The sequence below is a fragment of the Chenopodium album genome, chromosome 24 (assembly GCF_948465745.1).
Source record: "Chenopodium album chromosome 24, dcCheAlbu1.1, whole genome shotgun sequence".
NCBI lineage: Eukaryota > Viridiplantae > Streptophyta > Magnoliopsida > Caryophyllales > Amaranthaceae > Chenopodium > Chenopodium album.
Window position 1 is genome coordinate 22,858,571 of NC_137857.1, and position 72,089 is coordinate 22,930,659.

The 72,089-nt window shown below is 34.8% G+C and overlaps 3 protein-coding genes, 1 long non-coding RNA gene and 1 other non-coding gene across 6 annotated transcripts; all 5 read left to right on the top strand.

Moving 5' to 3' along the window:
• Window positions 1–6,394: 6,394 nt before the first annotated feature.
• LOC145610663 (uncharacterized) lies at window positions 6,395–6,937 on the top strand. Its single transcript, XM_081665965.1, has 2 exons — window positions 6,395–6,715; window positions 6,821–6,937. Exons 1-2 carry the CDS (start codon window positions 6,395–6,397, stop codon window positions 6,935–6,937), a joined length of 438 nt encoding a protein of 145 aa, XP_081522091.1.
• A 2,427-nt stretch (window positions 6,938–9,364) lies between these two features.
• On the top strand, window positions 9,365–26,302 carry LOC145612069 (uncharacterized). Of its 2 annotated transcripts, XR_014106523.1 has the most exons (5): window positions 9,365–9,703; window positions 24,443–24,495; window positions 24,957–25,046; window positions 25,448–25,910; window positions 26,107–26,302. It is a non-coding gene; the product is annotated as an uncharacterized LOC145612069 (long non-coding RNA). The 2 variants fall into 2 exon arrangements; XR_014106524.1 differs by lacking the exons at window positions 24,443–24,495; window positions 24,957–25,046.
• On the top strand, window positions 21,418–21,524 carry LOC145612791 (small nucleolar RNA R71). Its single transcript, XR_014106714.1, has one exon. It is a non-coding gene; the product is annotated as a small nucleolar RNA R71 (small nucleolar RNA).
• A 3,961-nt stretch (window positions 26,303–30,263) lies between the features above and the next one.
• LOC145610403 (mitochondrial import inner membrane translocase subunit TIM50-like) lies at window positions 30,264–46,528 on the top strand. Its single transcript, XM_081665748.1, has 10 exons — window positions 30,264–30,815; window positions 31,830–31,918; window positions 32,233–32,269; window positions 33,603–33,664; window positions 33,790–33,903; window positions 35,540–35,644; window positions 35,737–35,835; window positions 42,397–42,556; window positions 42,655–42,757; window positions 45,974–46,528. Exons 1-10 carry the CDS (start codon window positions 30,551–30,553, stop codon window positions 46,017–46,019), a joined length of 1,080 nt encoding a protein of 359 aa, XP_081521874.1. The 5' UTR covers window positions 30,264–30,550; the 3' UTR covers window positions 46,020–46,528.
• Window positions 46,529–55,615: 9,087 nt separating this feature from the next.
• Window positions 55,616–56,563, top strand: LOC145610664 (protein FAR-RED IMPAIRED RESPONSE 1-like). The gene has a single exon (XM_081665966.1). It carries the CDS (start codon window positions 55,616–55,618, stop codon window positions 56,561–56,563), a length of 948 nt encoding a protein of 315 aa, XP_081522092.1.
• The last annotated feature ends 15,526 nt before the right edge of the window (window positions 56,564–72,089 follow it).

Here is a 72,089-nt window from a genome sequence, read left to right on the forward strand (position 1 = left end):
AGGTTAAGAGTTTGGGGTGCCTTATGCACTCAAGGTGTTTATACACCGAGGTAGTAAATGAATAAATAATATATGTTGATTTGTCACTAATAAATCAAGAATTGAAATCGGAAACTTGCCTTGCTTGATTTAATTCTGTTTGGAATTTTTGTATTGGTATGCATATGAGTCATCACCAAGTTTAAACCTGTAAATCACGTAAAGTGCAAGATGGATGAGCAATAAAACTCTGAATTTGTGCACATCTGGAGTAATGACAATCAGGGGTTGGGGTACATGGGGTATTAGCCGTGTACTTTTCTCGAGGCCGTCTGATCTACGAGTCTCTTATATTAAATATTTTTCTTAAAACTAGGAGTTAGGTGAGATCTCATACTAACTACGGTCACGGAGTCGCGCCCGTGGTCGTTGGATGTTTATTGATGTTTCCGAAAGGAGGCATGGGGTTTTTCTTTATTAATGTTGCAAATGGGACATGGGTTGGACAACCTTGTCTATTGCTAAATCCAATGAATAAATTGAAATGAGTTAGCTACTATTAACTAGTGAAGTCTTAATAAATTGGATAGTTGAGTCATGTGTTGAGTTTGTTATTTAATGATGCATATGGTTGATTATTAGTAGCATGTTAGGTATTTTTTAATTTATTTCGCAGCTTGTATGTACTCAGCTTTGCTGATTACGTGCTTTTGTGTGTGTGTGCTTTGGTCATGGCCTTCGCCTTTCAATGACCCTGTGATGATCCAATTTTTACACTTGTAATATTAAAGAGCAGAATAACCGCAGGTTCTTACACATGCAGCATTCATCAGGGTTGTGGGATCTTGAGTAGAGAGTTGGTTGCTCGCATTTCATTTCCTTTGCAAGTTTGAATTTATTTTAATTCGATTTTATTTAACACTATTTCTTTTGGGTTTGAATTTATTTGAACACTGAATTTAATCACTTACTATTTCTATTGGGTTTTGAATTAGGGCCTTAATGGTTCCAACTTGTAATACTTATTTTGATTTAATTCCTTTGTTATGAGGTTTATTTATAACTGTTTTGGTTTTTCTGCTGCTATTTTCTGAGATAGCCTTAACGTTTGAACACGTGGCGGTAGCACACCAGTAATTCTCTTGAATTTGTTCAGGTTATATACAGGTTTCTCACAGGTTTTTAAGATAGAATTATTGGGGTGTTACAAAGTGGAATATGGGAGCTTAGGTTAGATTTAATTACCACTAAAGCCAATTAGCTTAGTATGTCTTAGGCGCCTAACTAACATTGAGGATTTAAGTTCAAAAGCTAAAGTGATTTTTCGAAACTTAGTATGTTTGAAACGTTTTATCTAAAATGATTTTGAAGTTTATTTTGTCTACTTAGTGAGCTTTGGGTAGACTTAAGAAGGGAATGCATGCATATTTCATACATATCTTTGCATTTAATTGTCACATGAAGTGTTAATTTTCTTATTTATTTAACATGTAGTAATTAATGTCTTAATTGATGTGTTTTATGATGTGCTTGTGTTATGCTTTTGTATGTTCGTTGTGTTGGGATGACGTAGAAAGGAGATGAGTGACTTAGTAAGCACGTCTGAAAGCACGAATAATGGTATTAGGAACAACCCCGTCGTTGTGTCTGAGGATGAGAATGATGCGCGAAGTGAAGATACCTTAGAGAGGTTTGAAAAGACTATGATGCCAGCTAATCCTGATGAGGAAGATTACCAGTATATACATGAGTTTAAGACTGCAAAGAACAAAAAGCATAAGATTAAAACCTACAAAAGAATGTTCCATGACTATACTCTTATTGAATTTCCAGATGAGAATAACCTTGAATGGCTACAACCACCACTGGAAGATCCAAATGCTGGAAAGAGAGCTACTAGGAATCCTAATCCGCTTTACAACTATATAACTATTGAAGACTCAGATGATGAGAAGGATCCCAATTTTGATGTTAATAGTTATGATGAGAAGAAAGATAAAAACAACAATGTGATACCTTGAGATTTATTTTTGTTAGGGTAGAGTTAGCATGAATAAGGCAATTTTCCATTGATAATGGTTATTAGAACTTCATTTAGTATGCTTTAGATGATTGATTTAAATAAGTAGCTAGAGCTATAGAGTTATTATTCTTTGGGATTCATACTTTCATTTAAGTTATAATAAAGTTATTATTTTATTTTAGAAGTTTCATTTTACTAATATTTGTGAGCCAAAGAAAGTTAAAGTTTGTGAAACACAAGATTTTAAGATATTTCCTTTGGTTATGATTAAGTTAGTAAGAGTGACGGGGGATGTGGATTATTTCTTAACTTTATTTTATTCTGCGTGTGAATTGTGTTTATATCTGTATGATTCTACTTGGAACAAAGGGGTGCAAAGCAAGGTGCCCTTTTGAACCAATATATGTGATATGTATTATGGTGATTCCGTGAATATATGCAAATGGTATTTGAACTATAGTATGATGTCCATATACTTTCAGGCGTAGAACTACCATGGCCAATAACGCCGCCCTTGCTGAGGCCATCCGAATGTTGGCCGAAAATCTGAACCAAAACCGAGGGGATCAGCTCGACCCCCAAGCAGAGATGTTCAAGAAGCTAGCACAAGTAAGGCCCCCAGTGTTCAAGGGAGGTGCTGACCCCACCTTCTTAGAGAACTAGATACGCGAGTTTGACAAATTGTTCGTGGCACTGAACTGCCCTGATAATCTGAAGGTGGATCAGGCAGCCATGTACCTTAAGGACGAAGCTGAAATATGGTGGAGAGATAACTCTGAGCTAATGAAAGCCAAGCCTAACTTTGGGTGGGAAGTGTTCAAAACCGCTTTAAGAGACAAATTCTACCCTCCTTTCCTAAAGAAACAAAAAGCTCAGCAGTTCATAAACCTGGAAATGGGGCAGATGACAATCTCTGAGTATTACAATAAGTTTATGGCCCTTGCTAGGTTTGCTCCTGAGGTAGTACCCACTGAAGAACTGAAGGCGGCTCAGAGATTTGAGTAGGGGTTAACTGACCAACTACAAAAAGACCTAGCGGGAAAGGTATTTAAAACTCTAGATAAGGTATATGAGAGAGCTGCCCACATGTACCACCTTAATTCTAAGAGTGTAGGAGAGACTTCCAAGGCCGGAGAAAAAAGGAAGGACTTTGGGAGACCCGAAGACCAAAGTAGCTTTAAGAGGCCTAGAAATGGGAACCCATTTGATAGAGGTAACCAAACTGTTAGCAACTCTTCTAATGCTAACAATGGAGAGAGAACCTACCATTGTAAGAGGTGTAGGAGAAACCACCCTGGGAGAGACTGTGATGGGAATTTGGTGACTTGCCGGTTCTGTAATAAGAAGAGGCACAGGGAATATGAGTGTTACACCAAACAGAAACAACAGGGAAATGGTGGGAATGGTGGGAACACCCAACAGAGGCCTAATAACTTCAACAACCAGGGGAACAGGGGAAAATGGTCAGAATGGGAATTTTGGAAATGGTAGAAACAGCATCAACAGATCTGGCAACGGCAGCAACAACTCAGGCAACAACAACAATGGTTACCAGGCAAGAAACAACACTCCCAGACGCTTGACTGTGATGAGCAAGGGAGAAGCTGAGAGGTCCTCAGATGTAGTTACTGGTACTTTTTCTATTCATTCTGTCTCTGTCAACACTTTGTTTGACTCTATCTGGAGCAGCTTACTCTTTCATTTCTACTTCTATTGTGCGCAAGTTAAACTTAACTGAATCGAGTCATGTTGATGTGTCGGTCAGTCTGCCTACGGGCAAACTTGTCCATTGTAATAGAATATTCAAAGGCTTGCCTTTGAAAATAGGAGAAGCTATCTTTCCTTCGAATCTTATTGAGTTTAATCTAGGGGATTTAGATGTAATTCTGGGGATGGATTGGCTGAGTTCATACAAGGCCGAGATAGACTGTGAGATGCAGAAGGTGCAATTGAGAGATCCTTTGGGTAAGACGGTGTCCTATAGACGTTTAGGGAAGCCTAAGGGTTTTGGGATTATTTCTGCTTTGAAGGTCAAGAAGCTAGTGAATAAGGGATGTCCATTGTACTTTTGCTATGTCCAAGATTTGAGTATGAGTGAGAGTAGGCGGATGGAGGATGTACCCATTGTGAATGAGTTTTTAGATGTCTTTCCAGAGGAGATTTCGAGAATGCCACCTAAGAGGGAAGTTGAGTTTACCATTGACTTAGTCCCAGGAGCTGCACCTATCTCAAAAGCACCTTATAGAATGGCACCAACTGAGATGAGTGAGCTAAAGGCTCAATTACAGGAGTTGTTAGACAAGGGGTTCATTAGGCCTAGTGCATCACCTTGGGGAGCACCTATGTTATTTGTGAAAAAGAAGGATGGAAGTTTGAGGCTATGTATTGATTATAGAGAGTTGAATAATGTGACTGTGAAGAATAAGTACCCTTTACCTAGGATAGATGACTTGTTTGACCAGCTAAAGGGAGCAAGTGTGTTTTCGAAGATTGATTTGAGGTCAGGGTACCATCAGTTGAAGGTTGCAGATAAAGACATTCCAAAAACAGCCTTTATAACTCGATATGGGCATTACGAGTTTACTGTCATGCCTTTTGGGTTAACCAATGCACCAACCATATTTATGGACTTGATGAACCAAGTGTTTCATGAGTATTTGGATAAGTTTGTAGTTGTGTTCATTGATGACATTATTTTAGTGTATTCGAAGAATGAGGAAGAGCATGCTGAGCACTTGAGAACGACCCTTGAAACTCTTAGAAAGAACAAGCTGTATGCTAAATTTTCTAAGTGTGATTTCTGGTTGGAGAAAGTTGCATTTTTGGGGCATTACATTTCGAAAGAGGGTGTATCTGTGGATCCTGCGAAGATCAAGGCAGTAAGTGAGTGGCCCACACCTAAGAATGTGACTGATGTTCGTAGTTTCTTGGGATTAGCTGGGTATTATAGAAGGTTTGTTAAGGATTTTTCGAAGATAGCTAGACCCATGACTACCCTTATGAAGAAGTAGAGTAAGTTTGAGTGGAATGAGAGTTGTGAGTCAGCTTTTCAAACCCTCAAAGAGCGATTGACCACTGCACCAGTGCTGGTATTACCTGATGGGAGAGAAGGATTCGAAGTGTATAGTGATACCTCGAAGCATGGTTTGGGATGTGTCCTACAGCATAATGGAAAGGTGATCGCATAGACAACTGAAGAAACATGAGGTCAATTACCCTACCCATGACTTGGAGCTTGCAGTTGTTGTGTTCGCTTTGAAGATTTGGAGGCCCTACCTTTACGGTGTTTCTTGTAAGATCTTCACAGACCATAAGAGTCTAAAGTACATCTTCACCCAAGACAACTTGAATATGCGGCAACGTAGATGGTTAGAGTACCTCACAGACTACCATGTCCACATTCAGTATCATGAGGGAAAGGCGAATGTAGTTGCTGATGCCCTTAGCAAGAAGTCGAGTCATAATGTCAATGCTTTAATTGTGGCCAATAAGTTGTGTGAAGATATGAGGAGATTGAACCTTGAGGTTATCAATCAAGGAGAGTTAGAGGGATTACTGAGTTTTTTAACCATCCAACCTTCAATATTTGAGGAGATTAGAGAAAGGCAACTAGAGGATGAGTCGTTTCAGAAGATTAGGGATCGTGTGACTAGTGGTGCGAAGACTGAATTCAAGATTCATGAGGATGGGAGCTTGAGATATAAGGAGAGATGGTGTATACCACAGAAGCGTGAGGATGCTAAAAGAAAAATCATGGAGGAGTGCCATAATACACCTTATTCAGTTCACCCTGGGGGAGATAAGTTGTATAAGGACTTGAAAGAGTTCTATTGGTGGCCGAATATGAAGAGAGAGGTAGCTGAGTTTGTATCCAAGTGTCTGACGTGCAAGAAGGTGAAGATAGATCACAAGAGACCCATGGGAAAAGTGCAACCCTTAGAAATACCAGAATGGAAGTGGGATTCTATATCCATGGACTTTGTGACGGGCCTACCAAAGACTCGTACTGGGAATGACACGATTTGGGTGATTGTGGACAGACTTACTAAGTCAGCGATGCTCATTCCTATCAAAGAGACCTGGAAAAAGAAGCAGCTAGCAATTGTCTATGTGAAGAATGTAGTTCGGTTGCATGGGGTTCCCAAGGACATAGTGTCAGATAGAGACTCGGGGTTTCTATCAAAGTTTTGGCAAAGAGTGCAAGAGAACCTTGGGACAACATTGAAGCTGAGTACTGCCTTTCACCCTGCAACAGATGGTTAGACTGAGAGAACAAACCAAACCATGGAGGATATGTTACGAGCTTGTGCTTTAGATTTCCAAGGAAATTGGGAGGAGTACCTACCTTTGATCGAATTCTCCTACAATAACAGTTACCATACAAGCATCAAGATGGAACTATTTGAAGCTTTATATGGAAGAAAGTGCAGAAGTCCAGTTTGCTGGAATGATTACAGTGAACGAGTTACTTTGGGTACAGAGTTCATAGAAGATATGGTGAGCAAAGTGAGACTGATTCAGTCCCACATAAAGGCAGCACAAGATAGACAGAAGAGTTATGCCGACTTGAAGAGAAGAGAAGATGAGTTTAGTGTTGGGGATAAGGTCTTTCTAAAGGTTTCTCCAACAAAAGGTGTGATGGGATTTGGCAAGAAAGGGAAACTTAGTGCTAAGTATGTGGGGCCATATGAAATCCTCCAACGTGTGGGAAAGGTGACTTACAAATTGGCTTTGCCAATGGAATTTGAGAAAATGCATGATGTGTTCCACATTTCCCAGTTAAAGAAGTATGTGCCTAGTGAAACCCATGTTTTGTAGCCGGAGACTATTCAACTAGATGAGTCTCTAACTTATGAAGAAAGACCAGTCAAGATACTAGATCACAAAGTGCGTAGTATTAGAAACAAGGATGTGAAGATAGTGAAGTTTCTTTAGTCTAATCAGGAATACGAAGAAGCTACTTGGTAGGCCAAGGAAGAGATGAGGAACAAGTATCCCGAGTTATTTGACGAGGTGAGTTACGAGGGCGTAACTCTTTTCTTTTAAGGGGGGTAGAATGTGATGTAGTTTTGCGCTTTTACCTCAACTATACCATTTATTGCTTGATTTTGCATGTTTATGATTATTATTATGCATTAGTATTGAGTTTACACACAATAAAACTATGTAAACTTTGCCCAAATATGAGTTTATTGAGTACAAAGTTCATATTGTTGAGTATACATGTTGAGGATCAAGCAATTTACAACAATACATGCAAAACACAAAAAGTTTGAATGATTTTGAAAAATTATGGTTTTTGGGTTAAGTTTTGAGGGCGAAACTTCTTTTAAGAGGGGTAGATTGTAATCCCCCATATTTTCAATTTAATAATAATGTATTTATTTAGTATTTATTTTACAAATATTTCTATATTTTTTTTATTTTATAAGTATGAATTTTATTTGAGGTAAAGTATTAAGATTTTAATTATTTTCAAACTAAAACTACTAAGTTGTGATTTAAATTCTAAGCCTTCTTAACTTACTAGCTCAAACACTTAGTTCCTCTTATTCAAGCCCAAATTGCAAGTTCCTACTCCTAATTCTACTTGGGTTAGGAATTTAGGCCCAATTTTTATAAAAAAAAAACCCACCTTATTCCCCTACTTCTCTTTCACGTGAGATCTTCACGTTTCTAGCAGAAGAAAAAAAAAATTCTGGTAGCTGCTGCCGCCAGCCTGACGCACGCCGCCCTACTGCCAGCCGCCGGCCACCACCCCATTTGCAGCCCCGTTCGCCTCCTTCTCCTTCCTCTTATTTCTCTTCCTTTATTTCTTGTTATTTTGATTTAAAGATTCAATTTTTATTTGATTTCAATTATAAAATTATTGTTATTAGGCTTTAATAGTATGTATGATTTACAAAAGATTATAAATTATGGGTTTTAACATGTTTAAATTATTATATTAATTTTCAGATTTGGGTATGTATGAATTTAGGGTTTAAAGTGTTGATTTTTCATGTTTTAAGGCTTAATAACGTACTAAACAAGTTACTTAATTATTCTATGTTCAAAGTATGTCAAAGTATGATTATTTTGGTTGTATATTAATTTTCAGATTTATTAAAGTTTCAATTTTTATGAACAGTAGTGTTAATTTCATGTTTTTATGCTTTTAAACCTATAAAATAATTATTGTGGGTATTTTGTGATTGAAAAAGCTTTGAACTTTATATTCTAACTTTAAAAATAATTTTCAAATTTCATACCTTTTATTTTGAAGCTTCTAATTGCATTGAATTGATATATTCTTGGTTTTTTAACACACTAACTTGCTATACAATGACTATTTCAAATAATTATGCTTATGGGGTTATTTTATATGCTTAAAACATTCTTCCAGATTTATTTAACCACTTTAAAGTTGCCGTAATTTGATATAAAACACTATATTTTCATAATTCTAATGCATAAACTTGTAGTTGGGATGTTGTACTACTAATTTTGACTAATGGGAGCAATTTAAAGGCTTTATTTTAATGGTTTGAGAGGTTTTAAAATGCTTTAGTATTGCTGTAATTTTAATTGCTTTGGTATTGATAGATTTCTAATTGTTTGGTTTAGGAGAGGACTTTGTAGAAAGCGACTTCTAGTTTCTAAAGTGGCCAATCGAATTGTTTACTCAAGGTACGTACAAGTTACAAAACCTTGTTTTTAGGTGCATGTTTAAGGACGGATCGAGAACTTAGTATCATGTCTAGAGATGACTGGGTTAAATTGTTTGGTTATACATTGTGAATTTCATTTGATGTGCACTATTACTTATTGTAATTATTGATTATGCTCTAATTATGCAAGGTGCGCTTAGAGGCAAAGGTATGTGATTGTGAAATGATTTATTTATTACTCATTCATGATTAATGAAATAGAATGAGTAAAGGAAATATTCAAGTCTTAAAAGACAAGGTTAAGAGTTTGGGGTGCCTTATGCACTCAAGGTGTTTATACACCGAGGTAGTAAATGAATAAATAATATATGTTGATTTGTCACTAATAAATCAAGAATTGAAATCGGAAACTTGCCTTGCTTGATTTAATTGTGTTTGGAATTTTTGAATTGTTATGCATATGAGTCATCACCAAGTGTAAACCGGTAAATCACGTAAAGTGCAAGATGGATGAGCAATAAAACTCTAAATTTGTGCAAATCTGGAGTAATGACAATCAAGGGTTGGCACTAGTGGAAAAAATCTTATTCGTGATAGGCTATTTGTAACGGGCAAAGCTTTGCCCGTTACAATTAAGATATTCGTAACGGGCAAACTAGTGTCCGTTACGAATACTATATTACACGTAGATGACCAAACATGGCCCAACTAATGAGAGGAGAGCCCAATACTCGGCTTTTTAGGTTTTCACTTAACAGCCGTCACACCTCTTTCTCTCTCATCAGTCCCTCACTCCCTCTCTCTCTCCTCTCCTCTCCTCCCCTCTCCGTCATTCACCTCTTCTCTTTCTTTTCAAACTCAGGCCCTCTCATTTCGAGGAGCAACGAGAAGACCTTGAGCAGCGATTGCGTTCATCTTGAGACCGGCGGCTTCATACATTAACTCCCAAGCGGCGTCGGTTTTGGGCGGAGGTGTAACCGGCGATGACGAACAACCAAGCCCGTAGGCTTCTTCCTCTTTAGATCTAAGTCGTTGAACGAACCGATGCTAGGTAAGATTATTCTCTTTGTAATCTTCGAATATTAAGTTAGTTGATTCAACTTTATTTTTTGAAATTTATGTTTTTTTAATTGATTTTAGTTTCTGGGTAATGGATTTTTAGTGATTTGGGATGAAATTCAATCAGATCTAATGGAGGAAAATAGATTTGATTAGAAAAATATAATAATTTTTAATATTTTTTAATAAAAATTGTTAACTGGGTTTTGTAGGTTTACCTTCTGTTTGCATCGGTTGGTGTAGTGACAGGCTTAAGTCGTATCACCTAATCAAAAGTATTACCTAAATCCTCTAACTAAAGTAGATAGGGAAGTAGGGTCGAATCCACAAGGAAACTGGTCTTTCTACTCCTAATTAATTAATATAATCTAAATTATTAAAGTAACCAATTTGTTGTTTATAATGTGAAATTATACTACAAAGATTAAGTTTAGGGATAAAGTCGATAATAAGAAGGCCTAGGGTCATAGGTTCACCAATAATTAATATTCCGGGATAAAACATAACAATCAACAATTAACATTGCACAAATATCATGATTAACAGGCTCTCGCAATTTATTAACCAACATAGATCTAACAGGCTCTCGCAATTTACTAGATCTAAGTTCCTATTGAAATTAGCCTTTAATATCAAATTGACATCTGCTCGATTCATCAATTCAATATTGCTAAACATTCACAATCAAATTACATCTGCTCGATTCATAACCCAATTGCAAAGAATTAAAACAATTCAATAAGAAATTATCATGAAATATTAATAATCAATAATAACAAATTATCCCTTCATATTAATTATGGATCCCCATAAACCCTAGAATTAAACTACTCAGACATAATTAAAACTAAACAAAACATAATAATTAAACAAGACATGAAGAAATTGAATGAATAAAATACTGAGATTAATTAAGAAAGAAATCGTACCAAGACGGCGGAATTACAATAGAGTTAAGGAACAAGAGAGAATAAGTCTAGAGAGAGAAAGTCTAAGTAGTGAGAGAAAGAATTAAAATCTAAGGTAAGAGAAGTGAAAAAGAAGTATCTATTCTTGCCTAATAATAACACATTAATACTAAGCAAGCTTATTCGCTAAACAAAAACTGATCGGAAATTAAACAAGTCCCTAAGCCTACTCGCGCCCGGTCGGGCAGTGGCTCGCCCGACCGGGCCCGCCTCTTTTCGCTCAGATGTCTTCTCGCGCCCGACCGGGCCCGCCTCTTTTCGCTCAGATGTCTTCTCACGCCCGGCCGGGCGCGTCTCCGGGTGCGGGCTTCCTCAAACACTGATCCGCCCTGCCCAGCCGGGCGCGCCTCCGGGCGAAGCCTTGTGGCTTGGGCAAGGCTTTTGGGCCTCCGAACTCCTACCTTTGGGCCTCCGAACTTGGCCCAAGTGCCATCAAACTGAGCCCTTAGTCACCGGTCGATACCTTTGATCGGTCTTGGGCTATCGAACGTGGTCGCGGTCTTCTAACACTTGTAGATGCTCCTCAAAAACCCGGGAAAATGCTCCAAGTACGCAAATTCCTACAAAACTCAAGCAAAACTACCAAAGCACTAGAAAACACAAATTAGTAATAAAAGTGGCTCATAGGAGCCAAAAACACTACTAATTACGACCAAGGGACGGGGACAAATATATATATATATATATATAATGAACACATCAAACTCCCCCAAGCCAAACCTTTGCTTGTCCCTAAGCAAAGAGCTCCTTAATGAACAATAAAACATGCCTCACCCCAATATAAAAATCAAGCACAAACGATTCAAGGCAAATCAAGTGAGCATGCTTCAAAATCAACCAATCCTATCCATCTAATCACCCTTCCTCCCCAACAATTGTCAAGTAGAGCAAACCACAAGAGCATATAGAATTCAAGACTAGTGCTCACACACTCAACTCTCATTTATGTGGCGAGTAAAAGATGTACTCGATCGCTCTCCATCCCAACCCCTTTAATGTGAACAATGCCCTCCCAAACTCACAACACTCGTGTGTTTAAAAAGACATACACTCAACCTAATAGTCGACTCGGAATATGTCAAGTCATAACTTGCATTGATAAATAACACTTTCACATTTACACAACTCTATGCACTAGGTCAAAAGGTCTTTAAAGCTTGTAATGTAAGGCTAGGGTGAAAGGGTAGGATAAATTTGGGAATATGTGAGAGAAAAGCCTTGCTAAAAGGGAGCTATTTCCTAATAAACCCATGACCAAATATAATGATCATACACATCTCCAACAAAACTAACTCCAACACAAATCCACCAAATATACTCCAATCATAAAAACCAACCCAATACTTACAAAATTTCACTCATAAAAATATGATAATGTAAAACTCGAGTGAAACACAAACTCTAAACTATCAAACATGAATTTTTCATTGAAACTCAATTTTTTCCTTTCTTTTCTTTTGATCAACCTTCGTTTAAAACATTTGAACATATGACAATTTTTTTTCTTTTTTTGCTCTTTTTTTCATTTTCTTTTCTCTTTTTTTTCTAGAAGTTCACTTTCTCTTTTTTTTTTCTCATTTTTTTTCTTGAACTTCTTTTTTTTTTCATCACACTTTTATTTTTCAAATATATACACAATAAAACTCATTAAAACAAAAATATGATCAAGAACAAATAACTTCTCAAACCCACCCAAATTGTGCAAATAATGTGCACACTACAAACTCCCTCACATCACTCACTAATAGCTCCCCCAAGCCAAGCTTGGGACTAGTAACCAATGGGGCAAACATGGCTTGTAATGTGGCTAAAAACAATAAAAAGTCAAGGCAACAACATGGGTAGCAAGAAGGGAACAAATGTATCTAAATAAATCTGAAGGCTACCTAAAAGAACAAATGCCTTCGTCCTCCACATGTGCATAATAGCGAGTTATGAAACACTACTCATCGTTGCAAACCAATACTCAAATTCATTGACATACCAGGAACTAATCACACATTCCTAACCAAATCAACTAGTCAAGCACTATATTCACAAGCAGTTGGGCAAAATTGACGCATGTTTAGGAATCCAAGTAATTAAACTTCAAATCATGATCAACAAATCCACAATGCTCAAAATCAAATACCAAGAATCAAAACAATTTTTTCTCAAGTATGGGGCACAGGGAAGCATGATTTACAGTTCATTGGTTCGTATTTTTTTTATTTTTAATTTTTTTGTATTTTCTCATATAGGAAAGCGATAAAACTATACTAGAAAGCAATAAAATCTATACTATGAAAGCAATAAAATCTAAACTAAGCACACTAAAGAAAAATAAAAAGAAAAGGGAAAGAAAGAGTACCTAAATATATAAGAAATCCCCCCAAGCTAAATCAGACAATGTCCTCATTGGCTTAAAGGGAAGCTTGTAATCCAAGTGACTACCCTTCATCATCAAACTTGTCTCCACCACCATCCCAAACATTGCAATGCATCACCTCGGTACTGTTTGGGGTATTATTACCCTTGACAAGTGGACCAATGAAGAGGTGCCACGTGTCAGAGGCTGGCAGATCATCCTTGGCCAATCACCAGCTGACACGTGGCCTCTCCAGATACTCTCTTAGAATTGCGGCCTTCAAGGGCCCAATTCCCCAAAAATCCGCTATTTGGCGGCGCAGCCCATCAGTCCTAGGTTAGAATGACCTAGGGAGGGGCACTTTTCCCAATGACCCTATAAATAGGGAGATATTCCCCCAAAATGGGGGACATTCAGAAATTTACTATCATTTATTACATCTTACTTTCTCTCTCATCAGAGAACACCTGAGCTTGGAATCCAAGCAGATCCCCACCTAAATTTCCGCACTTTTTATTCTCCTTCAAGTTACTAACTTGAGCGTCGGAGGCGGAGCACCACCCAACCGGTGTCTCCGTTGTTTTTGCAGGTACAGAGTCAGCAGGACCAGTCTTCGAGCTGTAACTCTCCCAAGGGACCAAAAACACCCAAAACAGGTACAATTTTGGACAAAATAGAAACAAAGTGTTAGTAAGAGAAAAGGCAAAAACGAGTCAGGTCCACTATTTTGCTCATAACTTTTTTATACAAATGATAATGACGTGATTCCGATTGCATTGGAAAGTAGACTTGAAGAGCTTTCCAATGATAGGTCACACGTAAAATTTCGTTAAGAAACGCAAAAGTTATAGTCGTTTGAAGTTGCCTAGTTTTGCTGCCGCGGTCTCGCGCCCGACCGGGCGAGCTTGGCCCGACCGGGCCCGCCTCTAGAGTCCAACTACGTTGTTTCATGGGACTTGCTGCTCGAAACACCTTTTTTTTTTTTGAAACCCAGCAAGGAAAATATATATTAATTGGCGGATAAAGAGTCCATCAAAACGTAGGGAGCAACATCTTGGGGACAATGATTTTCCCAAGTTTGTTCTTCTCCAAACGGAAAAATCCTAGCAAGAGCATGTGCTACAGCATTGCCATCTCTGTGAACATGTAACCAAGAAACAGTAGCAAAATTACAGCACAAAGAAAGGATATCATCTAAAACAATATCAATATCAGCAGAGTATGTAGCGCCTTTGGAAAGTCTGTCAATAACCACTTTGCAACCGGACTCGAGAATGATATCATGGAGCTGGAACTTCCTACCCAGACGAAGAGCAAACAAAATGGCTTTAGCCTCAGCCACTTCAGGTGTCCAGTAAGCACGGGTTCGTCTGGTAGCAGCAAATAAGAGTCTGCCATCATGGTCTCTGGCAGAGACACCAAGGCCAATCCAGCCTTCCTCCGAGATTGAAGCATCAATGTTCAGTTTAATTATTCCAAGGGGAGGCGCACTCCAATGCTTGGGGCTCCTTGCTGCACACGGGAAAGAAGATTTGTAAATCCGAGCCTCATATTTTCCTTGTTCCTCAACATAGTGAAAGACTCTATCCACAAGCACAGCATTGGGGGTGATCTTGTTATCAAAAACTTTCAAGTTACGTTCTCCCCAAATACACCAAGCCAAGAAGTAACCCCGTTGCTTCATTTTTTCATCAAGGTGTTTCCAGCTTACCACCAAATCACAAAAGGAGTCAGCCAAACTCCAATTCATCATTGGTTCACAATCACAATCAAGCCACAGTTCATTCACTCTCGGACATTCAATCAAAGCATGTGAGACGGTTTCGGTTTCAATTCCACACCATGGACATTTTGCATCATCAATCATGTGCCTATGAAGGAGAAGACTACGAGTAGGGAGAGTGTTTGTGCACATACACCAGAGAAAGTGCCTCACCTTGGGTGAGACCTTGGCTTTCCAGATTTCGACCCATGCATGATGAAAGCGGTCAAGATCACAACCTTTACCAAGCAAGTAAGCTGTTTTCACGGAATACTCACCATCTTTGGAGAATGCCCAGCATAGTTCATCATCACAGTCCACAGCTCTAAGGGGAAGGGAGAGGATGCAGCGAGCATCTCTCTCATTGAAATGTTCCTCAATAAATTCCACCCTCCACTCCTTGCTTTCTTCATCAATTAAATCACTGACCAAGCTCACGCCTTGAATCTCTGGACTCGTAATAAACCTTCCAGCTTCGTCAGCCAACCACGGATCGCTCCATACATTCACCTTACGCCCATTACCAACTTACCAAATTATGCCTTCTTTGACAAGAGATTTAGAGGACCATATGCTCCTCCATGAGTAAGACCCTCCCACCCCAAGAAAAGCATCCAAAAAGTCACTATTGGGATAGTATTTTGCTTTTATCACACGCCCAAGAAGTGACTCCGGAGCTTGGACCAAACGCCAAGCTTGTCTTCCAAGTAGAGCATCATTGAACACCGCCAAGTCTCTAAACCCCATGCCACCAAGGCACTTCAAAGTACACAAAGATTCCCAACTTTTCCAGTGAACTTTCCGTCTCCCATTACTAGAGCCCCACCAAAACCTTGCCATTGTCGAGTGAATGTTGTGGATAATAGAGCATGGTAGCTTATAAACACCCATTAAATAGGTAGGAATAACTTGAATCACCGATTTTAGGAGCACCTCCTTTCCGGCTCTCGAGAGGAGTTTTTCCTTCCATCCTTGTAATTTCTTCCATATCCTATCAAGAAGCGCCTCAAACACAACTCTCTTCGATCGACCCACAATAGTTGGGATCCCAAGTTATTTTTCGTGGCTATCAACCTGCTTCATACTCAAAATACTCATAATCTCATCCCTTTGCTCATTTCGAACCCCCTTGCTAAAAGAAACTTCCGACTTGTCATAATTAATTTTCTGTCCGGATGCTTGTTCATACTGGTTGAGAATATCAACTACAATTAAGCATTCCCGTCGGTTAGCTCTGGTGAAAAGGAGGCTATCATCTGCAAATAGAAGATGAGAAATCTCAGGCCCATTCCAGCTAGCCCTCGCGCCATGAAGACTCTTCTCTCGGACTTTCTGTTGTAGCATGCTAGAGAATACATCATCCACTAAGATGAAGATATAAGGGGATAGGGGATCCCCTTGGCGAATACCCCTAGTAGGAAGTACTTCACCACAGATACCTCCGTTAATGACGAAGGAATAAGAAACCGAAGACACACAATCCATTACCAAGTTAACCCATCTGCCATCAAACCCCATTGTCAGCAAAAGTTTCCGAAGAAAGCCCCACTCCACCCTGTCATAGGCTTTGCTCATGTCTAGTTTCAAAGCCATAGAGCCCTTCTTGCCCTTACTCCTGTGTTTCATGGTATGGAACAATTCTAGAGCAATCAAGGCATTATCGGTGATAAGCCTTCCTAGGACAAAGGCACTTTGGTTTTCTGAAACCACTCTAGGAAGGATATTTTTCAGTCACAGAACAATTGACTTTGACACTAGTTTATAAAGAACATTACACAAAGCAATAGGGCGATACTCCGCAGTAGTTTTAGGATCATTCACTTTCGGAATAAGGACAATATTAGTATTATTTACATGTTTCGGGGATGAAATACCATGTAAAATATTACTAACAAATAAAGTAACATCATCACCAATGATATGCCAAAATTTCTGATAAAAAATAGCATGCATACCATCCAGCCCGGGGGCTTTGCAGGGGTGCATCTGTTTAAGAGCCAGCAAAATCTCGTCTTTGGTGAAGGGTCTCGTGAGCTCAGCATTGTCTTCATCAGTGATAATCGGACCCATAGAACTAAGAACCTCATGAATAATATCATCAGAGGGGTTAGAGACTTAGAGGTGGTAAAAAGAGAATTAAAATGTTGAGTGACTATTTGCTCAATAACCCCCTCATCATCCTGCCAATTTCCTTCGCGGTCACGGATTCCATCAATGAAATTTTTCTTCTTCCTTTGGGAAGCCTTCTGATGAAAGTAACTCGTATTTCTATCCCCATCACGAACCTCTGAGACTCTACTCCGAATATACCAATAGGCTTCAAGTTTCTCGTTGAGCTCATCAAGTTGTTTTTCAAGCCTCAAGCACTCCTCAACACTTTATGCGGTAGTAGGTTGGTGTTGCGCAATCTGTAGAGCCTCTTCAGTTTGTGTTATCTGTTTCCCCATACCATGAAATTTCACACCACTCCATTTACTCAAACCACGAGCAACTGCAGCAATACGGCCTGGAGTGACTTCACCTTTCGAATCGTCCCAAGCTTCTCGGACTGCCTGTTCACACGACTCATCAAGTAGCCAGCTCGTTTCAAATCTAAAGTTGAATTTCTTCTTTTTCCTCGAGGTTTGAAGCTTTCTTTGACTGAGAAGGATAGCCTTATGATCAGATGTGTAACGAACAAGATGCTCCACTTTTGGGTGAGGGAACATATTATACCAGTTGTATGAGGCAAGAAAGCGGTCTAAGCGTTCCCTTATTCTGGTATTGATGCTTTGTCCTCGTTCCCATGTATACCATCCCCCAACATAGTCAATGTCACGAAGGCTACACTCATCAATAGCATCCCGAAAATTAGCTATTTCCCTGCGCACTCTATCAGCACCCCCCTCTACCTTCTCATAGCCCAGCACTTCATTAAAGTCGCCCCCAAACAAGATTGGGTGATCAGAATCAGCATATAATTGACGGATTAGAGCCCAAGTTTTATGTTTCTCCTCTTCTTTCGGCCATCCATAAATCCCAACAAAGCGCCAAACTCCTTTTGGATCCATAATGTCGCCACATATGTGATTATTCGAGAAAGAGACCAAACGAAAATCAATGTTTGCCTTCCAGTAAAGACATAATCCTCCTGCCTTCCCTACACTCGACACACCAAAAGCATTGGGGCAATTAAATTTGTCTCGTAATCCCTCCACCACTTCCTTCTTAACCATCGTCTCCGACACAAAAATCATGTCGGGGGCAAGCCTATTACTCCACCTCCGGAGCTGTCGAACTGTCGGGGCGTTGCCCATTCCCCGACAATTCCAAGCAAGAACACTCATTGGGAGAGGCGGGATTGGTTTGCACCAATCTCCGCCGCTAATTCGATATCCATACTGCTCACATCATCTTTTTTCTTCTTGGTATTTTGCACCTTCTCCACCTCACTGTCATTACTACATTCTCTCCCTCTTTTTATTGCTAAAACAGGGGTTACTTCTTTACCATCTCTCTACTTACTTCTATCAATTCTTTTCCACTTATGAGCACTTTTAGCTCCCTCACTTTGCTGTGAAGTTTCATCAGTACCTCCAACAGTTACTGGAATGGAATTAGAAATCTCCCTAACACCTTTCTCTGACATCGATTTCATCACTGCCCTATTCTCAGAAATATCCAGGGGGGTTTCCACTTCCTTGTTCAAGTGGTTATCACAGTTCGAGGCCAAAGAAAGTGTAGGGTTATCATCATGCTTTACACTGTCTTCACCATCTTGCTGGGGTTTTAGAGTAAAATCAAGTCGTTTGGTGGCTTTAAGGGATTCAATTTCCTCTACTTCTTTAGCCCTCCCTTTCCTAGGAGTAGCCTTAAGAATAGTACTCCATCCAAGTGCCTCCTGCTTATCATCTTCAGACACATTCAAGCAATCTCGTTCTGAATGTCCCATAATCCCACACGCAAAACAGAAGAATGGTAGCCTTTCATATGCAAAATCAACTCTCAATTCCCTCCCCTTTCTGTCTTTTATAGTCTGGAATCTGCGCAGCGGTAGGGAGGTATCAAGCATTACTTTCACCCTTCTATACCTTCCAATTCCCAGAATATCTTCTTCAATTTCAAGAACTTCACCCATCCCCTGCACCAATGCCCTGACATGAGTGTCCGAGCGGCAGTTAAAGGGGAGGTTTTTAATTCTTACCCAAAAAGGGGAGAATTTGAGGTCAATTTCCTCTGGTTGTTCGTTTCCGTCAATCTCTTTGAGGATCACCAACATGTTATTAAAGCACCAAGGTCGCCCCTTCAACACTTTCTCGACATCCTTCCAATGAAAGAATCGGAAGGCAAATAAATTTGGGCTAAGAACCCTAATTGCGAGTCCATGAATCGTTGCCCAAGCATCCGTAATTGTCTTTTTAAACGCCTCAACGTTGTAGGATCGCTTAGTGAGAAGTTTACCCACCAACATCAATTCTAAATTATCACCGCCTTCATTCGAATTCAGAGCACCCAAATCAATTGCAGTGGTTTCCTCCTCATGAATGCGAAGGTTAGAGCACAATTTCGCTATCTCCTCCGCCATTAGCAAGGAAATCAGTACAAAGACACAAATCGCTACCGGAATCCGGCAGGGAACTATCGAAGGATAGAGATCGCCCTTTTTCTCGAGAGAGTTTGCCCTTTCTTTCAAGGGAGTCTGTTGTTCCACCGAAAGGCACTTGCTCGAAACACCTTTTTACACTTGATTTTCTTCTTTTTTCCACAAGATTGAGCATTTATCTCCCGATCAAGTGGGACTTTCACTACGGGCTCAAGCTCTACAACTTGCTTCTCTTTCTCCACTTGTTCATCCTCAAACCCAAGTCCTACACAATTTAGAGCTCTTTCTATAGCATCCACTTCATCTTTCCAAGTATTAGTTTTTCCTGCGGAAGATGCAACACAAAATACCGCCTCCAAGGGATCTCTAATGAGAGCTTGGGGCTTATTAGAAAAATTATTTACATCAACACTATGGCACTTTTCCTCGAACATGGGGCTTTTAGGGACATTATTTAAATTAAAAGTAATATTATCATCCCCTACACATAATGTAAGTTTACCACTTTTCACATCTATTATTGCCCCTGCAGTCCAAAATAATCGGAATTTGCAAATCTTCCTTCATATCAAGAACAACAAAATCAACAGGTATATAAAATTTACCTACTCTAACAGGAACATCCTCTAAAATACCTAAAGGGTATTTAACAGAACGGTCGGCCATTTGCAGAGTAATATTAGTAGATTTTCATTTACCTAAATTTAATTTAGAGCTCACAGATAATGGCATAACACTTACAATAGCACCCAAATCACATAAAGCTTTATCAATCATCAGATTACCAATATGACATGGAATAGAAAAACTACCCGGATCTTTTAGTTTAGGTGGAGATTTATTCTGTAAAATAGCACTACATTCTACAGTAAAAGCAACTGTCTCTACCTCACTAATAGATCTTTTTCTAGTTAAAATTTCTTTCATAAATTTAGAATATGCGGGAACTTGAGTAATTAATTCTGTAAAAGGAACCGTTACCTGCAAATTCTTCACAATCTCCAGAAACTTACTAAATTGCTTATCCAACTTACTCTTTAAATGCCTATTAGGGAATGGAAGTTTGATTACTGGTTTCTGTACATCTCCACTCTTGTCCTGGAGTTTACCCTGCAAAGAATTATCAGAAATATTAGTGCTACCCCGGAGCCCTGCAGGGCTAGTAACAACATCATTTGGTATAACGGAATCAGGATTAGCAATTTTTGTTATAACAGGTTCATCATCTTTGGGCATAGGAGGCCCATCATAGTGTGAACCACTCCTCAGGGTAATTGCATTCGCATATTCTGTAGGTTGTACTGGCTGTGATGGTAGGGCTCCCTGCTGGCGAGTTTGCAGAGTAGAGGAAAGTCGCGCAATCTGAGTATCTATCATTTTATTATGTGCTATCAATGAGTCAATTTGCGCATCTCTACTCTGCATCTGCTTCTGCATAGTACCTAACATCGTTTTGATTTCTGATAGGTCAGAATCAAATGGAGGAGTAACAACCTGTTGTGGTCTCTGATGTGGAGGTTGGTAGTACCTCTGCTGTGGTTGTTGTACCTGTGGTGGGGGGTTAGGCACATTCGTACTATTGTACGACATATTTTGGTTATTTTTCAACCCTGCATTGTAGGTGTTAGAGTATGGACTAATTTGCTTATATGCTTGAAAAGCATTAACCTTTTCAAGTGAACTCCTACAATTCTGCGTCCAATGACCTACAAGACCACAATTTTCACAAAATATTACAGGGTTAGTACCAATAGCAGAAACATTAGCAATGGAAGATGAATTAGAATTATTAATATTGTCTAATTTCTGGCTAATAGAAGTCAATTGTGCTTGCAAAAAGGATATAGAATCGACTTGATGTTTTCCCTTATTTGCAAATCCTCTGGGATTCCCATATTGGGAATTGTGAATAGCCATCTCTTCGACAACATTGCTCGATATATTCACATCCAAATTCATAAATCTTCCGTTAGCTGCAGAGTCCAAAATCATTCTTGAATTATATCCAAGCCCATTGTAGAAAGCTTGGATTATCTGCCACTGTTCTAGTTTATGATGGGGACATTCTCTCTGCAAATCCTTAAATCTTTCCCAAGCTTCATATAAAGATTCATCCGCTTCTTGGGAAAAATTTAGGATTGAACTCCTTAACAAAGCTGTCCTCTCTGCAGGGTAATATTTATTATCGAAATTCAAAACAAGAGTATCCCAGACAATAATACCAAGTGCAGTTCTATTCAATCCATTATACCATAATTTAGCTTTACCACACAAAGAAAAAGGAAAAAGAATCTCCCTGATTTGGTCTTGTGTGACCCCATTCTGCCTAATAGTCTTGCAATATTGACAGAAATCTGCAATGTGAAGATTAGGATCTTCACCCTTAGCTCCACTGAACTGCTTTCTTTCTATCATCGTTATAAACTGGGGCTTGATCTCGAACTGGACTCCCTCGAGATCAGGTGTAGGAGAAAGATGTGGAAAATCCGTCAGGGATGGCTGCGAATAATCGCTAAGCTTGCGAGGTGGAGGTGGTGGTGGTGTACCCATCTCTAGTTCTGAATCAGAAGAGTGCTCCGAATCACTAGAAGTAGGTAATGGATTTCCAGGAATATTGTTGCTCCCAGAACCTGCCAGGATCTGCCTATAAAAATTCTTCTGTCTATGAAACGAGCGTTCGATCTCAGGATCGAATGGAATGTAACCTGATCTGGAACACCTGGGCATAAACAAAGAACTAAAAAGACAGATATTAGAACTACCTCAAAGAACTAATGTCCTTTGAGGCAAAAGAAAAATAATCTAGACTACAAAAACAATTAGAAATAAAAATAAAACCGTTTCCCGGGAACGGCGCCAAATTTTGACAGGCTTAAGTCGTATCACCTAATCAAAAGTATTACCTAAATCCTCTAACTAAAGTAGATAGGGAAGTAGGGTCGAATCCACAAGGAAACTGGTCTTTCTACTCCTAATTAATTAATATAATCTAAATTATTAAAGTAACCAATTTGTTGTTTATAATGTGAAATTATACTACGAAGATTAAGTTTAGGGAGAAAGTCGATAATAAGAAGGCCTAGGGTCATAGGTTCACCAATAATTAATATTCCGGGATAAAACATAACAATCAACAATTAACATTGCACAAATAACATGATTAACAGGCTCTCGCAATTTATTAACCAACATAGATCTAACAGGCTCTCGCAATTTACTAGATCTAAGTTCCTATTGAAATTAGCCTTTAATATCAAATTAACATCTGCTCGATTCATCAATTCAATATTGCTAAACATTCACAATCAAATTACATCTGCTCGATTCATAACCCAATTGCAAAGAATTAAAACAATTCAATAAGAAATTATCATGCAATATTAATAATCAATAATAACAAATTATCCCTTTATATTAATTATGGATCCCCATAAACCCTAGAATTAAACTACTCAGACATAATTAAAACTAAACAAAACAAAATAATTAAACAAGACATGAAGAAATTGAATGAATAAAATACTGAGATTAATTAAGAAAGAAATCGTACCAAGACGGCGGAATTACAATAGAGTTAAGGAACAAGAGAGAAGTCTAGAGAGAGAAAGTCTAAGTAGTGAGAGAAAGAATTAAAATCTAGAGTAAGAGAAGTGAAAAAGAAGTATCTATTCTTGCCTAATAATAACACATTAATACTAAGCAAGCTTATTCGCTAAACAAAAACTGATCGGAAATTAAACAAGTCCCTAAGCCTACTCGCGCCCGGTCGGGCAGTGGCTCGCCCGACCGGGCCCGCCTCTTTTCGCTCAGATGTCTTCTCGCTCCCGGCCGGGCGCGTCTCCGGGCGCGGGCTTCCTCAAACACTGATCCGCCCCGCCCGACCGGGCGCGCCTCCGGGCGAAGCCTTGTGGCTTGGGCAAGGCTTTTGGGCCTCCGAACTCCTACCTTTGGGCCTCCGAACTTGGCCCAAGTGCCATCAAACTGAGCCCTTAGTCACCGGTCGATACCTCCGATCGGTCTTGGGCTATCGAACGCGGTCACTGGCGGATCCACGTTGTGACCCGGGGGGGCACGTGCTACCCCCGAAAAAAAAAAAAAAAAACTTTATTGTTTCATAAATGCCTCCAGTAAAAACACTATATAAATATTAAACAATGCATATATTGTAGAATAACTGAAGTTGCTTCAGTGGTAACTTAGCTAAGTGGTTGTATCTTTATTGTGCAGCGGGGTTTGGGTTCGAATCTCCTCCCATACATTATTTTTTGGTTCATTTCTATGTCTTTATTATTTTGTTTTTCCAAAACTATCAACGCTTTATTATTTTTCATCCCACATTACTTTTCTCTTCCTTGACATTTTTATTCAAATAGAAGATAGAAATAAATTACTTCCATCAACACGGGATTATTTCCCAAATTACCTTCCACTTTCTTGACATTCTTGTGAATTTAAATGCGTTTGATAAAAACAACTTTCATAAAAATTGGTTAACAACAATAATAGTATGGAATATATATAGATAATTTGTCCGTAAAGAAAATATATAAGTAATATCTTATTAATTTGACTAATTTTATTTGATTGTAATACAAAGTATTTCGATAACTAGTCTATTGTGCTAATTGCAAAATCTATAGATATTTAAAATTTGATGTTAACTTTTTTTTTTTTTTTTTTGTATATAAAAAATCAAAATACATTATGCAAAAAAAAAAAAAAAATTCGATGTGTTGTTACCAGCTCAAATAATATACGTAGAAGTTTGAGTCCCGAGTTAGTAGGTGTATATTGTTTTTTTTTTTTCCTTCTAGCGCTTAGTGCTACCCCTACTTTGGAATCCTGGATCCGCCACTGAACGCGGTCGTGGTCTTCTAACACTTGTAGATGCTCCTCAAAAACCCGGGAAAATGCTCCAAGTACGCAAATTCCTACAAAACTCAAGCAAAACTACCAAAGCACTAGAAAACACAAATTAGTAATAAAAGTGGCTCATAGGAGCCAAAAACACTACTAATTACGACCAAGGGACGGGGATAAATATATATATATATAATGAACACATCATGTAGCCGTCGGAATTTGCGGGTTTCAGCTCATCCAGAATATTTGCGGCAACCCAGAAGTGAGGTATATCTTTCTCTCTAATTCAATTTCTTGATTTTCCTTTTAAATTCAAAATAGACTTATTAATATAAAGCGGGGTTCATAATATTATTATTAGGTTTAATTTATCTAAATTGATTTCATTAGGTTGTTTTGATGTGTATTTAAAATCTTTGTATTATTGTGGTAGTTTTGAATTAGGTTTTAAATTCGTGTGAATAAGCAATTTGAGTTGTGTATTGTTGTAAGGTAAATTATGGTGGTTTATCTCGTACTTGTCGATCAATTGTGTGAAATTTTAGGGATTATAAAGAAGCTCGGCCAAATTGTGTGAAATTGGATTTGTTTCAGGCATGTGTGAATGTTTTGACATGGAAATTTTCAGTTGATTAGGTTGCCCTGCTCTTGAACAGAGCAATGTTAATTTTCTGGTTGAATTTTTCATTCTGTAAGTGATTGTTTGTGTGAATTTTTTATTAGATCTGATTGAATTTCATCCCAAAGATAGAAGGGGCATGAGCTTCAAATTGTTGCCACAAACCTTAATCAGTATATCAAGATCTTCATCAGGTGGTGTAATGGTGCTTGTATTATTATTTTTATCTTCATTGTCATTTAGTTGGCTGCTGCAACTAAATTTGAATACACAAGCACTAAACTGTGCCCTTGATCAGTCCAGTACAATGTGTATTAATACCTTATGCTTGTATTTCATCTGAGTGAAAGTTATTGCTTTTATTGATATTGATATCAGTTTGTATAGTTTTGTAGATTTACCCTCCTTTGTCTATTTTTCTGTGATCGAGAAGTGGTATTACTTCTGCTGCTAGAATATGTGCTCTTGTCGTCCAAATTTGAATGTTATTGTCCAATAATATGTCCTGTCTTTTTCTTTGCAATTTGGTTTTCTCTGAGATTGATGCATCTTGTGTAGCAATGTGTTTACTGATTAATAAACATTGCCTTGGCAGAACGGAAAAGGCAGAAAACTAGTAACTCAATTAACCGGAGTAATAAATTGAGGGATTTATACCATCAAGTTACAATTTGCTCCATAGATCTTTTACCAATTCAGAAGTGAATTTTTTGAGGCACATTCAGAATTGAATTTTCCCATCCCTAAGTAATGATAATCGAAGTATGAAAACAGATTAACAGATGTTGAGCGATGATTCAGATGTATAAGTTTGTTGGAAGCCTCGTAGCAAAAGTATATGTGTCTTGTTTTGCTGTCTTTGTGAATTTAGTGATTTGTTTTCTTTTGTTGGAGTATAATCTGTTATGTTTGTATGGGCAACAAGTAGCAATCCTATTGATGTTACGGATTCATGTTGGGAGATGTATGTCATTGTTCATAAGATAGCTGACCTAGAGGGAGACCAAAGTAGATTGCTATAAACAGCTCTAGATATGAGCAAGATACAGTTTAACAAGGTACTTTGTCAATGCCCCATAATTTGCTGCATCATTGCTAATTACCCCAAATGTAATATCGTATTGTTGTTCCCACTTGAATTTAAAATTCATAGTTAAACAAAGTGATGAAAGTTTTTGCCATGTGATTGCTGGAAGGCATGCATTTCTTATACTGAAAAAGTACTCAAAATTTTGCATTTATCTTGTCGTGCAGGATGTTCGGCAAGCAATGCGGCAAAGCTACTCAAGAGTTTTGGAAAGCTTAGCATTTACATTATGGCTAGACTAGACGATTTATTATTTTAGGTAGTCTTATGTAAACTTGTTTAATTATTATTACAATGATTTGTTTTTTCTTTGTTTTAGTTTTAGTTATTAGGAAATAATTAAAGCAGCTTTTCTTGATTGTATATTATTCGGTAATTAAGTGTATACTGTACTTGTATTATATATATATATATATTTCATTTGATAAAATAATTTTTCAAGCTAGCTGTCCAGCCATGTGCTGGATTTTTTTTTTTAATTGGATCTCATAGTATTCACAACGGGCAGAACTTGTCCGTTACGAATAATGGGTTATTCGTAACGGGCAACATAAATGTCCGTTACGAATAATGGGTTATTCGTAACGGGCTTTTCAGGTGCCCGTTACGAATAATGAGTTATTCGTAACGGACAGTGCCTGTTACGAATAACAATGGCCATCCGTAACGGCCGCATACGTAACGGACGCTGCCCGTTACAGATGGCCCCTTTTTGCCCGTTACGGATGAGGATTTTTCCACTAGTGTGGGGTACATGGGGTATTAGCCGTGTACTTTTCTCGAGGCCGTCTGATCTACGAGTTTCTTATTTCAAATATTTTTCTTAAAACTAGGAGTTAGGTGAGATCTCATACTAACTACGGTCACGGAGTCGCGCCCGTGGTCGTTGGATGTTTATTGATGTTTCCAAAAGGAGGCATGGGGTTTTTCTTTATTGATGTTGCAAATGGGACATGGGTTGGACAACCTTGTCTATTGCTAAATTTAATGAATAAATTGAAATGAGTTAGCTACTATTAACTAGTGAAGTCTTAATAAATTGGATAGTTGAGTCATGTGTTGAGTTTGTTATTTAATGATGCATATGGTTGATTATTAGTAGCATGTTAGGTATTTTTTAATTTATTTCGCAGCTTGTATGTACTCAGCTTTGCTGATTACGTGCTTTTGTGTGTGTGTGCTTTGGTCATGGCCTTCGCCTTTCAATGACCCTGTGACGATCCAATTTTTACACTTGTAATATTGGGGAGCAGAATAACCGCAGGTTCTTACACATGCAGCATTCATCAGGGTTGTGGGATATTGAGTAGAGAGTTGGTTGTCGCATTTCATTTCCTTTGCAAGTTTGAATTTATTTTAATTCGATTTTATTTAACACTATTTCTTTTGGGTTTGAATTTATTTGAACACTGAATTTAATCACTTACTATTTCTATTGGGTTTTGAATAAGGGCCTTAATGGTTCCAACTTGTAATACTTATTTTGATTTAATTCCTTTGTTATGAGGTTTATTTATAACTGTTTTGGTTTTTCCGCTGCTATTTTCTGAGATTATGTGGAGGGTAAATTCAAACCTAAATCGAACTTAAGCCCACCTTACCTATGACCCAATGATCATGCGGAGGGTCAAAAGGCTTAAATCCCACTCCTAATACAATTAGGATTAATTAGAAGATTCTATAAGTTTCTAAAATATCTTAATTATCCTTTTTGAAAAGATAAGATTAAAGCATTTGAAATTGAATAAAACTTTTCTTTTTGAAAGTCCTAATTCTATTTGAATTGAAAGACGTTCAAAGATTGTCAGTTATTGTTTTCGTGCTTCATGGTTTTTATCTAATTCTTATATGCTTGGATAGCTCTTGAAATTATTTTTCCAATGATATATTATAATATTAATTCCGAGCTATCACGAAAAAAGATATAAAAGAAATACGAAACTCTATCCAAAACTGACACCGTCCCACTATTTCGGTCATATCTTTTATTCTACAAAGTATTTTAATCTGATTCTAATTGGGTTAGAAAGTAGACTTCAAGAGCTTTCCAACGATATCTTATTTATCTTATTCAGATTTCTGGATCAAAAGATATGATAAAAACAAAAACCGTAAAAACTGTTGTCTATCACAAGAGTTTTATCCGATTCGAATTCTTATCTTTTCTTGATTCGACCCCTCCTTTTTCCCTATAAATTGAGGTCTTATCTCCCCTTTTTCAATCATCAACAAGCTTGATAATCAAATCATTCTCTCTTCCTCTCTTCTACACCAAAAATCATCCTCTCTCCCTACACCAAAAATATTCTCTCCTCTCTCTCTTGCTCTAGCCTAAACTCTAGCCACCCTATTCTCTCATTTTATATCCCTTAAGCACTCTAAGGAGTCCATACAATACCTGAATTTCTATACTTAAACCAAGGCGTGAAAGGTAGAATTAACTGAGGGTTTGGACCAAATCATTTCTAAATTTATTTAATTTAATTTCCATTTGATTTATATTTTTATTGAAGTTACTAACAATTTATTCATGATGTAGCAATTTAAAGGAACGCGCGGAGTGTGAGTAATTAATTTAATTACTTATATTATTTTATATTGCTAATTTCATGATTATTATTATTATTATTTGATTTGACTAACGCTATTATTGTTAAATTGCTTCCAATATTAATGTTTATTATTATTATTTATGATCACCATATTGCATGTTTAAAGGGAATATGTAATTGAATATCACGCCTAATAAGATAATTTGGACAATCGGTTTTGGTTCCTTTAATCTTGTTATTTATTCAAGTGATCACTAATATTTTAGAATTATGTGTGCATTAATATTCAACCAATTTAGCATAATAATAGTTTGGAGCGAATTGAATCTTTGTTTGCATGCCTTTGAGTTCGCAGGAATACTTTTCATAATAAGAATCGAGTAGAGGCCAATACGGGCGAATGTGACTCCATGACTCACTTCGTACCATCATCCCCGATCCTCCTTTCGTGGTTCCGAACCATATGGAATTAGTAATCTCATGGATTATGAATGGGGTGTAACCTTCACGGGTCAATCGTTGTTGCCTTCGTTGTCCCTTAATCGTGGTTGCCTTAAATGATCTGTGAACGGTTTACAAGTTCCTTAAAAACTTGTTGGCGGCTCCCTACTTTACTTGTCCCTAATCGTTGTCCCTAATCGTAATGTCAATTCCCACTTCCTATGAGTGCCAAGCATATTCACACCATGCTTAACGTAGGCGCACTTCAAACGACGCCTACAATAGCCTTAACGTTTGAACACGTGGCGGTAGCACACCAGTAATTCTCTTGAATTTGTTCAGGTTATATACAGGTTTCTCACAGGTTTTTAAGAGAGAATTATTGGGGTTTTACAGTCCAGGTCCTAAAATTTTGACCGAGTACCCGGTTTGCTCACCCCTAGTCATTGGAAAACGTGCCTTTAATTAGGTCATTATGACCTAATTTAGGTGGGCTGCGCCGCATTGCAACTTTCTCGAGATTTGGGCCCTTAAAGGCCGCCTTTTCTCCCCTTCCCTTGGGGTGCCACGTGTGAGGCCGAGATTGGTCCAATTTGGACTAGAGGAAGTAAAAAGGGAGTGTTGTGAGACAAAACAAAATGTCTCACAACTATTAAAAAATTAAAAAGGTACAATGAAGAGAGAGAAATGTGGAGAGAGATAGGAAGAGTGAAAAAGGTAGTGTGGGCTCCACTTCATGTGCAAAACGGACAAAAATTTGACAGGACCACTACCATTGAGTCTATATTTTGTTCAACTGAAACTCTAGTTGAATCTTTTTGAGTACCACTAAGACTATATTTTATACCACTGGGAGTGTATTTTGTACCACTGAAGTTCCAATGGTATGATTTAAGAGCTCAATGAGACATCTCTAAAATGACGTCTGAAATGCCTACATTGCCCTTGTGAGACATAATTTATTTGTCTCACAACCCTCCGTTTGGAACACCTCATTTGGACTAACCCTTGGGTGACATGTGTTGCCCTCTTACTAGGCCACGTGAAATGGGTAAAATTACCCTAAATACTTCCTCTGTTTTTTTTACTTAACCTGTTTCTTTATCACGCTTGCCGATACAAAACTTTAACAATCAATAATGTTAACTCTCTATAAGTAAAAATTATCAAAGTTATATATTATGGTAGTACTTATTAAGATGAATTCAAAATATCTCGCATGAATATGTTCTTCCTTACATAATGTTTACAAAATAGAAAATACGGTCAAATGAGGGGTGGTGAATAGTGTAAAAGTCAAAGCGGGTCAAGTTAAAAAGAACGGAGGAAGTAATTCTTAGGAAACTGAAATTGTTTTGCTAAACTTAAATTATTTTTACTATACTGAAATTATATTTGAAGAATTAATATTATTTTTATTGATTTGAAAATCAATAATTTTTTATAATTACATTTTTACTTAACTAAGATTATTTTTAATGAATTGAATTTTTTTTTTTTTTTTTGAAGTGAAATAATTTTGAGAATAACATTATACGTTTATTCTCTCCCTCTCCGAAAAGCCCTACTGCAAAACCCCTCTGAAATTTTCCCAAACACCACTTACAAAGTTACAATAATGTCGTTCTCTATACTTCGATCTCGACTCTCAAAATCATCCGCCATTAACAGCCATACCAAAAACCTTAACACCATTATCTCCCAAAGATTCCTTTGCACAAATCTTCCCAAGGAACCACCTTTATCGTCTGCTTCTTCTCAACCTAACCAAGTTCCTCCATCTTCTCCGCCGAAAAATTCCAACGCTTTTTTCACCGCCCTCAAATTCGGCCTTACTGCCGCCATTACTGGGGCTGCTGCTTCTATTGGCTATGCCACTTACGGTTCGCTCTCGTCAATTGCTCTTTTTCCGATGATACTTTTGTTATTTTATTCTTTCGCTTTTCAAATTAGTTGTCCGTTTTGACTTTTGACACCATTCACAATATCTATTTTTAGATTCGTTAATGCGGTTTTGTATATTTAAGATAAGTCAAATAATTTGAAACTGAGGAAGTTTTTTTTTTTATTTTAATTGTGAATAATTATTGTGTTATTTGATTTGATATTTCGTTCACTTTTTGTTGATTTATGTTGGTGTTGCGGTTTTGCCAATTGAATTGCTTGGTAAATGCACAGCTGGTACTTATTAAGGTTGCATTACTGGAAGAAGTACGGAAGTCCGGCGATTTTGGGGTGGTTGGTCTGGTGTTGTATAGCCTGTGCTTTACTACTAACTTCCTCCCTCACTCACCCGGTTTTGCCGTTGAATAGGGTTTGCTCCATTGAATAAAATAGTTAGCTGTTTGGTTTAGTTTACGCGTTGTTGGAGTAGTTTGAGGTCGTGTTTGTTTGTTGAATTGATGGAGTCTTGAATTTCGAGAATGTTTTTTTATTTTTTTTATTGAACATGGATGTATAAACAACTGTTTGCTGCAAGGAAATGATAGTTCGATATAGCTAGAATGCGGAATATGTTATTTTTAAATTCTAGCTCTTGTATGGCCGATGAATTGATGATACTTAGGATGATTTCATCTATGGTCATGACACTGCCAAATTCCACAGATTGTAATGTTGAGTAACGAGATTGTGTAAATCTAAGGTGTAAACAAGAAAATCAGTGAGAACACCTTTTTTATTATTATTATTTTTTTGTTTTGAAATATTGTTCATTTATTGTGTATGGTGATGAGCTAAATGCATTTAGCAAGCTCATATGGGATGTAAGTGTTATCAAACTTATACTGTTAAAAGTATGGATTTTTTATTCATTAAATTTTCATAAAAAGTAAACTTTAGTGTGATAGATAAGTGTCCTGTAAAATATACAGAATTTATGGTAGTTTTGTTTGCAGCATACTCAGTAGAGGAAGTAGATGAGAAAACAAAAGCATTCCGAGCTTCTGCAAAACATCACATTGAAGATGACGCATCTTTTATCAACGTGAGTACTGGCTTACTGTTGCTTTCTAGATTCTTTATAGTTTCATGGTATTACTTCAGTTATGTCCAACATATAACATGGTTTTTTTGTGGGAAGATAATGTGTGGTTAACTGAGGCGATGTTGCTGAAGTAGGAGAGTTGGAATACAGGATACTGGTCTTTGTGTTTTTGACGTTTATCCTTATGGGGTTAAAAATTTAAGATCTTTTCTCAGTATCCTATCTTTTCTAGTCACTGTTTACAACACTTGTTACATGATCATTAATGATGTCAACGCTGGTCTGATGAAACTTCAATATGTGTTCTTGTGTAGAAATTTCAAGCTTTGGGGCATTACGCTGCTGTGGTTGGTATATTTCTTTTCTCTTTTTTCCAATTTTTTTTATTGGATTGTTCTTTTTTTTGTAGGGAAAAATTAATGTTTTTTTTTTTTTTTTTTTTTTTTTTTTTTTTTTTTTGGTGATATTACATATTATCAAATGAGTGTGATAATTTATACTAGATTAAGGGCTTAAGGAAATGTCAAATAAATTATCCTCTAAGCTATTGAAACCAATTTCTATGTTACTGGGATACTTTACCTACCTTGCCAATCCTCCACGTACCCATGTCTTACCCATGGGCCATGCCACACTTAGTGTTTGTTTTGTTGCAATAGGAATTAATTTCCCATGGTAATGTACAAGTCATGGGAATTAACTTCCCTTATCTATTTCCTAGGAATTAGCTGAAATGTGTTTGGATGAGACTAGGGAAATGACATTTGCTAGGAACTTTGAATGACCTAGGGAGGACTGGGTGAGTAAAATGCTACATTATGTGGGACTGCCTAACTCCTATGGAAATCCAAATTCCTCCACTATGTGCTTTTTGGTCAATCAAACAACATAGCAAAGATGAATTTCCTAGGAATTTTGAGTTCCCATGGAAATTTGGTGCAACCAAACAAGCACTTAGTTGATGTAGGATAGTAATAAAGTTGGAATAAGAAGCCTTGTCATGCACCATTACTATGATAGCTAATACCAGTTTTTTGTGGCCGATGTTAACCATAAATTATGCTATCTTGGTTCAATTGTGACCATTTTAATTGCTATTTCTTGTGAGTCAAGAGGTAAAATCAGTGATCATATCAATGGATCTGTTTTTTTTTTTTTTTTTTGAAAAGCTCTACTGTAATGCCATCAGCTAATAGGGTGGAAGTCACAAATCTCATAAAGTATGGAGCTTGACCTGTGAAAAAGTAACCGGATTTGGCAGACCCTAATTGTTTCATAGAAATGATCAAGTACACAAGAATGAGACAGGAATACTACATTGTAATTAAAAATAGAAATCATATAATACTGGTAATATTATAGTGTTGTCATAATAAAAAATAAATGTACTTGAGATTCTTATTATCCCACAGGACCCACACTATAATCTTGCCCATATCCTCAAAACTATATTTGTTTCCACAATTACCTTGTGTGTTTCATAAGTCGAGGACAGGATGTATCACATATTGGACTTTCTAGCGTATAATAGATATGGTGACCAGTGATCTTTTGAATTGAAGAGAGAGAGAGAGTTTTCCTTTGAAATATATTAAAGGTAATGTGTGTAATTTTGCAATTTTTCTTATCAGACTTTTATTATTATAATAATAATTATAAGCTTCTATCTTGTTTGTTATGTTAGTGCCTGCTAAAGCAATTGAACTCTACTTAGATTGGAGGAGATCTATTGAGGATCAAGTTCGAGTAAGCAACTATGAAATCCAAATATAACTCCTATCATTCTAATTTGAACTCTGCTTTGATAATATTTGTTGATTTTTTTTTTTTTTTTTTTTTTTTTTTTTTTTTTTTGGGTTACTTTATGACAGGGTTTCACTGAACCGTTGTCTGATAAGCTACTTCCTGATTTGCCACCTGGAATGCAACATGTATTTACACTTGTTGTGGATCTGAACGAGACTTTAGTATATTCTGATTGGAAGGTAAGACCTAAAATTGATGCACACCTGAAATTGAGTTGAATTCTATTGGCTAGTGCAGGCAAGCTTTCTTGGCGACCTTATTAAACAACTTTCTTTGTTTTATATTAGTTGCAACATTTCATTTCAGATATGCCACTACGTAATATCAACCCCTTGTACTTCTTGCTATAAATATGTCAAAATTGAGGCAAATTTAACAAAATCCGACATAATTGTATTTTTTTCTTACGGATTAATCAATATAGAGAGTCAAAGCAGAGTGTGATACGAAATAACCAATAAAAGAGGGGAACAACATCAAACAATAGATCAATGCAATAACATAAGCTCAACTTATATTAACAATCACCAAGATTTTTAAAATAAGGGTTCTTAATCAATACCAACACCAAGTAAAGCTATGATTAAGGTAATTATAAAAAAAACAAAGGAGTAATAACAAAGGTCACAAATAATCACTAAGATTAAGGAGAGAGATCTAAAAACACGTACTCTTTTAGAGGGCATCAAAACAAACCCAGAGTTCTTATATTACAAGGCTAGGATTACAAGATAAATTTCCAAGATAAAAGAAAGTAAAAATGAAGGAACAAAGGAATCAAAAGCCGATGCGGAAAAGGGGTGTTGGAGCGGACGTTCTAGGGAGTAGGATTAGGCGCTCCACCTATCAAGTTGCTCCTCGCTATTGTGCTAGACTCCAAAACACCTAGTGGGCGCATAGGGGGGAGCGATAATTTCGCTTGACTATCAATGACCTTCTTTAAATTAAGCTCTCTTTCTTGGCCAACAATTAGAACCCATGGGACTTTATTTTAAACTACATAAAAGGATCATTCAACCATGATGATGGTCAACTCAGAGAGATGATCACCGAGGAGCTTAGCATGGCTTTGGGTTACAACATGCGGTGCTTCTTCGACCTCCTCCACTAAGTTCCATGCACTTGGATCAAAGCATGTGAATAGTGCAAAAGTCATACCGGTGTAACTAAATGAAAGCAGAGGAAGTACTTACTTTGTTCTGTTTTAGTCATACTTCTATCACTTTTTCCAGAGCACAAATTCAACGATTAATATCTCTAATTATCAATAATTTTAAATTATAGGAAGTTGATAATATAAAAGTATACATTGAGACGATTCCAACAAGATCCCACAAAACTATTGATCACCGAAGGTAGTCAAAGTAGACTTTGTGAATAATTTCACAAGTAAAAAACTTGTCAAATAAAAAGGGACAGAGGAAGTAATATTTTCTAACCTGCTTTTTCTCCATCCGTTGCTCCTTGGGGCTAATAAAAGGAAATTATAAAGAATAGTATGATGTTAGTGCAATGTGTCAATTTATCTGTCTTATGTAAGTAAGATTTATTCTTTGGCTTTTGGCCACTTGAAATTTTATTCTCGGTAGTTGTATTCCAATTAAATTATATTATGTGTATAGATGTTATATTTTAGTTGAGCTTATGTATTCTATTGAATAAATATTATTAATGAGCGTTTTTTTTTTTGTAGTTATAGATGGAAATATCTCATTGCTTCATTCTTAGCTTTTGGTGGAACGAAATGAAAATTGCGTCTTTCTAAATAATGCCTGAACTAAGCAACTTTTTCTCTTTTCTTTGTATTCTTTGCAGCGTGAAAGGGGCTGGAGGACTTTTAAGAGGCCAGGTGTTGATGCCTTTCTTGAGCACCTAGCACAATATTTCGAAATTGTTGTGTATTCTGACAACTTGTCAATGGTAATTTTTTTTTTTCTCTGTTGTTTCGTGGCTACTTCCCTGATTTTATTAGAGAATCGTTCTTGATATTGGCTTGTATCTGGCATGTGCAGTATGTGGACCCTGTTCTTGACAGATTAGACGAGAAGCACTGCATAGCTCATCGGTTATCTAGGGCTGCGACAAGATATGAGGATGGAAAACATTATAGGGTAGGGTTCTATCTAATAGCACTTGTTCTTTAAATCATGCACTCAACCTTTGAATTTATCAATTGCTGAAAAAAAGTAAAATAAAATTCAATAGACCATCTTGTTTCTGCCTTTCTGGTTTAAATCAAATTTAAAATTTGATATCCATGTCATTTTCAAGAAGAGAAATCTACCTACTTTTGCTCCTTTCTATACAAGGTGGAGCTATTTTTCAATTTGAATCAACTAGGGCTATCTTTAAATTTAATAATTTTTTATGGTTGAAAAGGGTTTGGTTGAACAAATTTCTATTCAACCATGAACAGTGTAACTTAGTAGTATTGTGTTGTATACCTTGTGCTTGCATCACCTTGACGTTATCTTAATGAGAGGGTTTCTGGTTTCCTCTTTTTAACATAAAGTATAATCGGCACACCTCATTTTGTTTTGGCTACCTACCTTGTCATCTATCTTTATTTAATTATTCTCACATGTTTGTTGTTCTAAAGGTATAATTCTGCTTTTGTCACTTGCTTAATGTCAGTTGTCTTTTATACATTTCTATTTCCAAATTGAAAATAACATATGTCTTTCTTCTCTACTCCTCCCTTCCCATCCCCCTCCTGTTATTGTTGACAACGTATTGAATTTTTTTGTTAGATGTTTGGCTTTCATTTTGTCTCCTTAATCATGAATCTATGTCTTAGTTTTAAAAGGCACAAGGCGCAAATGGTCCTTGCAGCCTAGGAGCGAGGCGCAAGGCGATGGCGCTCGCCTTTTGTATGCAAGGCGCATGTATTTATACATTTATTTCAAATTACTTTTTACTTTGATTGTACTTGATACCAATTAAAAAGATTCATAATAAATTAAATAATGATATATGTAAAGCTAAGGTAGTCTGAATTTGAAAAAATGTCCACCATTTTTCAATTTATAACTTAAATCTTAGTTATTTTCCTTGAGGCGCAAAGGCGCACCTTACCAAAGGCGATTTGAGGCGCACACCTTCTGTAGGTGACTATGCCTCGCCGAGCTAAAGCCCATTTCCCTTGGAGCGAGGCGCGCGAGCGCGCTTTTTAAAACCAAGATCTAGGTATTGTAGCAATGGTCGCTATGGGTTTGCTGTCGTTTGCTTATTTTTGGAAAACATGGTTAGATCATAATAATGCCTTAGTCATCCATCTCTTTAACTCTAGTTGGGACACTCTCAATTGTGGGGAACATGGAAACCCATTATTCCTGATATTAGGCCGAAGATGTTATGGTTTTTGGGGATGCTACTTTAGAACCCCGTCATGAAATCTATACCTCAAATTGTGAAACGATTCTCATTTACCTTAACCAAAATTTCTGAATAATATTTTACTACGACAAGTTTTCTAGGCATGAATGATTGGATTAGACTACCAGGGAAGGTTACAAAAGTAAAAGGAAAATCTGATTTGAATAATCCGACATTTGTGCTATCTTATTTTATTGATCCCACCTTTTGATTATTTCACAATGATCGAAATTTTGGGGGGTGTTTTAATTTATTAGGCCAAGCAGGTCACTTAACCTACAACATCAAGTCCTCTGTCACGTGTCGCATTTTCATTCGTCCAAGAATTATTTTTCAATATATTTTTTTAAAAAAAACATTTTCCCCCTTTCTTCTTCTTCTTCTTCCCTTTCCCTTCTCCCTACTTTCAGGGCAGGCCACTGTCCCTTCCCGTCCCCACTTCCCTTTCCAGCCAACCTCCGCATCCTGCCCCTTCCTCTTTCTCTCTCCGCCATCTTTCCACCACCGCACCTAGCCAATCGCCCCTCTCCTCCCCTTTCCCTCACTTTGCGGCCACCTCTTTCCTCTCTGTTTCCGACCGCCCCTCCCTTCCCCCTTCCCTTGACTCTTCCGAACACCCCATCCTCTCCCCCCGCCACCCACCTAAAATCGGCAACCCACAAACCCCTGAAATCGGCAGCCCCAAAACCCCTCCCCCTAAAGCCGCCACAATTAGCACCCCCTCTAATGCTACCAGTGATGCACGGGTACGGCAGTCTTTGGCCGTTTCCCGAACTGGGGACGTATCGGGTACGGGTACAGCTCAGATACGTCCCCAAGGCGTCCCCTTAGTTTTGGGTACGGCATGGCTTTTTGGACACAGCTGATGGTAGTTTTGGGGACGTTTCAGGGACGTTTGGTCAAGATTTTGACGTCCCCAAAGCAAATCAAGCCCAGCCCATTAAAAAAAAACCCTTTAAACTTACCTGATTCATGATTAAACTGAACCCTAAAATTGGAGGAGGGTAGAAGGAAGCAGGTCAGCCGACACCGGTGACCGGAGACCACCTGCGACCCACTCCGATTCCGGAGACCGGCGAAGCTTCCCATTTAGCTGGAAGTTCAGAAGTTCTACCTTCTACTTGTACTTCTATTGTTCATGATTTTTTTTAATTTTTTAATTTTTTAATTTTTTAACTTTTCAGTTCTCACTTTCCCTGTCTTCGATTCTTGAGCTGTAAAGTCCTTTTTTTTTTTTTTTTTGTTTAATTTTTTCTTTTATTGGTTATGTGATTAATTTTATTAATCATTTTTTCCCCCTTTTTTAAGTTGTAAATTGCCCCTGTAGCAGGCAGTAGGTCTGTAGCTTGTAGGTTCTAAGCTGGTGACTTCGTGTTTTGTTTTTCTTTTAATTTGTGTTGTATAGATTAATTATTTTTGTTTTTGAAACATTTATGGATTTATCTATATTTTGCTAAAAAAAATTATGCCCGTACCCGTTTTTTGGAATTTTGATTTTGCCGTATCCTGTCCCCGTACCCGTACCCGTTTTTGTCCCCGTATCCGTTTCCGTGCAACATAGAATGCTACCATGATTTGGGGAATGGGTTTGGGTTTTGTCGATTACAGCTTTCAGGGGTTGGCTGTGGTCGGGGTTGCAAAGGGGTTTTGGGGGTGGTTTGGTTCATGGGGAAGGGAGGGCTTGGGGTGTAGAGGATAGAGGCGGGCCGGTAGTGGTCGGATTCTTGGGAAAGAGAGGGGAAGGGGCGCCAGGAGGGTGGGGTGGTCGGGAAAGTATATGATGGGCCAAGAGGGGGGGGGGGGGGGTGGCAAAGGAAGAGGAGAGGGTTTCGGGGGTGGCTTGTTAGTAATTGGGTTTGATTTTATTTATTTATTTTAAAATTCCTTTTTTTTGTTAAAAAAATTGAAAATGAAAAAAGAAAAAAAATTACCAAGGAACATGTAGCAGGTCACCTTAGCCTAATAAAATAGAACATCCCCCAAAGCTTGCATTATTATGGAATAATCAAAAGGTAGGATTAATAAAATAACATCGTGCAAAGGTCGGATTATTAAATCAAATATTCCGAAGTAAAACAAAAAAAGTTGATGCTAGTAAGATTAGGGCTTAAAGCATCACATTTTTACATGGAATAATATCTAGAATGAGCGTTAATAAATTTTTTTTTTAAAAAAATAAAACCTAAGATTTGCTCACTGCCATGTTAAAGGGGAGTGTTTTAGTTTCATATTTCATAAGTTTATATGTCGCCCTTTCTTTCTCTCTCTCACTCTGCTCGTCCCTGCTTCATAAGCAATGCTAGACTCATAGTTATTAACATTTTGATTTAAGTCTTAGAATCTTACGACTTTATGATTCATAAATGTCCATACGATTCGATTTACGATTCTACTATGTATATTAACTAACGAAAACCTTACAAGTTGAAAACAATAAAGTTATTTACGAATCTAAATTGTTAATTATTAGTTGTTTAGTGGGTAAATAACCATTTTCTTTCAATTATTAGGCTTGTAACTTATAATTTAAATACTACCTCCGGTCCACATTACTTGTAACTACGGTCCACATTACTTGCAACTTTCCCATTTCTTTCCCTTTTTAGTGGTAAAATTACCATTTTACCCTTACTTTAATTTTAAAACACCCTAATTAAAAATCTGATTTTATCTAATTAGCTTAAACCCTAACATTAATTAAGTTAACTGTTTTCACCAAAATCAACCCCTTTCCATCTAATCAGCCACCTTTAGGGAAATTTCAGCCACCTTCATCCTCCTTCATCTTCCTCCTCATCACCATTATTCATCAAATTTCTACATCCTCTTCCTCATCCCCATTTTTTCCTCTCTCCTCCTTCAACTTGTCGCTTAATTTTAGCGGCGATTTCATCAGATTTCAGCGGCGATTTTAGCGGCGATTTCCGGCGAGTTTTAGAGTTTGACAGCGAAGAATTGAGCGTGAATTCGAAGGATTTTTCTGGCGATAATTCGGTAGACTTCGTGCGAGTGTTCTCTCTTCCGGTGGCGATGCTAGGAAATCGACTGTTGGGTTTGGTGGTTCTTGGGTTTGTGGATCTTTGGGTTCGTGGGTTTGGTGGTAGGTGGGAGGTTATTGCGGCTTGTTGGTGGGTTTGGTGTGGTTCCAGATCATTGGTGGGTTTGGTGTGGTTCGTCGGTGCTGGGTTAGGTGGTTGATGGGTTCGGTGGTTTCTAGACTCGTCGGGTTTGGTGGTTGGTGGGTTCGAGGGTCGTTGTTGCTGGGTTCGGTGGTAGGTGGTGGTGGCCGGTGGGTGGTTTCTGTACAACAAGGTGGTGCCGGTGGTGGTGGGTAACTTAATATAAATTTAGTTGAATTTGTTTTTTTTTTTTTTTTTAGGTTTGATTAAAACTTAAGCATATACCCTTATCTTTCATTAATCATGGTTATGATCTTTTGCCTCGGCTTCCGCAACCCCCCCCTCCCCCAAAGTTGCAACTAATGTGGACCGGAGGTAGTATATTAAATAAAATTTGAGTATGACGTCTTAATAATGCATGTCCGTAGAACCTTACGATTTGATTATGAAAGCCCTTTTCGATCCAAAGTAGTATTCGATTTTGATAACTTTGTCTAGGCTTATTTAAATTTTTTTTTTTTGTTTTGGTGGGGGGTTGGGGCCTGGGGGGGGGGGGTTTGGTGGTGAGATAAGGGGCAATTTGGTGTGTCCAGGGCTCCATGTTCCACACTATTTTGGAAATTGTCTCCCTATAAATGCTCGGCAAGTCCCATCAATGTAGCTGAAGTAGATAAAGTTGTGTCACTTAGTCCCCCCCCCCCCCCCTCCCTTACTTTCTGTCTTTCCTTTTTTTTTTTCCCTTGCACTTTTCGTCTTGTCGAGTTTTGCTCCTCTACCTCTCTCCATCTTTCATTGACCTTTTCCAAACTTCTGCTTCATAATTACCATCCGATTGTTTCCTTGACTTGAATTATTGTAAGATCTTTGAGTTAACTCAATTGATCAGATTTCATATCTCCAGTACATCATAGGTCATTCATTTTATTTTATGTTTTGACAAGAATCATAGGTCATTCTTGTAATGTTTTGTGTGCTTTAATTAAGCCAATATAGCTTTCCCATTTACAAATTAATTTTAATAATTTTCCAACCTGATGAGTGGTTTATAACAGAACATTGAAACTCAGTATGTTTGTATTCTTCTAACCCCTTTTCTTTAATAAAAAATATAAAATGAACTAAAACTTTCTCCTTCCTAATCTCTTATTCTAAACCATAAAATAAACTAGCTGCTTCGTATTTTATTATTTTTTGTTAATCTGATTCTTGTAGGCTTCCTTTACTTTCTTTTATCCCTTGGTTGGTGGCGCTAGAAAAGCTTTAAACTAGAGACATGCTTTCTCGTTTTGGTATTAGTGCTTTTGATATTGGCTTATTTTGTGGCAATCAGTCTGAGACTGTGAGCCATCTCTTCTTCAACTGTGACTATACCGACCAGTGTTATCTTATGGTATGTCAATGGACTGGTGTTAGTGTTTTGCAAGGGAATAATGCCCTTATGTGCTGGAAAGAGTGGAAGAATAGATATGAAGGGAAGGTGAAAAAAGAAATTATGCTTTGTATCTTTACTGCTATCATCTATCATATATGGAAAGCTAGGAACATAGCTCTATGTGACTCTGGGATCCTTAGAATTGATGTACTTTGTAACCTTATTAAGCATGATGTGAGGAGCAGGATTAATAGCTTAGATAAGGTAAAATGGAAAGACAGAGACCATGAGTGGGCCAATTCCTTGCTGGATGGTGCCTAGGTTTCTCTGTCCTTGATTTTGTTGCTGCCCTGTTGGGTTGTTTTTTGTTTGTCTTGTCTGCTAGGTTGTAATGGTTTACTTTGGTGAGTTAATATAATTTCTTGCTTACTAAAAAAATAAAAAATAAAATAAATAAATAAATAAATAAAATAAAAAATTATGTGGTGAATATGTGAAATGCTGTTTGTTTAACATATGACTTTGCAATCTCTTTAACGTTTCCACCACAATTATTCTCCTATAATTATATAGTGGAGGAGGTAGGCCTTGTAATGTATTGTTGAATGTCATCTTAAAAAGGAATTCTTGGGGAAATCCAGTTAGATAAATATATCTTCCCATTCACAAGGCCATATACATTTATCAGTTCTGAAGTTTGTCTTGACTGATCTAACTGGCTATCATGATTTATAAATTTCATGGCCGTACCGTAAACATTATTATAAAGGTTGTAGGAGGATTATAATTTTCTATTTATTGTGCAGGATCTTTCCAAACTGAACCGTGATCCTAAAAAGGTTATTTATATTAGTGGCCATGCCCTAGAGAACTGTCTTCAGCCAGATAATTGTGTCCAAATCAAGCCATGGAAAAGTGATGATGTGGATGATACTACTCTGTTGGATCTTCTTCCATTTCTTGAATGTGAGTATGCTTTATGCTATGTCAAACATCTTTTTAAGTGTGCTTTGCTTACTAGTCAGTTTTTCAGCTTGTTAAATTGTTGGCTTTTTTGGTTGCAGTTGTAGCCCGGAGTGGACCATCAGATATCCGCCAGGTGTTAGCATCCTATAAAGGAAAAGATATTCCGAAGGAGTTTATTGAACGCTCTAAAGAGCACCAAAGGTTGGATATGAACCTTGTAAATGTGTGTGTCTCTAGCTACTGATATATATTTTTTTTAATTTCACAATTAGGAACTGCATTCGCTTGGATCCAACTTTTGACAACGTGATGTCATGACATGACCTGGGTTCGTATATTGGTATATGCCTGAGGCTTTCTTCAAAACCTGGGACATGACACAGTGATTATAAAAGTTGGACTCCTCTTTCCAAGTACCCAAAATGATCTGATTGATCTGTCTCTTAGCCACATTACCCCAAGTTTAGAATCTAGGCTTTACAGTTGAAACCCTTGAAGTGAAATTTGAATCATCAGTTTACCAGAAGAAATGAAGAAGAATTTTTTTTTTTCTTTCGAAGAACAAATTGAAGATGAAGAAAATTTTTGTTATCTAGAGAGAAATATGATGACAGTTGTATTCTTGTCGCCAAATGTTAAGAATTGATGGGGGGAAGTGAAGTGAGGTTGAGGGGACCAATCAAATTAAAAGAGTCATATGGGATATAGTTACTCATCTTGTGTTAGTCTTTATCGTCTGTTATTTATTAGATCCATGTCTCATTTGAGATTGTTATTTCTTTTCTTATTCCTTAAAAAACTGAAACAGAGTCAATCAAATACTATCTATGTTAAGAATTGCTGACTGATACAGAAGTCTGACATTCACACCCTAGTTAAGCCATGATTGAAAAATATAGAGAAAAGATATTACAGACTATGATCCTTTTACCCCTTCCATAATTAGATAACTATTTCTTGTGAATACTTTGTGAACCTACAACATGAATAAACTATCGATAGATCCTCTTTTTGTGTTGTATTTGTTCTTTATTTTACACTTGTACACGCAAAAAACCGTACAATAGCCAATTTATTACTGGTTGATTGGTTATTGCCTACCTGACATTGCCTCTGTAGCTCTGCTCCGTTAGTGAAAACTAGTTTTTTGCCTGTGCTGCACAGGCTACTGATAGCAAAACTTGTGAAATATAATAATGTGTGTTACTGCATTAATTATGACTTTATGAGGTATGATTACTTAAGGGAGGGAGGGAGGGGGGGGGGGGGGGGGGGGGCGGGGGTGGGGGAGCATTTATGTATTAAGTTAGGGGGAAATATAAAAGAAACGACATTAGCTACATACAATGAATTTTGGACAGATCTATGTTTAAGGCTTAAGAGGGTCACGAAGTGATAAATCAGTTTGGATTTTTAGAAATATAAAGGTTAAGTTCTTAAACAGAAATATGATGAATAGATTGTGCTTGATTAATAAAATTTTTGATATAAAGAATATGGTGGAGGATGGGTTTGATTGATTATGACCGAAGTAGTAACACCTCAATCTGCCGGCAAAGTATTCTTTGTTTGTGATGGTGGTGGGCTTTTTTTCCATCATGGGAGGAAGAGGTTGTGGAGATAGAAAAGGGAATTTAAATTGAGGACAGAGAAAGGTTGGCGGCAGTGGTGTTGGGAGATTTTATTTTTATATTTAATTTACCATAGTTAATTATTTAACTTGTTTATCATCAAAAAATCATTATTAATGCTATATATAACTAATACTCCCTCCATATTTTATTACTTGTTCCACTTTCCTTTGAGGATATTTAATTACTTGCTCCATTTTCTTTTTTGAAAACTCTTAACAATATTCTATTATTTTCTTCCCCTCTAGTGGTCCCCTCATATCATATTGTAATATTTTTCATATTTTCTCTCCTCTTTACTTATACTTACTTTTACCTTTTCAAATTTTTTTTATTCTTCAACCAACCCCATATCCATCATAAAATAATATATTATACTATTTCTCCTAAAACTCCATGTGTGGAGAAATGGAGCAAGTAATAAAATCCAGAGGGAGCAATAAAAAAAATACATGGATATATGTGATGCTTTGAATATTTTTGTCAACCAAAAATAATCGGCAAACTTATAGGTTAACTATGAGAGTTGGTCAACAATACTTAAAATGGATTAAAAAAGAAAAGAAAAAAAAAAAATCAAAATATCATAGGGGAAGGAGACAAGTGACACTAATGGTTTGTGTTTTCAAAATACTTTTAGACAAAAATTTACTTGGTAATTTTGTAGTTCCATGATATTCAATTATTTATACCTCCCTTTAGATTATAACCCTATTTTCATATCGAGTTTGAAGCTAAGTCATTATAATCAAATTTTTTTTTTTGATATAGTTTTGGTTTTTGGTTTTTTTTTTTTTTTTTTTTTTTTTTTTTTTTTTTTTTTTTTTGGGTAATTATTGCATCATGTATGTGAGTCTTTTTTTTTTTTTCCCCTGTCTTTGAAAAATTCTGAGATGTTAATCTGAAAACTGTGGAATATGACACTTGAACATAATTCATGACAAATCATGTTGCTAATAACTGAGTTTTTCACTAGTATTATTCTATCAGCGTTGGAATTTTCTGCCAAAAAGATATCTGTAATTGCATTATCTATATGATGCATGCTGCGTGCTTCTGACTGAGTGACTAAGAGGATCAATTTGTTTAAGTTGTAGCTACGATATCACTACTTTTATTAGAAGACTAGTGACTAATTGAAACTGCAAAATACATAAAGTTGTCATATGTCTGTTGTTATAGCAGAAGGTAGAAGTTGGTGGCTACCTAAACTTTGCTGCTTAGCTAGTAAGCTATATGTAGAATGGATTGGCCCTCGTTATATAGCTAAGGGGGGGAAAGGGCTTAGTTGTCGTGCTGTTCCGTTCTGTAACCATTAGGATCCATGACTGGGTTGGGCTTAAGGCTTCACGTAGAGTTGGAGTTGCCCTTGAGCATGCTTTTTCACATTTATTGACGCCCTCTTTAATAGTTGTGGATCTCAGGTTTTTTTAGCTGGATTTCGTTATCAAGTTTTTTTTTTTTTTTTCTTCTTCTCTTTTGACAGCAGTATCAAGTTTCTTAAAATACGTTCTTTGAAGGCCCATGTTTAGGATCCTGCGGCCTTCTCTTTTGGCACCTCTGTTTCAGTAATTATGTCTATTCCTTGCTGTGTGAAAGTCGATTTTCTATCATTTTTTGTTCCTGCTGCAATTTGTTCTTACTTTCATTTACAACCCCATTGACCAATTATTTTAGTATTATGGGCTTTCTGCTAGCTAATTCTGAACAATTATTCTGTTATTTGCTATAAATTAATAGTTCATTTATGAATTTTTTATTTTACTTACAATCTTTAATGCTGCAGGCGAATGCAAGAACAGAAACAGCAAGGACGTTTTTGGCGACGTTGAAATCAAATTTATTTTATGCTGCTACTTAAATAATTTGCAAGCATAACCATTTTTCCCGAGATAGATGAACACCTAGCTCAAGACAGCAAATTCGCAAACAGTTGATAAGTTGGCACAGCTTCAGCATGAAACAAATTCGGCGCTCAATTGTTAACCAGTTATATTCAATTATATTTTTTCGTCGCTGTACATTCTGAGGAAAAACTGGAAAATTTTGTTTCATCCTGTTAGCTCCTTTACAGTTGAACAAGAGATGCTCAGATAGTGTTATAGCAATCAATTCCCTCGTTAGTATACCCTAATAGATTAAAATAATATGTATGGTTCTTAGTTTAAGAAAGTGCACAACGTTTTTCCAGGATGCTAGACGAACCAAGGTGCAAAGTTAAACACCTTGGTCTTTTTAGCCACAGTACAGTCCATACGGCAAGCCGAGATGTGCTCCGTAGGTTACCATTTGCAAGGTGTTGTGCCTTGGCCTTTTGTTTAAGTTAAATTTAAATTTTGAATTTTACCACCCAAAAAACCTTTCGAGATTGTTTTTACCAGTACATCATAAAAAAGGAGATTAAAATTTGGCCTTTCAAGATCAAGAACAATAAGTAGCTTCTTGATGTTGGAGATATCAACAAAAGCGGGATCAAATTTAAAATCTCATGGAGTCATGGTGCTATAATTGTCAAATTTTTAGATATGTACTTCCTCCATTTCTTTAACTTGCAACACACCTTTTAGGTACGCGGTAGTGAATATAAAAGAGCAATTTTATCAATATAATTTTAACACGAAGATTAGAATAGGGTTAAGTATTATTTGTAAAAATTACTTTAAATAATTTGTCCGTATACATTATATAATCTTGGCCTTAGAACACGTGCCATAAGATTGTGTTGCAAGTAAAAAGAAACGGAGGAAGTATGAATTAATTCAATCAGACTAATTTTGTTGAACCCCAAAAATTTCCCTTTCAATATCAAATGTTTGGAAAAAATTCTCATTTCTCTGGAATTCAATATTTTATAACGTTAATTTTATTGCTCAAATTATATTAACAATTCACCAAATTCCAAATTTTTGAAACAAATAATCAAATAATATCGAACTTGAAACTAACCTCGACATCAACGGAGAGCAAATATTTTGATTTGCTTTTAAGAAACTAGATGAAGTTCGTGTGATGCATGGTTTATTAATATTCTTTTAAAAATATTTTTTTATATTTATGTGATTAAAATTGTCATTCTATTAAAATAAAATATTAGATAAAATTGATAATTTCAAAAGATAATATTTTGTATTTAATTAATTTAAGCTTTAAAACCTCATTCGTCAATTTTGCTTACGTGACATTTGAATTATTTAATTGTAAAATAAATTAATAATCCCTTATTTAATTGGTTACAACTTAAATTTATAATCCAACATGGCGCACTAAGAAAATTAAGTCCTACGTGGCTCTCTAAAAACTCGGGGAAAAACTCCCCTTTATATACATACATACATATATACATACATACATATACATACATACATACATATATACATACATACATATACATACATACATATACATATATATATATATATATATATATATATATATATATATATATATATATATATATACATACATACATACATACATACATATATACATACATATATACATACATATATATATATATAGGGGAGGGATCCCATGAGAATAGCTCTTTATATGAGAAATTCTATCATATATGAGAATACATCACAACCATTCAATAGAACAAGATCCAACAGCTGAGATCACTCTAAGAGTAATGGCAAAAATGTAAATTTATGTTCAAATATAAACCCCTCACAAACCTAAAACCCACGCATTCAACTCTGCTCAAATTACCAGCTTCTCTCTCTCCGTAAGCTTGACTTTATCTCTCCTCTTGTTCTTAGGTAAGTAATTCAATTCTTATGATTAAGTTCTTATGATTCAGTTCTTTAAATTCTTAAGCGATTTTTGTCAATTTTTGAAGTGATTTTTTGCTTCAATTTTTATGCGATTTTTCGATTTTTTTGCTGCAATTTTGTTTGATTATGTTTGCTGCGATTTTGTTCGATTTACTCTATGATTTTGTTTGATTATGTTTGTTGCAATTTTAATTCTTATGATTTTGTTTGCTGCGATATTGTTCGATTTTCGATTATGTTTGCTTTATGTTTGATTATGTTCGATTTTCATCAAGCATTTGTTTGCTTTATGTTTGATTATGTGGAGTGCTTTTTTCTTTGATGTGGAATTTATTAAACTTAATTGCTTGGATTGAATTTATTTTTGTAGGTTCATTATATTAGGTTGACAATTATGGATGAACAAGCAAATAATGAAGCAGGTTTATTTTATTTTATTTTTATTTTATTTTTATTTTTTTATTATTTAACGTGGATGTTTTTATGTACGACATGTTCCAAAATCGTAGAACATGGTTGAAAATTTTAGAACATGTGTGTGTATAAAATTAGAACATGTTGGTAGGAAAGCAAGGGAAAGTAATAAATGAGAATGTTAGATGAGTGAAATTTGATAAATAATTTGGATCATTTGATAAATAAAATAGAACAAATGAGTAAAATTTTGTATCATGTTTTGATTTTTCTAATGGGATGTCTAAAATCATGAGTTCTAAATATTTGATCATGTGTTCTAAAGTTTTAGTCTAATGTTCCAAATTATACTGTAAATAATTAAGTAAGCTTTAGTCTTAAATCTATGCTCCAAATAATGTCTTCTGTTATGATTTAATCATGTGTTCTAAATATTAAATCATATGTTCTAAAATTTAATTCATTTGTTCTAAAATTTTTATTAACTTGTTAAAATTACTTTTGTGCAAAAATGGTTTCCTATGTGCCGCAATGAGTTAAAACCTGCAATAGAAATGAAATTTAATAGTGTTGATGAGGGTGTTGAATTTTATAAATCATATGCACTTGCTCACTACTACATTTTTGACCTATTGCAACCCCCAAATCCGTAGCATTAGGCGCCAAAATCCGTGACATTAGGCCTAATGCAACGGCCATGTACCGTGGCATCTGCTGGCGTTGCAATAGGTCAAATGCCACGGCATATGATACCTAATGCCACGGCATCAATGATCCGTTGCGTTAGATCAATACCTAATGCAACGACAACATTATTACCGTGGCATTAGCTATAATACCTAATGCCACGGTTTCCTATACCTAATGCCACGGTGCATATAGCCTAATGCCACGGTTCCTTAAACCCAATGCCACACAGTGTATTTACGTAATGCCAATAATAATAATAGTTTAATAATAATAATAATAATAAAAATAATAATAATAATAATAATAATAATAATAATAATAATAATAATAATAATAATAATAATAATAGTAATAATTATAAGACAAATAAATTGAAATTTCATTAATGAAAATAAAGGGCTATACATTGTTTTTGTTGGGAAAATTACAAAATAAATTATCACTATTTAAATTAACATCAAAATTCATAGCTAAATAACTGAGGAAGATTATTACAAAAATTTAATACACCAAAATGAAAGCTATGCATTATTTGTTCCCAAATTATATAATGTAGAAACACGAAAGCTTGAAAAGGTAGGGAGCCAAAAAATAACCGAGGAAGACCAAACGTTGATGATTGATGAGCCATTACTTCATGTTCTGCCACCCACGTACTGTAGGCACCAACCAAAAACAAAAGGAAAAAAAGAATTAGATAAACACCATCAAGGTTCATTCAGAAGATTTGATTAGTATAGTAATAGCAAGGGCAGTGGTGTCAAACTGTCAATGCACTATGGCAAAACTGTAGAGATAGGCTTGAATATGATAGACTCGAAGTAGGATCTTACTTGTTACTATACTAGAGACTCGGAGTAGTATTAGCAATGCGAATTTGCTTTTTCGGGGATATAACAAAAAACTTTGTTATTCAGATTTACTTCAAGTCCAACCCTCTTTCCTCTATAAATCATCAAGTCACCTGCATAACTAAAAGGCCAAGGAAAAGGTGCTGAAAAAATAAGATATAATATAATCCATTAATACCCTATATATTAGCTCCACATCAAAATAGAATCATCAAAGAAAAACATTAATTCACTTACAATAGAATAATCAGAGAATCATTATACAAACAGTCAGCAAGAAAAGAAGAGAATAATTAATTTACTTCTAACTCTAGCTCTAAGTTTGACAAATTAAAGCTTTATGATCATACTTCACAATTTGTTTACCGGCTCTTCCTTTTCTCCACCAAATTAAACCACTATATTAGCCTACTACATTCAAAATGTTCCTTTTCAATGATTAATTACTCACAAAATGTTCCTTATGTAATAATGAGTGGTAATAAGTATTATAATAGAATTAATCAAGGAAATGTTCCTTTTCAGTATTAATTACTTACAAATTTTATGTTTTTTGCCTCAACCTAATTTCCACATAGCTTAGTCAAGAGTAGAAAAACTTAGTTCATTCACACATTGGCTTTTAGCTACACCATTTTTATCCCCATTAGCCAATTTCGTTTCCATCAATGCATCTTCCTGTGTACTCCTACAATAATATAATAATAATTACTTTTATCCCTGGAAAACTACACTGAAAGTACCAATCACAATGGAAGGGCCTGAGACCGTGAGCAACTGGTCTTTTTGCATCAAACTCTATTAAAGTGCATAGTTCATCAGAGGCTGAAAGAGTTGTAACTATGTAGGACTACCAAAACAATAATCAGAAGATGCATGGAATTACTAGCCTATTCTCTGCAGCAAAGAATCATATAATAAAAGTGACACCTTGCTTATCCAAGATAAGCAACAATTGAGCTAACAAATTGAAAAAATATACACAGATATTGCTCAGTGTTTTCAAATTTTAACCTAACCCATGTCTCCTTAAAAACCTCACAAGTCTCTTCGAAAATGTTTGATGTCTTGTTAATGCTATGATAATATACAGTATTGAACAAAAATAATCATTGTCCCTCACTTTTTTGTAAAAGATAATGGAGAAACAGTAATTGCCTGGTATTCGAGCAGGGAGGAGCATCATGTGATCTATATGCAGTGTCAAATAGAAGAAAAAAATCCACTGTTTAAGCTTTCTTCTCCCGGCAATTCAATATGCAACATTATCCACCCAGTATTCCAGTATCTCAATGACGTATTGAAAAGGGGAGGAGACCTAAACAAGAACCACAAAGGTCTAGCGACACTCAATGGAATCTTTAAAGGTCATATCTCATATGTTGTGAGCCAAGTGTATGAGACTATAACCCAAAGGAAACTTCCAAAGCCTTGACCCCATAAAAGTTTTTTAGATGCCAAACTCGTGAAATCTAAATCTCAAGCCGCAGGTTTTCCAAAATAACTCGGACTCTAATTGGTCTTCACTCAGCTACAACATAACCACAAGTTCACAACCGGTTTAACAAGTAGACATCCACCAGTCCCTTGTATCCAACTCTTTTTAAGATAAGAATAAAAATTTATAACCACAATATAAAATTAATAGACCACTATACAGAGCAAAGAAAGCATACAATCATGCAGTTCATCAATTAGCAAATATGCAGGGGAAAGCATCAAATAGCACAAACAGAGGAACAATGATTCCAAAACACTTCCACTCTGCTTGTCTTATTACATAGGGTCTTATCCTCCCTATCTTTTCTTGATCAACATATTCAGTCAAGACCCTCAACATAATTGAGTACAAATTTACAAGGGGCTATATATTTCTAAATGTTGTGTTAAATATGGATCCCAATACATCAGCATATTTCTAAACTTACTTTCTTAAACCTTCTCTTGAGATCAAATAGATCCCATGCATATGAAGTTATCAACTATGCATAGCAGCATATCACACTCCGTAAATCCTTAGATTAATGATTTTAATTTTTTTTACATCTTATTTAAATGATGATTTTTTATAGCTTCAAGAGATGAATAATTTAACTTACACTAACAACATACAGAGTTTGTATGATATTATAATAGGATTGCTACATTGACCCAAGTCCAACTCTTGGCATATACTTAGAATTGACTATAATGCAGGTACTGAAGATCCAAAAGTATATAAGCACCAACAAGTACTAACTAAACAGAACAATTTTCGTTCGACTTAATTTATTCATCTTAAATTAATCAAGAAGTTAGGCCAATCCACACAATATAATACACTACTCTATTCATTATTTTTGATTCAAATAATATGCAATCAAAATGTGAATTAAAGTAGATCATATTCATCAAAACCCAAAATTACGAGTAAACCTAACAACATTGCATATTAAATCCATAACAAAAATAAAAATAATTCAAAGATTAGAGAGATAGATAGTAAACCTATATACTTAGATGTCTCTGTATCTTTCTCATCACCATTCCGAGTTGATGCTTGAGCGAAGAAAGATGAGCATGAAGCTGAGATCGAAGAGAGTCGAAGGGTACGAACTTATAAGGTTTGGAGGTTAGAGATGTAGGGTTTGGAGTCGAAATCAGGAGGGAGAAAGGGTCTTTCTTGAACCATTGAGGGGTTAAATCGTAGATTGGGTCGCCGAAGAGATCGGTGTATGACCGCGGTGGTGGTGCATGCGGTGGTTGCGCCATTGCTAGATTAGCCGACGCCATTGTTGGTGGTTTTGAGGTCTGAGTTTTTAAAGCAGATGCAACAACTACGACAAAAATGTACCATAAGCATCCCCCACACATTTTCAAGTGAACTAACAACCTCCTTCTCAGAGTAGAATCGCCGAAAAAATCCGTCTCTTTGGCGACGAAATCAATGGCTGATTGAACAAACCCTAGCAGACTAAAAGGTTCGAGAGTTGAAGATTACGGTTTTAGAATCGATTTCTGCTATGGTGGTTGTTGAGGATAGAGTTCTTCGTAATTGTAAAGAATTTCCATTCTTCTAAGATTTTGAGGAGAGAAAGAGAGAGGCAGAGAGCAATTCTGGGTTTTTTTATTTTTTGTGAAGAAACTGAAATGAAAAAAAGGAATAGTACTAAAAGAGGTATAAGGGCTAGATCAGGGTAAAATAAGGCATTCAAAATTTTGGGAAAAAAATTAGAGGGAATTTCTAGCGCCTTAATTTTTTTTGGGTGTGTCGTTGCAGTAGCCATTTACCCGTCGCATTAACTGATCTAATGCCACGGTTCTCAACAGCCGTTGTATTAGCTCTACTTAGTGAAGTTACATAGAAGGATCCGTCGCATTAGCCTAATCTATTGCAACGGTAATAAAAATGCTGTTGCATTAGCCTGTCATTGGCCGTTGCATTTGGTAAAAAATGTAGTAGTGCTGCTGGTTTTAACACTAGGAAGTCTACCAGTAAAAGGCATACAGAGAAACAATTGGCATTCCAATATGTCTTATGCAACAAACAGGGTTTCAAGGAGAAGAAAAAACCTATTGTTGAGAGTATTCTAAATGATAAAGAAGGACAACGCAAGGAAGGCAAGATTTCAATAACAAGAAAAATATTAGTCACTCGTGTTAGGTGCAGAGCTCTTATGGTTCTAAAACATTGTGATGATGAAAAGTATATAGTGACACAGTTCCACGAAGGACATACTCATCCCCTCTACACACCAAGTTGTAATCTATTTCAAAAAGAAGGAAGAAAGATGAACATTTTGCACAAGAAAATGATTGTTGATAACTCTAAGGTAACTCTTTCATAAATTTTTACAGTGCGTTCTAAACTTTTACTCATATGTTCTAAAATATTATTCACATGTTCCAAAAGTTTCTTAATATGTTCTAAATCTTTTTTGTGCCTATAATAGGTGAATATTGGCCCTGTAAAAACTTTAGGTGAATACTGGCCCTGTAAAAACTTTTCGAATGATGAAGGAAATACTTGGAGGTTATGATAATGTTGGAGCTTCCAAGCAAGATTTTAAAAATTTTCACAGAGATTTAAAAACATTCATTCAAGGTTCTGATGCTCAAATGTTTGTAGACAATTTCACAAAGAAAAAGTTGATGTAGAGTGTTTTTTTCTTTGATTTTGAAGTTATCATTCTTGTCTTTCTAGAGCTCTTTGGGCGGACCCTATTTGTAAAAAAAATTATGCTCTCTTCGGCGATATGATATCATTTGACACCACTTTCCAAACTAACAGGTGATTCATATAATTCATGTGTCTTATGTTCTGAATTATGTTTTGAATGTTCTAAAAATTGCTTCTACTGTTCTAAATTTTAAGTCTAATGTTCCAAATTATGTTTTATATGCTCATAAGATTTAGCAACTAACTTTTCATTCAAATGTTTTAATAGTGATTCTTATGTTCCGATTACAATTAAGTAAAATATTAATCATGTGTTCTAAAATTTTAATCATATGTTCTAAATTTTTATTCACATGTTCTAAAATTTGCTTTTTATGTTATAAAGTTTAAGTCTAATGCTCCAACTCATGTGTTATAAACTCATAACCTTTATTTGTATAAACTTCAGTCTTAAATCTATGTTCTAAATAATGAGAAAATACAAGTTTCTCAACATGAGAAACTTTGTATGTTTCTCAAAAGGGCATTTTGGTCTTTTTGATAAAAAATACCCACTGCTCTTAACTTATCTCTCCTCGACAATGGACTTTGAGCAGTTTTCAACAATGAAAATCGCATAATTCTTCAACAATGGAGGGAACACTTTCAAGCAATGACAATAACCTACCATTTGGGGTTAACCAGGCCATGCCCTTAATTTATATATTGTTCTTAGGATTTTTCGTTAACTTCGACGGTGAAGCCGCCGGATATGGTGGTGTTAAGGTTGGGGTTTGTTATAGTATTGGTGGTGTTGGGATGGTGTTGGTTATGGTGATGATGAAATTCTTCTGCCATTGATGATGATTCAAAAGGTTGAAGAAAGAATAATGAAAACGAAGGGAGAAGGAAGAGGATGAGTCAGCAAGAAAAATAATACAAATATTGTAAAGTTTGCCATTATTTACAATATTTGCCATTTTGAGAAACATGATTGTTTCTCAATTGAGAAACTGGGGCAAGCTCCTAAATAATTTCTTCTCTTCTGATTTAATCATGTGTTCTAAATATTTAATCACGTGTTCTAAATTTTTATTCATATGTTCTAAATTTTTATTCACATGTTCTAAAACGGTAGTGCTATAATTTGTATGTAATGAAATTTGATCTTCATGTTCTAAACAGGTACAACATGGTATTTACTCCATTTACAGGGTTGATCATCACAAGAGTTGTATCACTTTTGCGGCTGGTTTCATAGCAAAGGGAGATATTGAATCATTTGAGTGGCTTTTCAAAACATTTCTTAAGGCAATGGGCAATAATGAACCTAATTGTCTAATCACAGATCAAGATCCAGCTATGAAAATTGCTGTTAGTAAAGTGTTTCAAAAATCTGAACATCGGTTCTGTATGTGGCATATAATGAAAAAGTTGCCAGATAAAGTAGGGCGAGCAATCACAAAGGAGGAAACAGGATTCCTGAAAAAAAAATATGTGCCTGTGTTTGGCATCTTGAAATTGAGCCGGCTGAGTTTGAAAAAAGGTGGAATAAGGTGATGGTTGAGTTTGAATTGGAAGGTAATGAGTGGTTGCGTTATATGTACGAGATAAGGGATAAGTGGATTCCGGCATATTTCAGAGATGTGTTCCTGGAAGGAATAATGCGTACCACGTCAAGATCCAAAAGTGAAAATAACTTTTTTTGCTCCTTTATCAATCCTCACGTGTCACTTGTTGAGTTTTACATGAGATATGAAGCTACAATTGATGCCCAGAGACACGCTCAAGGTCAAAATGACAATAATTCAAAGCACAAATACCCAAAGTGCAAGACACCACTAGGGATAGAAAAGTATGCCTCAACCATATACACTATTTCTGTTTTTTATGATTTCCAATATGAGGTAGAAATGGCTTGTTTTGCTTGTGGGTGTGAAGAGTTTAAGAGAGAAAATGGATTAGAAATTGCAAAAGTAAGTGAAGGGGGTCAGAGTAGAACATTTGATGTTGTGTTTAATCCGACTAACCAAGAGACAACATGTTCTTGCAAGTTGTTTTATAGGCAAGGCATTCCATGCAGGCGCATGGTTTGGGTTTGGAAAGCAAAACAGTTTGAAATTATTCCTGAGCAGTATATTCTAAACAGATGGACTACTATGGCAACGAAAAGACCAATATTTGACCTAGGAGGAAATCTGTTGGAACAATGTGCCAATACAATCGACAAGAAAAAGTTGTTGAATGAGTTGTGGTCAGAGATACATAATTGTGTTAGTTTGGCAGAGGGTGACGATGAAGATATTAAAGACCTTGTGATTAATCTTCGAGGATTAAGGTTGGATTTGGAAGCTAAAAGAAATACAAGAAGTAATGGCGAAAGGAATGCTACTAACAAAGAAAAAGACATAGAACTATTAATTGGAGCTAGTGTTCCAAGTGAAATATCTATCAAACGCAAAAATTTCGAAGAACAAAGGCACAGGAGTTCGTTTGTCAAATGTTGAAACGAGATCTGTAGAGACTTCAAATGTTGAAACAAGATCTGGAAGTGGGAAAAGACTAAAGGGGGACAAAGAAAAGGCAGTAGAACAAAATCAGAAAAAAAGAGGTTATGCAAAGGTTGTGGGGAATTGAGTCACCACGATATTCGAAATTGTACAAAAAAAGTTAGATGATACTTAATAGTTTTGGAACATTTTTTTTGAATTTGTGTATTGAATAACACTTTTTTGTATTATAGAAATGATTACAGTTTGGAACTTGTGAGTTTAATTTAGAACATATGTATTAAAATTTAGAACATATGTATTAAAATTTAGAACATATGACTAAAAATTTAGAATATATGAGTTATAATTAGTAATCATGTGTGGTGTATGGTTCCAATGAGATTTTAAAATTTTGATTTAGATCATATGATTAAAATTTATCACTTAAATTCTTAGTTCTTAAATACATGAGTAATATTTTGACATTAGTATTTAGAGCATATGATTAAAAATTTAGAACATATGACTAAAAATTTAGAACATATGAATAAAAATTTAGAACATATGAATTATAATTAGTATTTAGAGCATATGACTAAATGTTTAGAACATATGACTAAAAATTTAGAACATATAACTAAAAATTAAGAACATATGAGTTATAATTAGTATTTAGATCACAAGAAAGACAAGACAAGCTTATATATTCGAATACAACCTTTTAGAAAAATAGTTTGCGAGTGAAGGCTTACAATTTAAAGTACTATACAAAATTCTACATGCTATTTCGAAAAGGAAAAATTGCTTTTAATAATCCCACCTTTAGCCGATTTGCTGTTAATAATCCCACCTTTAGATTATTATCTAATAATCCCACCTTTATAGGGGATCTTCTTCTATTGGTCCCATATGACCGGTAACCTGAACTTTAGGTAAACATTTTTTTTAATTTTAATGTGAGTGACACATGTCACTTAATAATTGGTCAAAAATAATTTGGTAAAAAAAAAAAGCCAAATTTTTAAACCCAGCCAGCCCCAACGACCACCCTAACCCCAACCTCCGGCGTCCTCTCCTCCACCGCCGAACCCCATATCCACCGCCGAAACCTCCATTCCCACCCTTACCTAGCAAAAACCGACTTGATTCCAACCCCCACACCCACGAAAACCATCGAAATGAACCCTTTAACTTCAATGGATAAAAAAAAAAAAATCAATGAATCCATTTCAAGGGATGGCTTGAGGTTGAATTTGGGTAAGATTTAAGGGTTTTTCGGTGGTTGTTGAAGGTTAGAAGGGGGTTTCAGTGGCTGGGTGGGGTTAATAGGATGGTAGTTGTAGTGGTTATGGTTGTTTCAAGGGTGGTATTCTAGGGGTTGATTTTGGTCATCGGGGGTGAACTCGGTAATGGGGGGTTCCGGCCGGCCGTTTTCGGGGGTTTATGGTGGCGGCCGACCGGTTTAAGGTGGGGCTAGGCTATGGTTAGGGTTTACGGTGGGGGTGGGTGGGGATAGGTGGTGGGTTTCATTTTTCCAGTTTCGTTTTTTCATTTTTCAGTTTTGTTTTTTTTTTTTTTTTTTTTATTTTTTTAGTTTTTTTTTATTTCATCTTTTATTTTTCAACCAATTAAACAATAACACGTGGCATCCTAACCTTCCAAAACCGGTCACCAACAGGTTAAGGACTAATACAAGAAGATCACCTATAAAGGTGGGATTATTAAATAATAATCTAAAGGTGGGATTATTAATAGCGAACTGACCAAAGGTGGGATTATTAGAATCAATTTTTCCTTTCTAAAATTATATTACAAAATATTTCCTTTCGCTCATTTCCGTGATCTTGAAGTAATCTCATGATGTAGCTCATTTTCCTTGTGTGATAATATCTTAGCACAAAAATCCACCCTCAATTTCTTCATTTGATTGATCTGCAATATAATAAGATAAAATCATTAGACTTTGGTATCCGCTATGTCACTTTTTACATCATTATAAAAAAAAAGATTTACACAATTTGGAACATATGTATGAAAATTTAGAACATATGTATAAAATTTTAGAACATATGTATAAAAATTTAGAACATATGTATGAAAATTTAGAACATATATATGAACATGAGTAATACTATAAAACAAACTTACATCATTCAATTTTATTCCGCTATCCCAATTGGTATCTTTCTCACCATGATAGGTTTTCATGTGTTTAAGCAAAAACACGCCGCAATCATCATTGTTATCATTTGTCCTCCAACTCATTTTTAACGTCCTAGTTTTGAAACTAGAAACCTCTTGATCGCATTTTGATCTCTTGGTTGACAAGAACATGGCAAAAGCCCTCAACTAAAAATTAAACATTAAAATAAGTATTAGAAAATATTAAGAATGTATAAGTACTATTTGGAACATGAAATTTTTTTAGAACCATCTGATTTAGAACATATGAGTATAATTTTAGTACATGTGAGCTAAACTTTAAAACATTGAAATAAATGTTTAGAAAATCTAATTCTAAGCACAAGTAAATGAGACAGATAGATATTACCAAATTGTTCGGTTTGTTTTTGTATTTGTGCCAAAAAGAATTTTTATATTCCAAATTTCTGTTGTCAATCACGTCGAGAGTCTTGCTAAGAAAATTCACCCAAAGCAGGTAATAATGTGATGAAGATGCAACTGGAAAAAATACCTGCATATAATAATATATCATGAAATTGAAATAAAAAAGAAAGAAGAAAGCTTATAAAGAAGAAAATCTATATTCAAATTCTTTTGGATTTCTTAATGTCTTACCAAATGAAATCTATCAAAGTTTTGCACTTTAGAGTGCTTCAACTCTTTATCCAACCTTTCATATAAAGTATGACATCTATCTTGAATTTTCACAGTTGGTGAAAAGTGATAATTCGTACACAAAATTTCATGAAATCATGTAAAAATAAGTTATGAAATCTCAATTTATAACATGAAAGAAGCCAAGTTCAATATTAAGAATCATACATAAGCTTGCGTTGAAAAAAACAATCTGTTTGTTGACCATGGGGTTCGTCTTCTGTTTTCAATGTTCAATATGAATGACCAAGCATCAACAACGTTATTAAACACATGATTGTTCGCTGCAAGGCTTGACATCTCATCTTTACGGATTGTAGTTTGACCATCATCATATAAAATCTCACTACAAACATAAAAACAAATAGCACTAAATTTTATAATATAAGATTAAACCTTATAATATATAAATACTAAGTTAAAACATATGAATACTAATTTAGAACATATGATTAATAAATCAGAACACATGACTAATTATTTTAAAATTACTAAGTTAATTTAGAGCTTACTTAGGTAATCCATTAGCAAATGCATACTCTGCCATTTTCTTCTTGTGTCCATCGACCTTTTTGAATATGTTGTCATACTAAACCATAAAAGGTGAACGAATACAGTTTGGAAGGTTTTCGGGACATCTTTTCTCCCTTTTCCCTACATTTCCTTTCCCGTAAATATATAGGTGAACGAATACAAATATTTAATGAGCAGAATATTTCAAAAAAATATACCACAAATTCTAAAATTATAAATGTATATATATAATTAGTATCCCAAAAAAAAAAAACTAACAATTAGTGTTCTTAAAAAATAAAATATTAATTCATCAATAGTTAATAATGTCCCTAAACATAACTACATTACCCCTCCATCTTATCATCTTCTTTCTCATCATTGTTCTTGTTCTTCTCTCCATGAACATATTGTTGGACTTTAGCACCTGAGCATGCTCCTCCTAAAATTGAAGTGGAAAGCCCTTGAGTTTGAGGAGGAGGAGGAGGAATCCCTTGAGTTTGAGAAGGAGGAGGAGGAGGAAAAGGAGGAGAAGGTCCTTGAGTTTGAGGAGAAGGAAGAGGAGGAGAAGACCCTTGAAATTGAGGAGGAGGAGGAGGAGGAGGAGGAAGAGGGGGAGAAGGCCCATGAGTTTGAGGAGGAGGAGAAGGAGCAGGGGGGAAGAGTAGGTGTTTAAGAATGAGAAAACAAATCAAAACTCGGAGGAGTCATCTCAAAAGGTGTCTTTTTCTTCCCTTTGAACTTTTCCCATTATCTTTTCATAACATCATCTAACTCCTTGATGAAAGCTGGTTCGTCAAACAAATGCTTGTCTTGACTTAGAATGGAGGGGCTGTCATTTTGTTTTTCTTCCTTTCTCATGGAATACTTATTCCAATATTCTGAATAAATGTGTTCATATCAGATGCTTCTTCTTTAGCAAATGCTTCATTTGCCTTATCCAACATGGCATGCATCTCACTTAAATTCTCAGCAAGCTTCTTAGCCAATGTTCCGAATTTTTGAAGGAATTCCTAACAAACAAAAGTTATTTAAATTTAGAACAATTGAATAACCAGGTAAAACATCTGATTTAAGTTTAGAACATCCACTTTATATATTTAGAACATATGACTAAATATTTAGAACATGTGGGTATATATTTAGAACAAATAATAAAATATTTAGAACATGTGGGTATATATTTAGAACAAATAATAAAATATTTAGAACATATAACTAACTATAATAAGACTTTAGTTTAAAACATGTTCCAAAAAAATGCATACCAGCATTTCATTAGAATCACTAACATCACTTCCACCAAGTTCGGGATCTCCAGCCACTTGTGATACATTGTTATCATACCTATCAACTTCCATTCTATCAAGTGCATGTCCCTTTCCAAATCCTCTTTTCATTTCCAATTTCATCTGTTCCTTGTTCAAATCTTTCTTCCAAATAGAAAGGAGTGAGAATTGCCTTGGATTGCTTATTTTAGATCTTTCCAAATGATCAAAATAGCATATCTAATACAAATATACAAAAAAAAAAAGCGTTAAACAAGGACAAATTTAGAAAAAGACAAAATAATATTAAAATGTACAATATACTAAAAAAAAAAGAAATTACCATCAAGAAAGGCAATGGACCGGTGAAGTAAGTTGAACCACCTTGCCATTTCGTTACAGCCGATTTTAAACTCCTATAAACATATTCACACCAATCCAAACATTCGATCTTCTTTGTATCCATGCAACTTTACAAGAACCTGTAATTTAACGATGGGTTGGCAGTGGATCTCATACAACAATTGACAACAGAAACTACAAAATGCCAAATGAATTCATCACACACAGATTTCTTCTTTAACTCTTCAATCCTATTAATAATCACAGAGTTTGATGGACTTCCACCACTCAACCCAAAATAAGATCTCCATTGTCTAATAAACTCAACCCATTCTTCATCCTACTCTTGCTGCTACTCTTTAATAATTTCTCCTTCCATCGGTAATCCATAAACCAAATGTATGTCTACAGGTGTAATTTCAATCTCTTGGTTCCTCTCAAGAACTAAAGACACCCTATCACAGTCAAAACTCGAAACAAGCTTTAGAGCAAAACACAGATTTATGTGCATCTAAATCCAAATCTAAGAAACCTCCACAGCCAATTTTTCTAATAGCCGCCTTATGAGATTTTGGCAAATTTGTAAGCACGGTGTTCATAAAATTCTTGGGAGTAATTCGTTGACTTAATGCTCTACATTCCATTTGATCTACATGAACAACTTCAATATCATCATCAGAATCACTCTCATCAACCTTTCTTTTCCTTTTTTTCCCTCTGTCTTCCTTCTTTGGTTCTTTCTTCATTGCTTTGTTTTTCGGAACATCTTTAGCTCTAACTTTAAGTTTCCCCTCAATTTGATCACCTTCTTTATTATCTACTTTGGTACTTTTGTTTGCATTTCCAGAAGATGTTGTAGCAAACTGATTAGAGGTTATAGTAGCATCAACACCAACAGGATTATCAAAATTATCACTGCAAGTCATAGACATATAACATATATAAAGGTTAGAGCACAAGGGAACAATTAGAACAGAACATATGTGTAATAATTTAGAACATTTGTACAAAAATTTAGAACATATGGGTAAAAAATTTAGAAATAAACTTGTAGCAAAAATTAACAATTGAACTATAATGTATACATACTACAATACTAAACAAAATTCAAGAGGAAAACATAAAAATGTGAGTAAAATAAGAGTTAAAATTAGAATTAATTTTAGAACATACAAGTAAAGTTTTAGAACATGTGAGTAAAATTTTAGAACATATCTAACATGCATAAAAATTAAATCAATATCCATTGATGATTACAAACCTTCGAATGTGATCGTTGTTTATAGCTTCTAGTAAGGATGACTCCACACTGCACATCATTTTTTTCAGCTTCATCACCATCACTTTTTTTCTTTTTGACAAGTGCTTCATCACCATCACTATTCATAAAAAAAAAAATAAGAGTAGGTTAGAAACTTAAAACAGAGATAAAAAACAAGGTACACTGGCTAATCTTGGCAGCCTAATTTTATTCACAAAAAAAAAGACAAGGCCCATAATTCAGCAAGACTGCACTTGCTGCAACCCTGCCAACACTGCTGCTGCCGGTGGCCTGGCAAGGCTGCAGCTACAACTGCCGTGGTCTGCAAGGTTGCAGCTGCTGCTGCCCTGCCGAGGCTGCTGCTGCAGGTGGCCTGGCTAGAGGAAGGCTCATGTAAGAACCCTCCTCTATATAAGAACCCAATATTATATAAGAACCCATCCCAGCAATTCATTGGATTTAATCTAACCATCTAAAACACTCCTTTAGTAATGACATTTATGTAATTCTTTACATTTTCTCTTTTTACACTTTTAACAAAATACCCTAAATCTTAAGTTATTCTTTCCACTTTCTCTCTCCTCAGCACATCACTTTCTCTCTCCTCAAAACTTTCTCTCTCCTCAGCACAATACATCAACGAATTGGGTAAGTTTATTACTTGTTAAAAAATTCCGATTTAATTTAATACTTGATTGCTTCGATTTATTTCCAGATTTTTTGTTTCGATTTTTCATTCGATTTTCTGCGATTTTAATTTTGATTTTTTTTAATTTTTTTTGTTCTATTTTGGTGATTTTTTTTTATCGATTTTATTGTTTTTTTTTTTTGCGATTTTATTGCTTTTTTTTTGCGATTTTGATATTTTTTTAATTTGTTTGTTTAAATTTTCATTTTTTTTTCCAACAATTTTTTCCGATTTTTTTCCCAAATTTTTTTCGATTTTTTTCCATTTTTTTTCGATTTCCAGAATATTTTTGGATTTTTTTCCCCAAATTTTTTCCAATTTTTTTCTAGTTTTTTTTTCTTTTTTATTTTGCGATTTCCAGATTTTATTTTCAATTTTTTTATTTTTTGATTTATTTTCTTGTACTTTTTTCCCAGTTTTCTGTTTCATTTTCAATTTTTTTTCCCAAATTTTTTTTCGACTTTTTTTTTTTCTGGAGTTTTTCTATTTGCTTGAATTTTATTGGATTTTAATTTCAGGTTGTTTTTTTTTTTGCTTCAATTTGTGTTTTTGATAATTAGGTTTTTGCATATTCATGGATTTTGGTGATGTTGAACATAATTCTCCTTCTTCCCTTGTTACTCATTCAGGTAATTTTAATTGTTTTAATACTTTAATTTTAATTTACTTACATGTTCTAAACTTTACTTACTTGCATGTTCTAAATTAATTTTTTGAATTTGTTGATTATGTTCAAAAGTTGTTTTACTGTTCTAAATTATTTCTGGTTATGATCTAAAGTAATCTATTATGTTCTAAATTTTTCCACTTTATTCTAAATTTATTATGTATGTTATAAAGTAATTCACTATGTTTTAAAGCAATATGTTATAAGTATGTCCGTGATTTGTTATGTTCTAAAGTATTCAGCTAAGTTTAATTGTTTTAATGCTTTAATTTCAATTTACGTACATATTCTAAACTTTACTTACATGTTCTAAAGTAATTTTGTGAATATGTTGATTATGTTCAAAAGTTGTTTAATGTTCTAAATTTTTCCTGGTTATGTTCTAAATTTTTTTTCACTTAATTATGTTCTAAATTTTATTATGTATGTTATAAAGTAATTTACTATGTTCTAAAGTTTATCCTTAATGTTCTAAACTTTTTTTTGTATGTTCTAAAGTTTTCTACGTATCTTTATCTTTATGTTTTAAAGTTTATTTTTATGTTATAATATTTTCTTCATATTGTATGACTTTTATTATATGTTCTAAAGTTTACCTTCTAGTTTTAAATTTTACTTTTTATGTTCTAATGTAGTTGATGTTATTTATCGTACTCCTAAGATTGTTGGATCATTTAGCCCTGGTGGTACCACTAAGGAATGGATTCCAAGTGTTCCCGAGGAGTTAAAACCTTGTATGGGTATTCAAAGATCCTGAAGAGGGTTTTAGTTTTTACAAAGCATATGCAAATGCCGCTGGGTTTACTTCTAGGAAATCTAATTCTACAAGGAAGAAGAATAACAAAGATATAATTGTTTTTCAATATGGAGTTTGCAATAAGGAAGGTTTTAGGGCAACAAAAAAACCTATTGCTCAACAAACCGTTGATGAAGAAGAAAATTAAAAGTCTGTATTACTAGGAAACGTTTAGTCACTCGTGTAGGGTGCAATGCTCACATATGTATGAGATATGTTGCTGGAAAGTATGTTGTTAGTCATTTCAAAGAAGAATATAATCATTATTTATATACTCCAAGTTGTGCAAAATTTCAAAAGGATAATAGGAATATACTTCCTCCGTTTTCTTTTAGATGCAACACACACTTTTTCACGGTAGTTAAGAAATTTGGGGTTCACATGATATAATACACTTTAAAATGGTATGAGTGGTTGTTATGAGTGTAATTTAGTGGGTCATGTGCTTTAAATAAGGGAAATAGTATAGTTTTCCCTAAAGTAACTTTCCTTTTATAGTGTGTTGCAAGTATTGTGACATTTTCTTTTTTAGGGAAGTGTTACAAGTAAAAGAAAACGGAGGAAGTACATATTATGCATAAAAAATTGATTGTTGATAATTTAAAGGTGATTTATTTTTATGTGTCAAATATTGTTTTAATTGTTATGATTTACTATGTTCTAAAGTTGATCCTTAATCATAGTAATTTTTTTTTTGTACACAAGTAAATGTTGGTCCCGTAAGGTCTTATACTATGATGAAAGAATTAGCTGGATCACATGATAATGTTGGTGCATCTAAACAAGATTTCAAAATCTTTTATAGAGATTTGAAGGCTTATATTGCTGGATTAGATGCCAAAATGTTTGTGAATAATTTTCAAAATAAGAAATTGCTTAGGAGTGCATTTTTTTTTTACTATGATGCTGATGAAGAAGATAGACTTTGTAGAGCTTATGGGCTGATTCTATTTGTCGAAAATATTATGCACTTTTTGGTGATATGGTTTCCTTTGATACCACATTCCAAACAAACAGGTGATGTTCTAAATGTAGAATTCTTTATGTTCTTAAACTACTATCTATCATGTTTCTTTATGTTCTTAAACTACTATCTATCATGTTTTGATGTTCTAAACATATATTCTTTATGTTCTAAATTATGTATGTCGTATAAACTAAATATAGATTGCTGATGTTCTAACATATATTACTGATGTTCTAAACATAGATGTCTTGTCTTCTAAAATATATATCATGCGTTCATGTATTAAACATTATGCTTTTGTGTTTTACACTTTATGTCTTATCTTCTAAATTAATATCCATCATGTCCTAATGTTCTAAACATTATGTCTTGTCTTCTAAACATTATGTCTATAGTTTATTGTTTATGTTTTAGATAATTCATTATGTTTTTAAACAAATATAATATTGGCAAGTTTAATATTTAAAATAAATTACTGTGCTCTATGTTTATCTTTAACGTTCTAAAGTATACCTTTATGTTCCACAATTTATCTCTATGTTCTAAAGTTTACCCTAATGTTCTAATATTTTCTGCATATATAATTTGTATGTAGCATATTATGAAAAAGTTCCCTGAAAAAGTAGGTCGGACAATTACCCAAGAAACTGATTTTTTTGAAAAAACTTTGTGCATGTGTTTGGCATTTAGAGATTGAGCCGGCAGAATTTGAAGAAAAGTGGAACAAACAGAATTCAATTTGAACAATCATGGATGGTTGACAAACATGTACGACATATGTGATATGTGGATTCCAGCGTATTTAAGAGATTTATTTTTAGGTGTCATCATGAGGACCACATCTAGATCAGAAAGTGAAAATAATTTTTTCACTATGTTCACAAATCCCCATCTCACTTTGATTGAGTTCTACATGAGGCAATATGTAAATGTCTAAATATGTTCTAAAGTTAATCTTTATGTTCAAATGTTTTTCTTCAATACTCTAAAATTTTCTTTTTATGTTTTATAGTTTTATTATTTATTTTATAACTCTCTTTTATGTTCTAAATTTTGTCTTACATGTTGAAAATTTTTAGATCAATGTTTTAACAGTATTTAGATCATAATAATTATTTCATGTGTATGATTTTAATATGTTCTAATGTAATTCACTTTATGTTCTAAAGTTATCTTCTATGTTCTAAAGTTAATTTATATTTTCTATAGGTTTGAATGTGCTTTGGATGCTCAAAGGCACACTCAAAATAAAATGGATAATGATTCGAAGAATAAGCGTCCAGAGTGTAAGACTCCAATTCCTTTAGAAAAAGATGATTCCGAGTTGTTTACAACAAAAATTTTCTATCATTTTCAATATGAGCTTGAAATTAGATGTTTTAATTGTGGTGTTGAGGAGATGAAGAAGGACAATGAGATTTACATTTTCAAATTAAGGGAAGGATCTAGGAGGATTTTTGATGTTGTTTTTTATCCAACTACCTTAGATACCAAGTGTTTTTGTAAAGAATTTGAATGTGATGGTGTGCCTTGTAGACATATGATTTGGGTGTGGAAGGCAAGGATGTTAGAGAAAATTCCCAAGACCTATGTTCTAAATAGATGGTGTACAATAGCTTATAAGAATCCCATTTTTGATTTAGAGGGTAATGTGTTGGAGGAATGTCTTAATGCAGTAGATAAGAAGATGCTATTAAATGATTTGTGGACTGAAATTCATGCTTGTGTGAGTTTAGTGCAAAACAATGAAGATGATCTAAGTGATCTTGTCAATAAACTTCGAGCCATAAGAATAAATTTGGAACAAAATAAAACAACAAATGGAAGCAACAATCTTTCTAGCAAAGTTAAAGACATTGAAATGCTTATTGGAGCTAGTTTACCTTGTGAAGTTTTGATCAAACCTCCTAAAATTTCAAAAAACAAAGGTACGTGGTTCATGTTCCAAATCAGGTTAATGTTCCAAATGATATCAATGTCTCAAATGATACTCATGTTCCAAATGATACCCATGTTCCAAATAGGAACAAGAGAATGAAGAGTGACAGAGAAAAAACTGTTGAACAAAGTCCAAAAAAAAAAAAGATTATGTAGAGCATGTGGAGAGCTTGGTCATCATGATAGTTGTAATTGTCCAGGGAAAGTCAAGTGATATGTAAGTAAACATTTTTTAATTTTCTTATGTTCTAATTAGTAATAAATTAAAATTATTATATGTTCTAAAATGCATCGAATATGTTCTAAAATTTATCATATATTTTAATGTGTTTATGTTATAATTTAAAATTTTTTTTTTTTTACAAGTTGATGGATATTCTATTAGTACAACCACCCGGGACATTTTATTTATAGAAAATAATCACATTTACTTGCACATGAAAAAAAATTTGTGTAATTTTTTTATATTTATTTTGTATTCTTTTCAATTTATCAACATAATATCATATTATTTTTTTGTCCAATTATTCTTTAAAAATTGTATCCAACCCATAGATTGATCCACAAACCCCGCGATGTGAACATATCACCTACGAGGCTACAACTTAAAATCATGACGAATTAACATTTGTAAACCATACCGACATAACGGAATTCACCATGAGAATGGGGTTGGATGAGTAGAAAAGAACAATTTTTTGCGAGTAATGTGAACCCAATTTTTTTTTTTTTTTTTTTTTTTTTTTTTTTTTTTTTTTTTTTTTTTTTTGTCAAATTAACTTTTTGATAGCATTTTTAAACCAAAATATCAAAAACATAGCCTTTTCATCAATCCCATATACAAGAGTACTAAAACATGTCTTGTATAATGTATTTATATATATATCAAAAAAAAGTTGGTGAGAGCGACAACTAATTGAATCTTAGAGTAGAAGTATCTTTGTGTCGTTTTTGGAGGAGTTGGTGTCTTTGGTGACCTCATGCCTTTCCTCTTCCTTTTTCGTTGTACGAAAGAAAAACTTAAGCTTATTCCAAATTAGAAATACTTTAGTACATAATCAGAAATACTTTATAACATTATAAAAATGATGTTCCAAATCAGATTAATGTTTCAAATTATATTAATATTTCAAATGATACCCATATTCAAAATAATCATCTCCATATTTCTACAAAAAAATGTACAATTAATTGTTTTAAATATCTTTCTAAAGATATATACTTGAGATTTACACAATCATATTAATATTCCAAATGATACACATGTTCAAAATAGTAGTCTCCATATACTTAAGATTTACACAATCATATATCAATTTTTGTTCATATTTGACCACTTTCTAGCCATCTTCATCACTCTTTTCCGTTTTTCATTTACTTCTGATGTTATAATCTTTCCACAATACTTCACTCGTAACCTTTTCATTTGCTCAAACTGCAAACAAAAAAAATACAAACACGTTAAAATTAAAATACACACATAATTCAGAATAATAATAAAAAACACTTTAGAACATTCCCATGTAATTTAGAACATAATCAGATTAACTTTAGAGCATAGACATTTAACTTAGAACATAATCAAAATAACTTTAGAACTAATCAGATTAACTTTAGAACATAGACATTTAACTTAGAACATAATCAGAATTACTGTAGAACATAATTAGATTAACTTTAAAACATAGACATTTAACTTAGAACATAATCAGAATTACTTTAGAACATAATCAGATTAACTTTATAACATAGAAATTTAACTTAGAACATAATCAGAATTACTTTAGAACATAGACAAGTAATTTAGAACATAATTAGTATAACTTAAAATTATGTTAATGTTCCAAATAACTTTTGAACATAGACATGTTATTTATAACATAATCTGATTGACTTTTAGAACATAGACATGTAATTTAGAACATAATCAGATGTATTTTAGAACATTGACATGTAATTAGAACCTAATCATATGCCTTGACACTTACATTATCCTTCTCTAGCCCCGAATTCCATTGTTTTTGACATTGGCCTTCATAGGTTTCCATTTTCTTCAACAAAAATACTCTACGATCATGTTTGTTTGCATTTCTCTTCCATTTCATCTCAATGTTTCTTGTTTCGTAGGTGGAGAAAACGGCACTCTTGTTATCAGTTTCTTCATAGAATTCACCAAATGCCTTCAACTACAAAATTAATTAAATGTACTTTAGAATATAATCAAAATTTACTTTAGAACATATACAAGTAATTTAGAATATAGTTATGTACATTACATTAGAACATAATTAGAATAACTTAAATTAAGTTAATGTTCCAAAACGGGTTAATGTTCCAAAATTTCTATATAGTATAATAAGAAAATAATAATTAACCAAGTCAAAACTCTACACCTTACCATCTTTGTAAAATCATCTCCATATTTATCCTCAATAGAAAAATTCGGAGGAAGAAATCTATTATCAATGACATCGAGAGTTCCTTCCAAAAAGTTGAAGCACAACAAATAATAGTGATCCGGTAAAACAGCCGAAAGAAAACTTGCGTTTAGAACATAATCAGAAACTTTAGAACATAATCAAACATGTCTTTAGAATATAATCAGATACTTTAGAACATAAAAAAAAATAAAAAAAATTTGTTACCAATTAGAAGTTGTTAAATGTTGTTACTTCGGCATTTGTCATTTCTTATCTCATTTGATGAAACAAAGCTTTCTTTCTATCTTCCAAGCTTTCTGTATTTTTGATATATTTTTCAGTGCAAAGAATGAGCTGAAAAAAAAGGAAATTAAAACTTAAGTAATTAGAACATTGATGTATAATTAGAACATAATTAGAATTAGAACATAGACATGTAATTTAGAAACATAACTAGAAATACTTTAGAATATTGACAAGTAATTTAGAACTTAATTAGAACTACTTTAGAACGTTATTAGATATACTTTAGAACATTGATATGAAAATTAGAACATAATTAGAATTACTTTAGATAATAGACATATAAGTTAGAATATAATTAGAACATACATAGCATTCAGTAGAGAAAAAAAATCTACTGTTCTTGTCTACACCCCGCCTTTTGTTTTCACAATTTAATATGGAAACAAAAGCATCTGCAATGTTGTTGAACATGTGACTATTTGCTGAAAGATTAACCATCTCATCTCTCCTAATCACAATTGCCGCTTTGTCAGCATACAAAAGTTCCCTAAAATGAGAACAAAAATATATTAAATCAAAACAGCATTTAAATTTAGGGCATTTGCATATAGTTTCAAACACGTACTTTAGTACATAAGCATCTACCTTAATATAAGTACAATGTTTAGAACATAAGTATATATAATTATTATAAGCATATAAATATAAATTGATGAAATCTTACACGTTATCTCCTTGAGCAAAAGCATATTCAGCTATCATTTTATGATCTACATTGTTGAAGAGTTTTTCATGATTAACCATAAAAGGCGAACGCAAGTACACTGGAAGCTTATCCTTTCCTCTTTTGTTCCTTGCTTCTTCTTCTTCTTCTTGTTCTTCTTCTTATTCTTCTTCTTCTTCTTCTTCTTCTTCTTCTTCTTCTTCTTCTTCTTCTTCTTGCTTCCTATATAATTGAATTAAAAAAAAACAATCAACAACTATAATCAAATAATAATCAAACAACCGTCATAGTTTAAACCTAATTTCTAATGTTTTCAAAATGATTATCGTTGCTTATTTTCTTTGTTGTTGTTTTCTTCATCATGCTTCTTCTTCTATTTTTTGGTTGTTTTGTCCTCTTTTTCTTCATTCAATGTAGGTGGAAGATCTTGATTAAAAAAAATATCACAATTAACAATTTCACATAATTAATTTAGAACATAACCAAAAAAAAATTTAGATTATTAAAACAACTTTTGACATAATAAAAATTACCAATATACAAATTAAATATTATAAATATCCAATATACATATAAGAAAAATAAAATTTAAATAAGTTGAAATTACCAACTATTGGTGAGGACGACAACATATTGAAGTTTGGAGGAGAAATATCTTTGTATGTCTTTTTTGGAGGAATTGGTGTCTTTGGTGTGTCCTCATTCCTTCTCTCTTTCTTCTTCGTTGTACGCAAGAAAATTTTAAGCTTATTCTCTTGTCTAAACATAATCAAAATTACTTTAGAACATGGACAAGTAATTTAAAACATAATCAGAAATACTTTAGAACATAAGCTTAAATAGTTTAGAACATAATCAGAAATACTTTAGAAC

Coding starts and splice junctions, on each gene's coding strand:
- LOC145610663 (XM_081665965.1), top strand. CDS start 6,395: ATGGAACTATTTGAAGCTTTATATGGAAGAAAGTGCAGAAGTCCAGTT. Junction 6,716..6,820: donor TCCTCCAACGTGTGGGAAAG/GTGACTTACAAA, acceptor CATGTTTTGTAG/CCGGAGACTATTCAACTAGA.
- LOC145610403 (XM_081665748.1), top strand. CDS start 30,551: ATGTCGTTCTCTATACTTCGATCTCGACTCTCAAAATCATCCGCCATT. Junction 42,557..42,654: donor TCTTCTTCCATTTCTTGAAT/GTGAGTATGCTT, acceptor TTTTGGTTGCAG/TTGTAGCCCGGAGTGGACCA. Junction 42,758..45,973: donor CGCTCTAAAGAGCACCAAAG/GTTGGATATGAA, acceptor TTAATGCTGCAG/GCGAATGCAAGAACAGAAAC.
- LOC145610664 (XM_081665966.1), top strand. CDS start 55,616: ATGGTTGAGTTTGAATTGGAAGGTAATGAGTGGTTGCGTTATATGTAC.